General features: G+C 39.2%; 1 protein-coding gene and 2 long non-coding RNA genes across 3 annotated transcripts; 1 reads left to right on the top strand and 2 right to left on the bottom strand.

The window, feature by feature from the left end:
• Positions 1-2,480: 2,480 nt before the first annotated feature.
• Positions 2,481-5,113, bottom strand: OTUD1 (OTU deubiquitinase 1). Its single transcript, XM_059841817.1, has one exon. The coding sequence runs from the start codon at positions 4,974-4,976 to the stop codon at positions 3,684-3,686; it is 1,293 nt and encodes a 430-aa protein (XP_059697800.1). The 5' UTR covers positions 4,977-5,113; the 3' UTR covers positions 2,481-3,683.
• A 365-nt stretch (positions 5,114-5,478) lies between these two features.
• On the bottom strand, positions 5,479-15,433 carry LOC132325032 (uncharacterized). The gene is made up of 2 exons (XR_009485819.1): positions 15,070-15,433; positions 5,479-5,815 (listed from the first exon to the last, which is right to left on the bottom strand). It is a non-coding gene; the product is annotated as an uncharacterized LOC132325032 (long non-coding RNA).
• A 118-nt stretch (positions 15,434-15,551) lies between these two features.
• LOC132339475 (uncharacterized) lies at positions 15,552-16,483 on the top strand. The gene is made up of 2 exons (XR_009489654.1): positions 15,552-15,652; positions 16,249-16,483. It is a non-coding gene; the product is annotated as an uncharacterized LOC132339475 (long non-coding RNA).
• Positions 16,484-56,913: the final 40,430 nt, after the last annotated feature.

The raw sequence follows: 56,913 nt of genomic DNA on the forward strand, positions 1-56,913 counted from the left end.
TACAACAGGACAGATAAACCACAGTAGCTGGCATTAGACAACTTCTATGTGCCCTAAGAAAGTTACTAAGCACAAAGTGTCATCCACTTAACTTTCTGAAGAGAAAGCCCTTGGCTGAAATGGAAAACAGTGATGCTTACATAAATCTTACCTTTCCTACCTGCCCATCACCCTTATTTTGGGATTCCCTCATTGCAAACCAATTCAGTTCTTGCAAATTTTGCTTCATGTAACAAAGTCTGTTCAACACACATGTCAATTTTAACATATCCCTTGCACATTTAGTGACAGAATGTCATGGTCTTGGCAACCTAAGGAACTCCTGAAATGCAGCATCCAACATGTCAACTAATTCACAGCTGTGCTATAAAATTCAAGCAAAGATGGCACCACAAAGCTTATGCTCCCACCAACTGAAGTGCACATTAGCTTAGTTTAGAATTAAAGCATTTTCTACTGATTTATAGAACCATACAAGTGCCATGTCGAAAATCAAGCTTTTTCTGACTTATTGTCAATAATAAAAAGTCTGTTGACAAAAGTCCCCAGACAGGTCTAAGGATTAGTTGGGTTATGTAAGTGATTAGCCAAGGTTAAAATAATTGGGCACTGAAATTATGATCCAGGACAATGTCTGTCCTTCCCTTGTTGCTGGAATTGTTGAACAGAGGACAGTAAATAAAAACTTGCATCTACCTCTGCTTTTGCTGGGGGCAAGAATAGTGTTACAAGCAGTTTTGTAAAGCTCTGTCCACATTAGGATCACTGCTTCCATAAAATTTGTCCACAAAACTGCCTCTACTGTTCAAACAAGTCACCACTAGCTTGGTGAACCTAGTGTCTCAGCTGAACTTTAAACACTACAGCTATTAAAAAAAACACCACTTTCCACATGTCCAAGACATCTGAAATGCCATTTTTGTAATTTCCTTTTAGAAAGAGTACGTAATTCAAGCTGCAAAAACAAGTGCCTTGTTACACGCTTCATCAATACACCCTCCATGTCTCTGCAAACTAGTTCAACAAGTAACCTAGTTTTTTTCAAATTCCTTAAAGTTCTCTGCATGCCCCTGTGACTCATGCAGTAGATTAATTGCTGAGGAACCCTGTGGGAACCTATCCCATGGTCCTGCATGGTTGGTTTTTAACACTGCTTTGTTTATTTGTGATATTTTAGTATCATTTTTATCACACAGAGTGAACACTATGCTGTACCAATCCTTTAATGCTTAGCTTACTGAGCATTTCTAAGGTTTGTGTTGCAAAACACAAACAAAATTTGTGATCACAATTCATGATACAGCCAAAAATTGCAATTTTAGAAGACTTAAAATAAATGCATTTAGGATTTTTTTAAGTTTGGGATAGTCACAACTTTGAATGAATTAATCACATCCAACCCAAAACCTAAGCAGCCTGGATAAAATGTTATTAATCAGTCAACACATCACTGATATTTAGTGATGCAGTATTAATACCTTCACTTTTAGAGTCATGTAAGTGGCCATTTTCCCCATAAACTACCTCTGCTCCTTACGAACACATCCATGACTGCATCTTTGCCGTGCTCTCTCCTCAAAACTCAGCTTTCCAAAGATTCATGGGTTAAGCAGTAGTGGACTAGAGAGACTGGGGTTTTTCCACCACTGTTTGCACCCTAAAGAAAAAGCACAAGTGGGTGTAAAGAGAACAGGAAAAATATTGTATTTACCAATATTTTGAAAATACCATAATATTTAAATCTACTCTGTACCTCATAAACTAGTAACAAAACATATACATCAATCCTGCAGCTCTTTATCATCACACGTGGTCAACTAATGCTGATGCATTTCAGTTACTTTTTAATTGTAACTTTACCCCAGAACCCTTCTGTTGTTTAAGGATGAAGCCTTTTACTATTTTGAGATCAGGGACTGATTTGTTAACGCATTTTAACAACTTGCAAGGCATTTCCATCTTGCGAGGGGAGTAGAAAGCTGCATCTTCCTATGACTTTACTTCTATTTGAGTGACAAGAGGGTGCCAAGGCATCACTACTGACAGGACAAATCTCAAGCAAATTTGGGTCTAACTACAGAATGGAGGTTCCCAAAGACCAATGTCCAAGCCCAAGTGTGCACAATCCAGCAAAGAGCTGGCTCACCACCAACCCTGGTGTCACCAGCTTATGAACTGTGCTTGAGAACTCTTCTTCTAAGGCACATTATTAGAGAAAATTCTTTCTCATGGGCAAACAGATCTACTAAGATCTCTTGCAGTAAGAAAATAATTACAGATATTCAATTGTCTTAAAATGCTTGCATTTCTTTCTTTCACATATTGACAGACACCAGAATTATCAGTGGTTCACATATATAAAGTACCATACCCCTTCTTCCCACCTCTTAATAGGAGAGACTAAGGCAGAGAAGCTAAATAAAAGGTCCTGTGAACCCACCCACAATTCTTCCCCACACCAGGAATGCACAGAGCACAGGTAAAATTATATTCTTTATTCATTCCATTTTAGCTGTGAAGATTCCTATTATACAAATACAGTATAAATTCCAAAATCACAATATATTACAAAATAAAAAAGTACAAACTGCATTACTTAATAAATATATCTAACAAGTTAATCAGATAGTAGAAGAGACAGAATCCAGATTGGAGACATTAAAATGTTTGACCCAGCAAACCATACAAACCTCAATTTAAGTATTTTTTTTCTTTTAAACCATAACATAGAATACCATTCCCGACTTCTTGATTAGAAAATAAAGTCACGTGAATAAAATGTTGTGATCAGATAATGACTTGTTGGTGAAACATCAGTGCCAAAAAAGAAGCAGGGCTTATACTAAAGACACCAAAACCCCAGAAACAATAACACAAACACTGAGGTGCAGCCAAGGCAATTACTGCCAAAGCAGGAGACTATTATCTAGTCACAACATTCTATTGCAAGTTAATGTGTGTTATTATAGATAAATAATATAAATGGAGCAGAGAGTGAGCCAACCAGGCAACAAGAGGCCAGTTTACTCAAAACAGTAATTAAAAACAGAAGAGTCAATTGCTCCCTGCTCTGTTCACGTGTAGCTGCATTCCAACTGGCTCAAAGGACCTGTTCTGTGCTCCAGGCAGAGAAAGCAACTGTTCCTAAAAGCAGTCTGTTCTCACTTTGCCACACTTTTACAAAAGCCATTATTTTTAATTTTGCAAGAAAATACCCACAATATTTTCATTAACTAGGGGGGTCAGTTTGACATCAACTTCATTTGGTAAAAATATAAGGTTTATGGGTAAAAAACACAGCAAAAAATAGCTGTTACATCATAAGCCTTATTTACAAAAACTGTTTACAAACGTTTTTGGCTGTACAGCTGAAAGCCAGATACTAATGTAAGATGTAGAAGATGGAGGTAACAGTTTAAAAATAGTGTGCAAAAAATACATTCTTATAGAAAATAGACAGTAAGGAGGGGAGACACAAACATACACAGAGAAATCTGCTTGCAAAGAACCCGAGGCTAAGTTTTTACAACAGAATATTACAACTACGTCTGTATTTATCCCCCGCAACCTACAGTCTTTCTCCATCTGGGGTGCTGCTGCTTCATTAAGGATTAAGGCATCACCATCACAGCCAGCACACCTCTCTGTCAGTCCCTGCAGCAAAGCTCCCGGCCCGGGCGGTCTCATGAGCAGGCATTCTGCTCTATGTACATCTTGGACAAGGACACCGCCATGGACTTGGCCAGCTCCTCATCCCGCCTGCGCTGTACCTGAGTCTGTCTGCACCACGCCTCGTACTCTGGGTTGGGGCACACGCGGTCCAGCACAGCATCGTAGTGCCCATTGCTAAGCCAGCTCAGCCAGATACTGGGCCGTGTCGGGTCCTCGGGCCCCAGGTAGTGAACCATAGTGGAAACGGTGGGGCTCTCGGGCCGGCCGCCCGTGGTGAGGTGGATGTTCACGTTCAGCATCTGCCCCATGGCCAGCAGCTCCGGGTAGCCGGCCCAGGCCCCGTCCTGGGCGGCGCCGATGAGGAACTCTCCCACGTCGCCCTCGATGATGGGGTTGAAGTGGTCCAGGTGGTCGGCGATGTAGTGCACGGTCTGCTCGCGGAGCTCGCCGTGCAGCCGCTGGTCCCCGTACACCGCCTTGCAGACGGCGCGGTACAGGCAGTTCCCGTCGGGGATGATGTGGAAGCGGAATCGGCCCTTCTGCCGCAGGTACTTGTCCTGCTTCTCCACCTCGGCCAGGTACAGCGCCAGCTTCTCGCTGCGCTCCGCTCTGCCGCCGGGTCCCCGCCGCACGTCGGGCCCCGCCGCCTCCTCCTCCTCGCCGTGCGCGGGGCCGCCGGGCTGCGCGGGCCCCCCGCTCCGCTCTGCGGGGCCGCAGCCGGGGACCAGCCCGGGCTGGGCTCCGGCGGCCGCCGCCTGCAGCGCCTGGCAGTGCTCGCTGAGCCGCAGGCTGCGGTTGCTGGGCTCCTCGGCGGCGGCCTCGCCGTCGCCCCCGGCCTGCCGCACGCTCTCCAGGATGCCCTCCAGCCAGGCGCGGCTGCGCGGCGAGCCCGGCACCAGCTCTCCGGCGGCATCGGCGCGCTGCACGATGCGGATGGGCACGATCCGCTCCAGCGGCCGCCGGCGGCTGACGGTGACCTGCGCGCAGGAGCTGAACTGCGGGCCGCCCGCCGGCCGCCCGGCCGGGCCCGCCGCGGGGCCGCTCGGCATCACCTCCAGGCAGGACGAGAAGGCGGGCATGGCGGCGGCGCTGCTGCTACCCCCCGCGGGAACGAAGCTGTCCTTGCCGGAGCTCTCGGCGGCCGCGTTCGGGCCCGCGGCGTCGGCGGCGCTCGGTGCCTCCGCGGCGGAGGGTCCCGGCGACAAGGAGACCTTGAAGACGGCGGCGGAGCTCGGCGAAGCCGCGGCGGCTGCTGCGGTGGCGGCCGCCGGGTAGTGGGTGATCACGGAGCTGTAGAGCTGCATCCTCGGCTCCCCGCGGGCGGCGCTTTATAGGCGGCGCCGCCGTCGGAGCTGGGGCGGGGAGCGGCAGCGGGGGCCGCGCTGGGGCTGCCGAGGAGGATGAACCGCCCGGGTAAAAATAAACAAGGGCATCACCGCCCGCCCCGCCCCGGCCGGGCCCTGCGGCCGCAGCAATTCCGACTGCGCCACCGGCCCGGCCCCCCCGCGGGCTCCGGCCCTTCTGGAAGCTGCGGGAGCGCGGGAGGGGGCGGGGCTGCCCGGGACGTCAGCGAGCGCCGCCCCTGCCCCGGCCTGCGTGCGCTCGGTGTCACGGTCGCTAATCTGCAGCTCGGCTCCGATAGTATTCTTTATATCCACTCGGGTTTGGACAGCCCCACGCGCGAGCTGTTGTTTGTCCACCTGCAGTCCCACTCTGGGACATGCAGTGCATGCATACACAGGTGTGAGATAGAAACCAGCAAATATTAAGAGGAGACACACGAGTGAAATAAGGGTCTCATCAAGATCATTGATAATTGATTTATTAATGCCGGTAGCACTTTAAAATTAAGCCATGTCTTCTAGCCTTAGCTGCAGTATAAATAAAGTCATAAAGCCTTTGTCCAGGGACGATGATAAGATCTGTACACTCTCCGTTTTGATTGTGTTCTGTCAGGCACGCTGACCCAGAAACACCAGTTTGTACTATGATCAAATGCTAACACAGTCATTGCTAAAAAAATGGGGGGAAATATATTGACATATGGAAGTTCAGAGTGATACTTAAAAACAGTTCTGGATTCTATCCCACAGCCTCAAGTATCTTCAGGAAAGTTGTAGTAGTCCAAGCAGATTGTAGAACTCTAAAAACAAACAAACAGAAAACCCTTTATTTGGATATTCTGAAAAGTTTCTTTTCCTCATTCTATTTACATTATTTAAAAAGACAGAGTAAGAGGATCAGTTGCAATATACTGCAATGTCCAAAATAATTCTCTTTGGAGTCTTGGCTGTATTTTGTATCAATGTTTAGGGATATACTTCCTATCTTCCCTCTCTGCAGTTATTTCCAGGGTTACCAGTAACACAATATGGAATTTCATTCTCTTTACATGGAAAACATATTATGACTCACTCAGCTAAATTGCATGTTGGGGAAAAAATGCTCAACCACTTCATACAAAGTACAGTGGATATTTACAGGAAAAGATTTCACATACATCTTTTTTATTCTAGATAAAACACAGCAGTTTATTGCATGCAATATTGGGAACCTTTTAATGAAAATTTACAGACTAAATACATATCCAAAATTTTTGCCTTCGAAACTGAAATGTAAGAAGTATATGAGATATGAATCAAAGTCCCAATGTCCTCAGTTACCTGACAGAGCCAGCCAAAAATTTGATATCTTTAGAACAAATGGTGATGGGCCTTATCCAGGAGCATTTCTGGCAGCCTGTTTGAGTGGGATAAGATATTACAACTGTTCTGAAATTACAGAGTGACTCTTGTATTTCAGAATGTTCAGAACTTTGTTTTAAATATAGTTTGTGAGCCCAGTCAGTAAGTCTTTATTTCTGGACTAATCATTACTTAGACAGGAATATATATTGACCAAATAGCAGTAAATTGAAATCTTTCCTCCTTGAAATGGAGGCTTGGAGCAAAGGAAAGATTCCCGTCTAGTTTTTTTTCTAAGTCAAAACTTGACAATGTCTATTTCTAAGTTAACATGTATATGTTTATATATATACTCATAGGAGAATTAATGTAAAACTACTTCCTAGTGGGTTTAAAATATGCCAGTTGTTCTTCATTGTGTGTTTGGTCATTTATAAAGATGTATAATGTGTATTACTTAATGTTCATCACTTAATGCTTTTGCTACTTTTGTTTTGGTTTTTTCCAGAAAAGCTATCTGTAGTTCGGTTTAGTGAATGCTCTGTCTGCTAGTAAATGTCAGAGCCGAGTACAGGATGGTGCTTTAAAGTCTTCAATAGTCTGGTAACAGAGAGAGGGGAGGGAGAGGCAGCTCTTTCTCTTAGAGAATAGTAAATGGATGCTGCAGAATAAGAGCACTTCTGGCAGGAGCAAGTGCTGCATTTTGAATGCTCAGTACTGCAAATTTCTTTCTTCTAGGATATTATAGAAACTCCTACTAAGGACTGTTCTGCTTCTCCAAAACCATAGGTTATTTGGAACAGTGGTACATTAATGGATGGGCAGCTGTTTAATTCTGATTGTTCGTTATAATGAGGTATGACTTGAAGTTTGTGGTGCTTCATTTGAGGAGAGAAACAGATTTTTGTATGCCCAAATTACCTCTGTACTAGTATTCTGATGCTCTAATGCAACATATTCTGGATAAGAAAACTTGTTTATCTGAACAGAAATCCAAGGAATATCCTGAAATACATGCTAACTATGCTAGCAGGTTTTTATAATGGTAGCAGATAGATTGTTCTGTTTTGCACTTTTTGCTCATATAGTGTGCTCTTCTCACTTTCCAAACACCCTTAGTGCTTGTGAGGCCACGACCTGTAGGCAAAAGTGGACAGAAGTTGGAAATACAGGAGTATTCTGGAAGTAATCAATACGTGGGTTGTGTTTTAGCTGGGTCATAATAAAGCAAAATTTAGATTTTCCTTGGAATTTACAGCAGTTCTATATGTAGCTGAAAGAAACGTTAAAGACCTATATTCTGGTAGTAAAAGGCACTAAAGGCAGCAGAACCATGTGCCCCTGGCTTTTATAGAGACTATTGCATTAAAGGCATTCAAATAGTTCTTTGAAATTTCTGTTTCACCAGAACTGTACTCATAGCACTTGATCATTCCAGGTCCTGCACCTGGTGGTGGATGTCCCTCCATGGAAGTGTTCAAGGCCAGGTTGGATGGAGTTTTGAACAACCTGGTCTAGCAGAAGGTGAACAGGAGTTAGATGATCTGTGAGATTCCTTCCAATCCAGGCCATTCTATGACATACAATGTCTTTCCTAAATGTTCAGTTAAAATGCACATAATAAGCTTACTAATAACATTAAAATACAATCAAGATCTGTTGCTAGGAAACTGAGAGACAAAACAAACATTGTAACCACTGCCTTGATGTTAATAGTATACTACTTTTGATATCTTTATTATGTCCTGTGTGAAGTAAATGGAAAGAGAAGCTCACCTTGGTGTGTTTTACCTGTGTTGTTATTAAGTACTGTCAGTGTAATGTAACCAACATTTTTCATAACTGAGCAGCCAGAGTTAGTCACACGTACTTGGCCTGAGGGGAATCCAGTCTCTGGATGACCAATGACAAAAATCCCATGGAGCCTCTGCCACACAAGCATCTCATGGTTAGCCTTCAACTCTCAAACTAGGAGTTACCAGGAATCAGCACTTCCTAAAGGTCATTTTCTTAGATATCTGACAGGTTTTAACAATAACATCCTAAACCATGGTCTACACCAGGGAGTAATCATAGATTGGCCTGGATTGGAAGGAATCTCACAGATCATCTAACTCCTGTTCACCTTCTGCTAGACCAGGTTGTTCAAAACTCCATCCAACCTGGCCTTGAACACTTCCATGGAGGGACATCCACCACCACCACCAGGTGCAGGACCTGGAATGATCAAGTGCTATGAGTACAGTTCTGGTGAAACAGAAATTTCAAAGAACTATTTGAATGCCTTTAATGCAATAGTCTCTATAAAAGCCAGGGGCACATGGTTCTGCTGCCTTTAGTGCCTTTTACTACCAGAATATAGGTCTTTAACGTTTCTTTCAGCTACATATAGAACTGCTGTAAATTCCAAGGAAAATCTAAATTTTGCTTTATTATGACCCAGCTAAAACACAACCCACGTATTGATTACTTCCAGAATACTCCTGTATTTCCAACTTCTGTCCACTTTTGCCTACAGGTCGTGGCCTCACAAGCACTAAGGGTGTTTGGAAAGTGAGAAGAGCACACTATGGGTATGCCCTTCACTGTTTTCCCCAGAGTAATATTCCTGAGCTTTTGATTCACTCATTTCAGGGTAATGTCCAGTCCTTTGCTCTTACAGAATAGATCTCAAAACAAGCTCTGCAGTTATAAAGCATAAACATCTCCCGTGGTTAAAGTTTCTCTTGACATTACTGTTATCACTGGTTACCCTGCACATTCCAGGAATACTTTAAATTGTTTAGAAGGCAAACCACAATCACAAAAACAGCTGTGGAACAACAGTGGTATTCACTGACGTAAAATGAAATGCATGAGAGTAGAACTAATTTTAACTTTAATGTGTAGTAGATACATGATTGACATAAGAGAAACAAATTAATTACATCACCAGGAACATTTGCTAGTGAAGAAAGAAGCTGGCTAAAATGATGTCGTGAATTACACTGAACAAGCATTTCCATTGCTTCTTTTTTGTTTTGTTTTCACTTTGTTTTTGTTTGTGCTGACATAGCAGCCCTTCAGATAAAGATATTTCTGACTGAGTATTTAATAAATTAATAACTTTTTGTATGTAACTGGAAGATGAAATGTTGAAGTGGTATACCATCTGAAGTGGTATACCAAGGAAAAAATTTGTAAATTATTAGAAAAGAGAAAAATATATCAAGAAACTTTCTAATACAGGGAAGAAATGCATATACATTTCAACTAGAAGGAACATACTGACAAAACATCAATTTCATCCTCTGTTGCCTGCAGATTATCATATCTATTATATCATATCAAATCAATAATTTCTTTCATAAAATTACCAGGTAACTTATTTGGGGTATGGTCAGTAACTCTATAAAGCAGTCACAGGGCAACAGAACTGCCAAAAGAACAAATTCTGCCCTTTCCTGTTCCCAGTGTCTTTTTTTTACTCCTGATACCACCTGCTTTGTGATGCCTAAGTGTTAGTAATAACTAAAGTACCTAGTGTATTTCACCCTAAATGCTACCATAAAAAGGAGGAAAACTGTATCCACACTTCCACTGAGGTGTGAAAATGTTGCATCAAACAGGGGTTATGTCTTAGAGAGCTTTGCCTCACAATTGGTTGCTCAGCTTCTGCATATATTAAAATTTTATTCACAGTAGGGGTGCACTAGGCATTAGAGATGCAACCAGTGCTATGACATCATGTGGCAGGAGTTTGTGGAAAAAGGGCTGTTGGTGATAAATATAGACATTTGCTCATGTCTCAAGGGCTCAGCTTGTATCCCAGTTGATAAGTGAGTCTCTAAATGTGAGTGATGACGCAGATCAAGCCTCACATTTCTGCTCAGAAGTGTAGATGGCAGTTGCAGTGATCATCGTGCAGAGGGCCTTAAGGTGATACCAGGAAAAAAAAGGGGGGGTGGGAATCAACAATGCTGTTTCCTCTGAAAAAGAAATGTTAACGTGGTAATAATGTTACATACACAAACTTTATAATGTGTATGATGTTTAGAAAGGATATCTTCTCTATTTTTATAAACCTGACGAGATATATAAGTGTTCACAATGTCTACTTTTTGTCAGTTACAGGAAATCAGTCACCTTCTATCCCTTTCATGTTGTTTAATGGCAATTTGGGGTCAAGGAAAGTAGATACTTTGGCTAAGACTAAGAGCAGAACACAGTTCTGACCAGGACTGTGAAGGAGGTAGGGGAAATGGGCAATACAGAAATACCAGAAGCAGGAAATCACCACTCACAATTACAGGAAATATTATTAATAGCTTAATCTTGATAAAAACTGGAAGCATAAAATAACTGTGGTAAAAAAGAAGGTGCAATACTGCCTGCTCTTGAAGTGAAAAAATGCTCCTGTGAGGTAGCAAGCAGCCAGCACTACCATGTGTGGCCTCACTGTTTGGAAACAGACTGATTCCATGGGAAGTGTCATCCCCTCTATCCTCCACAACCTTGCAGTGCACACCTTTCCCTGCCTTTCTGCCATCAATAAACAGCAAAAGGAGGAATCATCATTTTGCAGCTAGAAGCGAGTGTCACAGAAAACATTTCATCATTCATGCTTTGAGAGTCACAGAAGAGCAGGTAATTACATTTACCAGCTTTGTTGTTCCCCTGCCAAGTCCTTCCTGTGGGAAAGGGCTGTGGTTATATGCTACAGAACCAGCTCAGCAACTCATGTCAAATCCCTGATGAAATGCAGGGAGAGAGCTTACCTCATCACAATTAAAAACCTGCTCTGTTTCCATTTATGTAGCACAGAGCTAACTGTTATGGCAAGGTTGGATCACAGCTATTTAACTCCACTGTCTTAACATGAAAAAATAACACAGGTAGAGCCATTAGAGAGGAGGGATGACATCAATTCATCCTGACTGATGTCATAGTCTGAGTAAATAACCAAAACTTTCCTTAACATAGTTTACCATATCTAAGTGTACAATATGGATTTTTTTTTTTCTGATCTGAATTTTAAAAGTTCTAATATAACAAGAGATAATTTTAAAAAAGTATTTATAACAATGAGCCTGAATCTGAAATATTTTTCACTTGAAGAAATCAGGGACAGATACTCTCCAGCTTGTAGGTTTATACTGGTAACTCAAATCAGAATGGAATGTTTATCTAGCCTGAAATATAAATTAGTGTTCCTGAGGCTTCCAGTGAATAGCTACAGAAATTTTAAAATAAGACTTTAGCAATTTAAGAGTTTCAGTATTTATTCTAGTGTAATGGAAGGATTAACACTGTTGCAAAGAAGAAATAGTTATTAAAGTGACATTATCCATACATGAAAATAAACATTCTTCAAGTTATGATTTATAGGTAAGCACAATTTTATGAATATTAAGCATTAATCAATTAGTAATTCAGATTTAGAATCCCAAATACAGTCAGCTTACTATATCAGACCTGGACATAGAGGGTTTTGTGCATGTCTATCTGAATTTGATATAAAGTCACTATAAGAAATTTAGTATATCTAATCTTGCAGTATCTAAATAAAAGTTTCTGATACTGCATGGTATGAGTCATAACCAATCCAATTAAGACAGGGATTAAAACAAGAAACAAAAGATGATGATGGAGAGAGACAACTAAAAATGATTTTAATGTTACACTGAAATAAACTTGCTAGTGGAGTACTTCAAAGATCCATCTTGAGACTGACTTTAATATTTTCAGTAATTACACCAGCACTAGCTGTGCTAATGACTTAAAGCCTGAGAGCTGAGCAGCATTTAAAGAAGATTTTTAAAATGTCATATGGGAAACATCTGAAGACTAGAGACAGAATTGCTTATGTGACTATCTGAAATTCAACAGTGCAAAATGAAAGGGCATCCACCTGGTGGCAGGTCAGTATTTCCATTATTAGCATAATCTCAGCTGTGGGAAACCAGCAGGCCAGAAGACCCACAAATGCTATACAGAGGCAGAATCACTGTATTTTCTGATGTGATGTAACTTTCAAAAGGAAAAATAGGATCCTAGAACACAGCAAGTGAGTACATATACAAAATAAATATTTCTTTAAGAAAGGACTTGTGAAACTTTATCTGGAATACTGTAGACATTTCTGTTCATTGTTGCTTAAGGATGTTGACTGCAAGGAGAGCAAGGGGGAATTAGAATGATCAGGGCACCAGTGTTTGTCTAACAAGAGGAGACAACTGCTCTTGGCTTGCATTACCTAACAGGTTGCATTACCTAAGGTTGAGAAGGGACCCCTAAAAATACATCACAGATTAAATACTAGGGAGCAAGGAGAGCTCCCTTGGTTAAAGGTAATGTTGGCCAAAAAGAAATGGATACGAACTGGCAAGGGAGAAATTTAGTCCTGACTCACAGCCTCGGCTTTCAGATATGACATAACTGCAAATAGTTTTATGAAAGGACGCTGGTAACAAAACACTTGCAGCAGCATGGTGAAACCAGGGTGGCCTATCAATGTGAGGACCATTCTAGTTTAATTATAACAGAGGACTATAGCTTGGTAAAGACTTTGATCTTAATGTGCAATCAAGTCTTATTCCATTTCTTTGTTCTATTATGTCTGTTTCCTGGTTTGCTTTTTTTTGCTGGGTTTTTTGTGGTGCCACAGTGTTCCCTGCACAGAAAGCAGAATCCCCAGCCAGTGAAACACTTACACTTCTGGAGAGATGGGACACAAACCAGAGGCAAGTAGGATCTCATTTTCAAAGACTGAAAGTAAAGTCACTTTGCAAGGTTAAAAGCAGTATTTGATAAGGCTATAAATACTATTCTTTTAGATTTGGCATCAGCACCATTCCAAATCCATTTTCAACAGCTTCTAACTGGGTTAAAATTATCATAAAATTCATTTCAGGGAATTTGGAGAATGAAGATTATAAACAAACAGCTTTTGATTATTATCTAAGAGAATCAATAGCTGTCCTTGCCCAGGCTCGAGAGCAAAGACGTTTCTAAATAAACAAGATTATTATGAGTGCAGTAGGTAATTAGGGTGTGCAGCATTGAGTTACTTAACATAAAAACATTAGTTAGAATAGTTAGATCAACAGTAATCAAAAACAAGAAAAGAACTAACAGTGTTAGTCATAATATATCATAAACAAAGTGTTGAGTTTTTCAGTTCATAAATACATGTGAATCTTCTGATCAGAACTTCTAATGGATAAAACTTGCTCCTTTCATATGTATCAAAGCAATATATGGGATAAATAAATAAGTTTGCCTAATCTGTCATCTGATTCCTATATGTCATAAAAACTTTGATGTAATCTTTGGCAGTTTTTCCCCAGTACATTTGCAATGTTTCAAATGGCTAATTAGATTTTTTTCCCAAACCAAACTGCACTCTTCCCTATATTATTAGTGTTGATATGTGACCTAAAAGACAGGCTTTACAAATGGTCTTTTGAAGCCAAGTAATAAATTCTGCCATTCACTCAATTACCTTTATTTTTCTACCAAAGAAAACCTCTGAGAAGAATTACAAGTATCAATTTAAACCATTACTCAGCATGTCTGATTTAATGATGCAATCTCCCTTTTATATCCATTTAAGTAACATCTGTCAATGTACTCATGATTTATCTCTTGCACTATATGTAACTTCTTAAATTTCTCTTTTTTACTATTAGAATAGAGATCACTTGTTTATCCCTTTTTCAACTTGAGCTAGAAGTGAAAAAAATCTAGCATTTAATTGTATGTTGGCAGTTTGTATCACTTTCCATCTTCTGTACTTGAAATGAGGTAATGCCCAGAGCTTGCAGAAAAGGTACAATTACTTAAATTATTTTCATTCTTGAAAATAAAGGCACATTTTTTTCTTAAAGGCATATGATTCCCTAGCACTTCTGTGGACTCACAGAACTTGAAATGGTTTTTATTCATCTAATCATGGTGAGTTATGAGCCATAAAGATTATGTGTCACATTGAACAGTTATTGAACTAGCAAAATTCAACTCCATTAGAAGAAATCATCCTGTTTAAAACTCCTTACAGTATCTATAAGTAATTATTTTCTTCTATATTTATAGAGTTGTGCTATGTTGATATTTGAAATTAAATATTTGACATCTCTCTAGGTATAATCTGAGTTCAAAAAAGTTTAAGGAATTTTTAATGCAGATGCTAATAGCTATTGAGGTCAAAGAGCACTAGCTCTCAAACTCACATTAATACCTTTATCTTTTTTTTCAGTTGTCCATACTTTCTGACTGACTTCTATCAAGGGAGAGCTATGAGAAAATTATGCCTAGCTCTGGGCCATCATACTATTGTCTCCTAACTACACAAAAACTAGAATTTTGAAGTCTAGGTTCATTTATTGCAAAGAAAGAAAACTGGCCATTCATAATGGCTTATACTCTTGTCCGTACCACCCTCCTCCAGCCTGCAGCCATTAACTGCCCAGATTTTTTTCTTCTTCTTCCTTCAGAATCTAAACCACTAGGTTCTGAAGGAAGAAGAATTTCTTCCACATTTTCTTCTTATTCTTATACAGCTTTAAAAATCCATCTAAACTCCATCTACCTCTCTGTGCCCCAGTCTGTAAGCAGAGGTGAGAAGTTCAGGACGGTGGGTGTGTAGTGGGAGATATTGCATGGGTGCCCGTGATGTGCAGCATTGTCTGAGCCATGTCATCGTGTGGGGACAATGTTTCCTGACCTCGCTTACCTGAGTGCATGAACTCTCATCAGACGCTCTCCCGTGAGGATCTAACCACTGATATTCACAACTTAACAGCACTTTTATCTTAAATAGGAAGCGTCCAGTTGGACAGATGCTCCAACAGCGTGTAGGCTGGCTTAAGAGGGGGAAGAGGCTACGGAATGAGATTAATGGGGATCAAATGAGAAGAGCATTTAGAAGGGAGTGAGGGTATTTGCGGAGCAACAGGTGTCGGGTAGCAAACAAGAGAAGCGGGTTCTGCCTCTGGGGAGACGGACCCGTTTTCTCCGCTCGGGGACGCTGTGCGGGCTGCACCAGCCCGGACGGGCTCTGCCCGCGGCCGCCCAGGGCAGCCGGGCCCCGGCGCAGCGCGGAGGCCGCGGGACGGGCCCGGCCGACGGCCCCGGGAAGCGGCGGGGCCGGGCCCGAGCCCAGCGCCCGGCGCCGCCCGCCGCGGGTCGCACGTCACTTCCGGCCTGCCCGGCGGGGCCGTGAGGGCTCGGCCGCGCTCCGGGGCCGTCCCGCCGGCATCTACAGCTGCGGGGCCACGGCGGCTCCCGGGCCCTCTCCCGAGACACCGCTGACGCCGGTAACGGGACCCGGCCTTCTTTTTCCTAGCTCTGGTCACAGCCTTCCCTCAGGCATCCACCTGCTCCGGCGGGGGCTCCTCCACGGACTGCAGGTGGATCTCTGCATCCCTGTGTGCCTCCACAGTCTCCAGGGGAATCTTTGTATCCCTGTGTGCCTCCACGGGCTGCAGGGGAATCTCTGCATCCCTGTGTGCCTCCATGGGCTGCAGGGGAATCTCTGCATCCCTGTGTGCCTCCACGGGCTGCAGGGGAATCTCTGCATCCCTGTGTGCCTCCACGGGCTGCAGGCGAATCTCTGCATCCCTGTGTGCCTCCACGGGCTGCAGGCGAATCTCTGCATCCCTGTGTGCCTCCATGGGCTGCAGGGGGATCTCTGCATCCCTGTGTGCCTCCACGGGCTGCAGGGGAATCTCTGCATCCCTGTGTGCCTCCACGGGCTGGCTGCAGGGGAATCTCCAGTCAGGCTGGAGCACCTCATCCCCCTCTGTCTTCACTGACCTTGGTGTCTGCAGAGGTGTTGCTCTCACATATTCTGACTCTTCTCCGAGCACAATCACATTTGCACAATAACTTTTTTTCTTCTTTCTCTTACCAGGTAAGAGAGGTGCTGCCACCATTTCTGATGGGCTCAGCCCTGGCCAGCATAGTTCCTGAAGCCAGCTGGAATTGACTCCATGGGACGTGGAGGAAGCCTCTGGCAATTTCCCACAGCAAATGGGGAAATTTGCTGTGGGAAATTCCCCTGTAGCCCCCTACTACCAAAACCTGGCCATGCAAACCCATTACCCCGTCTATCCTCGAAAATAATTCAAATGAAATTATAAAAGAAATACAGGCACAGTCTTTGAATTTCCATTACTAACAGAAGATCGATTAGTAATGCAATTACTCTAACATTGTAAGTGATTTTTTTGAATCTTTTAGGTTTTGTATCCCTTGCATTTCAGGTGACTTAAAAATAGGATATTACAGCACTGATCATGCTACATAAACAGTTTCCAAAGAAATACCAGAATAAAGGAGCTACCTATTGCTATGCAAACTTTAGTCAACATAAGTTAGGAAAGTATCATAACAGAGTTTTTCTTATACTATGAAAAATACTTCTGTCACTGTCATCTCTGTAACCCTTAAGGAATCTGTTTTGGCTTTTCTTCTGTTTTCATAAACCTATTTCAGCTAAATTATATATATCTGTGTTTTCAAAATAGATTAATATGCAAGTATTAATACCTTAATTAGAGACTGGATTACTTTGCTATCTGAGTCAGAGCAAACTACACAGGAGTTTGCAAGACTTTAAGTACAAAAAAGATAAGTAAAAATTCTGAAAGATTGGAGTAGTGGCTAAAAGCGTGGAAATAAACACAGGCCTGTCAGTTCCATTGACACTTGCCCAGTGTGAGCTACAAGTTTGACTTAGCTGATCTCAAACATCTAAGGAGAATAAATTAAATCACGTACAAAAGCAAATTGGAAAGAAGATACAAATAATACAATCTGTGCTTGCCTTGTTCAGTTATGTGTATTGTAAGCAGTGTGTCACTGAAATGTAAAGCTTAGACTTGGGAGAAGAGGGTGCAGTCCTAAAGGAGGCTCAGTGCAGTCTGCTCAACCGAAGTGCCTTAGGAATTTGTGCGGGAAGACGGTGCCTCTAGAGACCTGCAGAGGGAGATGTGTGTCTCCAAAACGAGGGGTTTCCAGCTGTGCCTTTACTGAGGAAGAAATTGCTCAGGAAATAGGAAGTTGTCTAGGGTTATAAAATAATTATGCTCACAAAATTCCTAGAAAGAATAAGCTTTTCTTTTTAGTTCTCTGTGGTATACAGAGATACAAACTAAAATGAAATGCTTATTTTTAGAAGCAGTATCTCATTCTACCTCTAATCCCTGAAAGACTCCAGTGTATTTTGCTCATCTGAGCCAGGGGCAAGCAGAATGTATTTCCTTTAACCCTTCACCTGTTCTTTGCTAAAATGCTCAATGCTAAAATTCAATTCTTTTCATCAAGAAACACATTGCAGGGTGTTGAATTAGGATTTTCAAACAAGCTTTGGCCGCTTACTGAGCTTACATTTTGATGCCTGTATTAATACATGTGTGGGTCTCATTTGCAGATTCTGACTAGTTACCATCTGGCAGATACATGAGTGTTCCTAAGTTAGTTATTTTTTGAGAAAGCTGAATATTCTTTCTGCATAAATATTCTCTGCCTGTCAAATAGTGAGTCCAAGTATCTTCGAAATATGCAGTACTGAAGGTTTGGAGGGGGAGTCTTTAGTTTAACAGAGAACACTTTGTACACCAGTATATATTTGTATTTGTGTTTATATTGAGGGTCAGGTCTCAAGCTTTCCTTGCATGAGACTAAATAGATATATGTTCCATTTTGTATATCATATCTTCCATTTCATGAGTTACAGTTTTCTTAGTGTTAGTTTTAAATTTTTGTCATCCCCCAGACTGATGCAATGGAGCAATGCTTACAACAAGCGTTAAAAAGATGTCATTGATACAACTGACATGGCAATATATGTTCATTTGGGCTCATTTTTATAATTTATTCTGCAAAAGCAAATTACAGTTTTCTTCATGTAATTACTTTTCAATTTTTATCAAACAACATTGTAGTGCAATATTTCTTATTTCTTTACAGAAGGCTCCCTGATACTTTATTTAACAGTCAAATTTTTTGTTTTGGGTTAAGAATCAGCTCACAGATGAAGAAGCATACATTTAGATGTCTCATGGGAGGATCTTCCCAAACAGTCAGTACAGATCTGTCTTCTGTTCAATGGAGATGTCTAAAGATATTCAAGCTGGCCCCTGCCTCTGGTTGCAGAAAGGGACAGGTTTCCTTCAGCCCCGTGTGAGATGTGTTTCATACCTCACTCCTGACACTAAACTGTGTGTTCATGAGCAACTGAGTCAAGTTTCATTTGCCTTATTGCCTGTGGCAGAAACTTACTCTCCAAGTTCTGAGGCAGACACTTAAATTTAGGTCTTTTCCTGTGCAGATGACATTCCTGCTGGCAGCGGAGATGTCCAAAGTCTGGGTATGAAGCTGTTAGCCCTGCCCAAGTGAGCAGTAGGGCATAGAAATGTGTTTAGGTGATTAAATCTAGTCATAGGTGTGTTGAACAGAGTAATGGAATAGCCATACTTTTCTTTTGTCCAGCTTGCTTTCTATATAAAAACAAAAAATTCTAAGATTTTGATTTTTAGCTCATTTGCTCCCTCTAGCCAGATTTGTTCATCTGCAAAAGCGTCAGTCAACACAATATGAAGAAAATTTTGAAGAGCAGGCTCCAAACCTTTGTAAATACATAAATGACCCACTGACAGACATTGACTTTTTACATAAATGGGTAAAGAAAAAATTCTTTTTCACTTACATGTTAATCTTCACTATATACCAGGTTTTATTCATATATCATTTTTGTGCAGATTTAAACAATATTTTACTTAAAAACTAATCCATGGAAGTACTGAAAATAAGGAAGTAAAGAAGAGTACTAATATAGATTCAAAATTTACTGTATAAGGTGTCTTTTGCAAATCTACAATTGAACAGAACATGAATTACAATGTGCTCAGCATATTAACAACCATATCTAGAAAAATATTCTTAAATTGTCTTGTGATGTTTCTGGTAAAATTCTTTATAACAATATTTTAATAGGCAACAAAAGCAGCACACTCCCTATGTATATAATTTATTTACAGTTCTTTTCCCACTTATTTATTTGATAAAATACAGTCAGTGAATGTTGGGCAGCCAATCACAGCCCGTGCCAGCATTAATACTCCTTAGCAATCATGTCACAATCAATGAGCCCTCACTGCAAGAGAGAAATATACATAAATTCTCAGATTCAAGTTTCTTATTTGAACGTTAATGAAAAATGTTTTAATAATGCAGAAAAAATACAGAAAAGAAACGTGAGCTTATTATTTAAGTAGAAGAGCTTGGATTTCATTTTCTTAAACAAAAAAGAAGAAAAAAGTAAAAGCAGTTTGTTCGATTTTGTAATTGTTCCTGTTCTTTTACTGTACATCAAAATTATCAGTAATGTAATACAAATTGAATTGCAGAATGAGGTCCAAATTCAACAAAACAACAACAGCTGTGTGGTACACTGGCTGTTCTCAGGGCCAACTTTGAGCGAGGTTTTCATCATCAGTGGGATAGTAGACTGCTGGTCTGAGTATTAATGTGTCATAAACTGGTTACAGAGTATAGCTTTGCACTTCAAAACCTGGAGAAGGTATTTGAATTTTTTGTGAGGACTAGGCATTTATACTATATTTAATGGAAATAAATCAGCACTAAAAGTAGGGGTTTTTTTACAAATACTGTTTTTTCTTAAGCAGTTTAGCATTCTTGAATATAATTTTAGGTAAGTATCATAATTAATACAACATGAATGAGGTACGTTAGTAGATACCAGTGGAAGAATGCAAAAAAGTGCAGTTTTCAATTTATTGACTCATGGAGATTAACCACAAAATACTCAAGCAGTGTAGGATTAGACCCAAATATGCAGTCAGTGCCACTTTTCCATGTTACTCAGGATAGGCAAATCATGAAGGGATGAGCATTTAATTCACAGCAAATTAAGGGAACCTGCTTCATTGTCAGTCTGTGATAGGGTCTGTTAAGAGGTAGAAACATAGTAATCACATAAAATGGAGACTGGTTCAAATGTTTTGATGAGTTTGGTAGTTGAGCTCTCAGGCTTCCAAGCAGCTGGTGATGGCCAATCCAGGTGGGGTGGGCACTCCAGGTGCCCTCTAGGGCCTGTGCCACAAACCTTCATGGTAACTAATTTCAGCATATAACTGGAACAGCAAAAAGAATCCACATTAGGAAGTATGTAATCTAAATTTCATCTTTCTTCCCCTACATGCAAACAGAGCACACATGGTTGTGCTTCTTGACAACGCAAAGTCAGTATTTAAAAAAAAGAATTAGTAAGTTACTTCACTTATGTGGGTAGTTGGGAAAGGTGGTGGGTAAAATATTTAGCAAAATTATCCTCCTGTTTATACATAGCACAGTCAAGTGGAGATATATAGTGGGAAGTGTGTCCAGTATATTAACAGCATCTCTTGTGTAATACGGTATATAAAAAAATTGTAGAGAATCCTGGAAGGAGAAAAGAATGTGTTCTTACAGCATGAATGATCTCCTAGACATGTGCAGGGACAGGAGAACAGGTGCACTTCTGAATGGGTTTAAACCAGCATTAATCATGTGGATGTTTCACAGAATAGGATAGAGAAATGTGAAGCAAAGGAGAAAAGTTCACAGAAAAGATACGAGGAACTGTGAGGCTGAGGAATTTTAAAGAGATGTGAGAGGAAATCAGAATGCAGAAAGCACTGACCAAGTGACAGAAGGTGATCTGCTTTCAAGAATGTTGCATAGCTTAAAGTGATTAGAAAGCAAAATCAAGGGTTTAGCTTTTTAGAAGAAAATGGAAGATTGTGTCAAGAAAGAAACTGCAAGTTTTTTTAAAACTTCACAAAGAGTAAAGATGTTCATTTTTTACTTTTGTTCTTCATTCCTAGATAATGGTCTGATGGTAGCACCATTAGTTGAAGAAAGAAATTCTGCTCCAAAACCAAGTTTAAAGTAGGGGATTTTTGTGAGTGTTGAGGAATCTTCTTGCAAATGCTTCAAATGTTTTAGGCAGAGATAGTTTAAAAGACTATAGAGACTATTTGAGGGATAGTCTATGTTCCCTTTTATAATTAGGTAGTGAAACACTGCTTCTGGGAATTCTAAAATAAATATTTTATTTTTCCATTCAGAATTGGGTTGTTAATCATTTAAATCAGCATTTCAAATGTATAGTGAAGATATAACTTCATTTGAAATATAACAACGTAATACGAAATCCCTCATTGGAGTTTTCTTAACACCTGCAGTAGGAGTTCATGGAGTATAACAGCTACTTGGGTACAACCATTAATAGATATGAGAAGCTTTTTTCAATTGTTAATCCTTTCCCCCATGCAAATGTAGACATAAATAGCTAGTTATAGTGGCAAAGAGCTCTCCTGCTTATTCAGTCTCTAGTCTTCAAGTAGGAGACATGATTCAGTCTCATTTGCCCATACATCTGCTTTGTATCCCTTCTGCAACATAAACATGTCCTTCTGCCCAAATTGACTGTACCTGTCTGGAGTTCACTGAAATGTGACAAATCTGGAATACTTTTTCAAAACTTCACATATGCTTCAGGCTAGTAAAAGCAGACTCAGGATCTAAAGAGTTTCCGAAGTGCCAGCTAAGCCTGGCACTTCTATTGCTTTTTCTTCCCTGCTCTCTAAGTATCATTGAAATTGTGTAGTACTACTGAGATCTAAAAATGCCATCTAACTGTGCTGGCAGCCACCTAAGGTAGTGGGTATGTGAAATTCTAGAACTACAAAATCATCTCCTCACTATCTTTTAAAAGTTCTGAGCTGGTGGGAGTACTTTTAGAACACCCAGCTGGATCAGAAAGCCTGTAGAGACGTTTGTAACTTCACTGGAATTCAGATGTTAAACCTTTCATTCTGTTAGGGTTCAAAATAGTTTGGCAGCAATACTTAAACTGCCTCGCAGCTTTTAGCAGTACAAGGTCAGTTAGTTGTAGATTTTAGTGCTGTAATGCTGAATTATTCAGTGGATCATCAGGGATTTGGATACAGTTTTTGGTCCCAGCCACTTACCCAAGGGCACTTGTATTACCACTTCATGCCTGTGAACCCGCTGTAAAGACACAGGCTGGGGGCATTGCCCACCTCTCTAGGAAACCTCTTGAGGTTTGTGACCACACTCTCGCTAAAGAAATGATTCCTAATGCCCAGTCTAAACCTCCCTGGCAGAACCTTGAGCCATCCCCACATGTCCCGTCACTGGACACCAGGGAGAAGAGATCAGGACCTGCCTCCCCACTTTCCCTCCTTGGGAAGCACTAGAGAGCAATGGAGTCCCCCCTCATACTCCTTTTCTCCAAACCAGACGAGCCCAAAGTCTTCACTACTCCTCACAGCACATTCCTCCCAGCACTTTCACCAGCTTTGTTGCCCTCCTCTGGACATGTTCAAGGACCTTCACATCCTTCTGAAATTGTGGGGCCCAGAAATGCACACAAGGCTCAAGGGGAGGCCAAGGTTAATGAGAAGCTAGTAAGTTATGCCATAAATACATGAATGCATTTGGGTATGCAAGTGGGTTTTGGTGCACATACATGCAGTATTTCCAAAGCTTGATATATATTGGTGAGAAAAACTGACCAACAGTTAAAATCTGAAAACAATAATATGAACAACAAAGCTGAAATTTCTAAGAAAATAAGTGTTATGCGGCTAAAAAGGCCACATAACTAAAGATGAGAACAGCTATTGCTAAAGACCTGACCATAAAATGGACAATTTATCAGTAAATGAGCTATAAATAGCACCATTACGGACAAAATAACCAATATCTTGGAAGTAATGGAAGTGAATGCTATTGTATGACTTTACTCCTAAGTAAAAATTGTAGAAACAGTAGTGAAAATCCTTCAGACAAGCACAGCACAACTAGCTGGCCAGGATGGCGATTGTCCTGCTCTGTTCTGTGCTGGTGTGGCCTCACCTCAAGTCCTGTGTGCAGTTTTGGGTGTCACAATATAAGAAAGACATAAATCTATGAGAGAGTGCCCAAAGGAGGGCCATGAGAATGGTGCAGGGACTGGAGAGGAGCTGTGTGAGGAGCATCTGAGATCACTTGGTCTGCTCAGCCTGGAGAAGAGGATGCAGAGGGGAAATCTGCAGCTTCCTTGTGAGGGAAAGCAGAGTGGCAGGCACTGATCTCTTCCCTCTGGTGACCAGTGACAGGGAATGGCCCGAAGCTGTGTCAGGGAAGGCTTTGCTTGGATATTAGAGAAAGTTTCTTCACCCAGAGGTTGTTTGGGTACTGGAACAGGCTCAAGATAAGTGTAAAGCAGTGCTAGATCTGTGGAGTCTTTTGAGTACTAGTCCTAGTTCTAGTCTGCACAGATAGGGAAGCGAAAAGAAAAAGTCAAAATATTTTTAAGAGCCAGAGAAAGTGCCCTAAATTGAAAAACTCAGCTTAAATCTGGTATCATATAGTTTGAGATTAACTGATTACAGAATCTGAATACCTTGCCAAAGAGAAGATTTGGAGATATTTGCATAGTGTTTGGAATCTCTTTCTTTAGAGAATGCTTAATCCCTCTCCAGGTCACAAGAAGCATTCTAGCAACAGTTTACAAAACTTCACTATTGGTTTTCATCTCAGACAAGCTCCTGAATGGATGGAAAAAGCTGATTGCAATAAACATTTCGTGTCAAACTGGCTGGCCAAGCCTTCATCCTTAGGCTGCACTACAAGGATTACTTCAGGATCTCTGCCATCTTTATTTAATCCACCCAGCAAAAGTTGTGATCATCAGCTTCTCTGAGAATTCTGCATTCTCATACAAAACAGGAGCAAGAAAAGTTCACTGTTTTCTTCTGTCAAAGAATTTGCAATGAAAAGGCTATTTTCCCTTCAAAGCTATTCTGTCTTTACTATTTCCAGCTCTGACATGATATTAGAAGGTAAATGGAGCTATCTGGGCCAGTAGCACTTGTTAGTCCCTCCCTGGGCAGTGTCTATGTTTTGTTTCATTTAGAAGGCCTCCATAAATGCCAAAATAGAATACAGTGGCTACAAGATGACGCCACCATGTGAATGGTTGCTGATTAGAGCATGTTGTCAAAGGAATGATGACATCTTCATCTCCTTCAAGACCTTGGAAGCCCTAATAAAATTAATCCATTAACTCAAGATATGTGTTTAATAACAGGGTGGATGACTGTAAGGTAAAGGCTTGTATCCACCCAGTGCCCAAACTGCAGGTTCCCATGTTAAATTACATTTCTTTGAAACAGACAGTTACCATCTGTAAAAGGTTTAATATTATAAACATGGGAATTCAAGATGTTATGGATAATAAAAATAAATAAATTTTGAAATTATCATTTCCCTTGCCACTCAGACCTGGGGTGTGTTGGTGAATTAGCGTTTTTAATGACAGCCTGGGCAATTGCACCCTCTGGTGTGCACACAGCATGGCCTGTAAATATCTAAAGTCAAGTTTGAAACAGAAGTACATGATCATTTGGGTGACAGATTCTCAAGAATGGATTTGTTTTCAAGGAAAATTACCAGTGTATCTACAACAGTAACAACTTCAGTTTATAATTTTAACTGCAATATTCTCAAATATGTTCTTCTTTCATGTCATAGGATAACACCAGTAATTCACATCATATTTCTATGCAGTAAGAGTGCAAAGCAGTTATTTGAAAGGCAGAATTATTATTTTGAGTGTACATTAAATACTGCAGTGCACTGAAATAGAAGTGCAGATTTCTCAATTGCATAGTGAATGGCTATGTTCTTTCACCTTTACCTGTTTGGCTAAAATACTATGAGTATGGGTGAATGAATCCACTTGAATCTCACTGTGCTCCAAAACTATGTGTGCATGTCTGTCTTGTGTTATCAGGAAAGCTATCATAAGTTTACAGTACAAAACCTCAGCAAATATAGAGTAGAATTATTAAGGCTTAAATTTGCTGCTTTTAATTTTTTGGTTTTTTTTTTTTCTACTAGAAGTTATAAAAGTGTTGGAATGAAGACAATACATCAGAAAAGGTGAGAAAACTTGAAGTCTCAGTGTAAGCCATATTGTGTAACCCGTCCAACCTCTAGCCCTTTTTTCTTACAACTTAAAAGTTCCCCAGTTTAAGGCAAGCCAAACGCTACCGCTGTGGGCAGATGGTAGGGAGAACATTGCTACAAAACCTGCCACTCAAAGTGTAACAGATGACTGTAGCTACAGAAAATTGTCCCTTTGTTCATTTTGCTAATGAGTGTCCTCGTTGCAGCGGGAGCCGGAATAGTTAATGAGCTGCAGTTCCTGGGCGCGGCGGGCGGTGGCGCTGCAGCTCCGGCGGTGAGGGCGGCGCAGGGCCGGGCCCGGGCCGGGGCCGGGGCAGCCTTTGTGCCTCCCGCCTCCTGTCCGTGGAACCGGACGGGATCCTGATCGCGCTCAGATCCCGGCTCGCAGTTACCCGCGGCATTAATTTAAGTGAATTGAATTAATTTTGTTGTTTATTTTACGTAAAGGTTCTTCTTCGAGCATCTGCTGTTGATGCTCAAACACAGCCAGAGCCGAATACTTAAGCCTTTTAAGAGCTGTAACAGTTACTTAAACAGTTATCGCAGTTACTTGAAAGGTCTTTTGAAATTCTGAGGTTGTTTTGCGGTGGTTTAGAGCTGGCCACTGCCAGAGTAGTATCCGCTAATTACCTAAATGTCGCATGTGCTGTTTTCTTAACACTACTGCTTTCCCTGCAGGGTGTTCGGCTGTCTGCAGGATCTGGTGAAAGTTTCCAGTAAAAGCATGCACTCTCACAGCTATCTCAGAGGAATAATTTTAAATCTGATACTGCAGAAACCCTGCTTAAAATGAAATATTGATGAAGTGTTTCACTAGAACTTATTTAAAATACTACATTATTAAAAATAACATTCTTCTTAGTCACACTTGGTCTTTATGTAAGCTGCTACTGTTTCTTCAGTACAGGAAGGGAAACCACAAACGAATATGAATTATTTGCAAAGCACTTGACATTTAATTTCTTATAAAATCAATGAAAACTTTGCATTCAAAACTTTATGTACACTAGTAATTTCTTCTGGTCCATTGGAGGAAAAAAAATGTCTTTTTCAAAGAAAAACAAATAGTTATGAACTATATTTTATCCATCATTACACTATAGTTTAAGTTTACGTGCCATTTCAAAAACTTGAAATTTAATTTTTAAATTTCTGTAAGATTTTTTGTTTGGAGTAATTCTTTTTAAAGTTCATATTTTTACCAAGTGATGCAAATAATATCACGAATTTTCCTTAGCAAGCAAAGAAACTGTTGTCTGAGTCTCCTCTTTTGTGTTAATATTTTAAATGGTTTCAGGAGTTAGTTAATATTCTGGTATTACTATAAAGATCTGTGCCAGCTCTGAAAGCTTTTCTATAATTTTAAAAGAAATATGTGGCAGTAAAATCTAGACAGCCATAAGACAATATATTCAAATGTTTTCAATAGCTTTGAAACCAACAAGAAAAAAAGAGTAGCTGTCCCAATAAGCTTCAGTTGCATAAGAAGTCTTTTCCATAATGGACGTGGCAAGATTTAAACAAAGGACACGCATAATAAAAATGTAAATGAGTTTGCTTTACTAAAACTATAACTTTAAAGTCTTTTGTTGCATGTTATCCTGGAACCTTCTTACAAGGTAATCACTGTTTGCATAGAGATTTAAACCGTAGTCTTCAATAGCATTAAACCCCTGCACGGTCTATGTGTGACAGGCATGCAAAGCCATGTTAATGTTCAGAATATGAATTGCCTCTGGGTGGCTCCGACACCAAGTGGAAAACCAACTGTGTTGATATCAGAAGGCCTGATGGACTCCATGCGGCTCCCAGCCTGAAAACTTCACCGCTTTGACATGTGATGTGCTCCTCATGACACTGGCAGCACTGTCACTGAGAAATGACACAAAGGCAACAAGCCCCCCTCCTTAGCCATGCACTTTGCAACCCCCTGGTGTTGCCTGTCCACAGTCCCTCCTGCCTGCCTAGTTACGGACAGCACTTCATACACACGGGGGGAAGTGTGGGTGGATAGGCCCCAGCTGCCTTCCTGGACACAGCCTCCATAATAAATTGACCTGAATGATGAGGGCACACAAACAGTATGATATGCATTATTCCTGTCAATAAAATGTCCCCATGTGTTATGGGCTTTGTATATAATGTACTGCAGCCTTTCTTCTAGCGGGGACCTATTTAGAGTCTTGACTTTTTTTCTATTCGTATTATGACTCTGTAATAGAATTCAGAAATTATATGATACTGTGATGTATAATATTACACCAGTGCAGCATATTTAAATCCCTGATTCCTTCCTTATAAATTCAAGGCATCACGATCTTTCAGGTTGTCTTTGAAGACAATGACCATGCGGAAAAAAAAAAAAAAAAAACAAAGCTTGAAAAAGATAATGAGTCTTTTAAATTGCACAATGAGACTTCTCATCTTGAAAATGCTCTGAAACATGCTGAAAAAGAAAAATAGTTATTTGGTAAAATTAAATTTTAACTGGTATCAGATCAAGATAGTTAGTTTAAAAGCATATAAGAAATGTCACTGAAGTTGGAATTCTTTGCCCTTCAGAACTTCTTTCTGGACTGTTGCCTTTTTCTGGTATCAAATGCTAATTTTGTGTGTATTTGTAACAAAATTCATACATACTTATTCTAATTCTAATGCATATATTTACATATTTTTAGATTATGACAAAGGAATATTTGCAGTGGCTTTTGAGACTTCTAATATTGCCTAGCAGTGTGACTAGACTGCTTATTTTGTCACAGATACATACTGTAAAGTTACTGATACAGAAAAGTGCCAAATGTAGATAGTTATGTTTTTAAATTATGGTCTACTATTTTATCTTTAAAATATTAAAATCAACTCCCTCCCTAGAGTAGTTCTTGAGCTTCTGCAAAATATACATTTCTTCATATAATTAGTTTTGTGTTTCTTGTAAAGTTTATAACAGAATCAGTTTCTCTCAAGCTGGCACTACCTTTGATACCTGTACTTTATTATAGTTTTAAAAGAAGGTGTTTTTCCAGATGCAATGTACAGTCCTTACCTGCAGGATACTTCTCATATATTGCCAGAGTGAAACATTTAATGGATGACTAGAACCTATGGCAACAGAATCAAATTTGGCTGTTTAGCTTTATTTCCCTGTAGGCTGGACTCAGTATCACCTTCAATAGTGGTGAGATTGCTTTGATACAGACAGCACTCCTCATTCCTGCTTATCATCTGATCCCACAGAAACTCTTATCTTGTGGTAGTTTTATATGAGACATAAAGATCCACCTGCTAAAACACTTTGTACTGGGTGTGAGGAGCAGCAAGGGTGTCCAGAACCAGTGTTAATGGGAAGCTGTGGGCACTCAGTCACACTTGAACTTACTTCTTCATATCTCTGTGCCCAGGCAGCCGAGCAGCAGGGAGGAGGCTGTGAATGTCAAGGGCAGCAGGGAAGGTCACAGCTCTGCCAGGACCCCATCCCAGTGCACTCTGCTGGCTCTGGACACTGACCTGAAGCAAACATTTTGAATGAATTAATGGAGGCACGTGGTTCCAGGGGTTTCCTCTTTCCCCTCTTGTTTTCAGATGAGCAAGTTCAAACAATGCAATTAAAAATGGAAAGAGATGAGCAAGTGCTTCAAAGGGTTCAAAGTAATTTTAACTTTTATGACACTCTTGGCAGAACAGGAACAGTCCAGGAGTGTAGGCAGTGTATAGTCTAAATGGTGTTAAAAACTGACTTTAATTTGACTTATGTTACATTTCGGGTCATGGTACTCATTGCAGAGTAATAATGAATTGGTATTCCTTGAATGAAAATTACTTTAAAAACCTGAATATTCTAAACCTCAATAAGCTACAGTGAAAGGATTGAACACTTTAATTTCACAGTAAGGTTTTGAAGGCTAGGAAGGAAGATTTGTATAGGTAAGTAGCTAGAAATTTCCAAAAAAGAAAATTTATAGTTTTTGCAACCTATGACTTGTTAAATATTCCACTATTCCTTAACAGAGCTGTTAGTATATCTGTATTGTGATTTATATGCTATCTGAGCAAAACACTATCTGAACAAGGTGTAAAAGGCAACTTTTAAAGAAAACTTACAATGCCAATATATTATTAATTAACAATTCATCTCAGTAAAAGATTGACAGCACTCAAGTGTTTTCTTGGTACAGCATCTAGATATCTACCCAGTGGACTTCCTTTCTTATGATAGCTCTCAAAGGACTCTTTTGTACAGTGTATAGTTCTCATTCTGAAAATTAGGAAATAGACACTAGAAATTAGGACTTCTTTCTATAATATTCCTTCTGTGACATGTTTCCAAAATGTTTTGTAGATTATTCACTTCTCTGTGATGAAACATAAGGGAAAAAGTGTTACTTCTATATTTGAATTCCACTCTTACTAAGTTCTCATGCAAATTCATATTTTTCAAGTATAGTTATATTGTGGTGGTGACTGAGGCACTGATTTCTAAAATCATCCTTTTTGTTGCCTTTTACTGTACCTTGGATTAGTATCCCTGTGACTACGTTTCCCACTCCTAAAATAATGATACTTCTTTATCTTTACAGGAGCATTTAAAAGGTAAATTCATTAGCATTTTGTACATGAAATACAAAATCAAAATTGGAATAGTAATTGGTTGACCAAATGCACTAGTCTGTCGAAGGAGGAATGTGTCTTCTGTAAGCTTTTATCTTCTCTCAGTGGGCTCAGGAATCCTGCTTAGGTTTGAAGACTCATGCTCAAAAGAAAAGGCCACTCATCTGTTCCTATACCAAATATTCCTTCTTAGTTCAATTTTAAAGTTCAAAGAGTATTTTTAAAGTACATTTTTTCACTCTTTCACTCACAGGAAATTTTTCCTGAAACTTACTGTCTGTTTTCTTTCCCTTCCCTTCATCTCCATACAATGGAGGGCTTTGTCTAATATTTAGTATCTTCCCACAGATGCCACCTCAGTCTGTGGTTTTGAGCAGCAGCACAGGTACTCTTTTCTGTGGGCCACTCATGTGATCTGCAAGCCCATATCTGTGTGCATTTGGACCACACACCTTCCTCCCTATGGCCTCCAGCACAGCTGCCTGAACAGGAGGCCCTTCAGAGTCAAGGCACAGTCTGTCAGGGTAGTGAAGTACTGTGAGATATCTTTGGGACAGTCCTCATAATTCTGATCATTAATCTAGTTATGTTTCAATTCTCAAAAAAAAAAAACCACAATTCTTAAAGATTAACTAAGTATCCTTTGAATGATGTCCTCGAGATAGCCAGAATGTGCATAAATTCTTCTTTGGTGAAAAGTTTTGGTCTTAAAAAGAGGAGCTGGTCATGAAGGCACACACTGCTGCAGTACCCAGCAGTTGAACATTTTATTCCAGAAAGGGAATTCACAAAGTTGATACAGTATATACAGTGTAAGGAAAGATTACACTTACAAATGAGATTCAAAACACACACAGTTGGTCATAAGTGGCAATGAAATGTGTTGGAAACACTTGGACTGACTTGGAGAAATTGCTGGTTGATTTCTTACAGGTGGGACTTGGAGTCTTGGTCTTCCTCCTGTGCCCAGGCAGCCAAGCTGTGCACTGTCTGAGAGCATTGCCTCTCTCATTTCTCTCATCATAAGAGATGGAAAGGACTGAGTTTCTCACAAGGACTGGAGCATTTGTTCAGAGCTCTGATCACTGGACTTGAAGACCTTTGAACTTGTAGCTCCATATGCCAATGAATTAATTCCAGTTTACACCATGTTCCTCCTCAAAGTGGGATATAGGGAGAGCAAGCACAGAATCTCCCCGGGATGCATGTTAGGATATCTGGCATAAAGGAAGACACTTTTCTGTAGATCTGTTTTTTCTTTCTTTGTGTTTTTGCTGACTATTTTTGCTTGGGTTGAGTTGCAGTGTGGGGGAAGGGGGCATATTTTGTATATTGTTTTCTTGTAATTCATAGTCTAACGTAAAATGCATAAATAATCCATCGAGCCAAAGCACAGGGTTGTCCCTTTCTCATGCAGTCACAGCTTTGGTATGTCGTCAAGCTCATGCATGAGCATTCTGTATCTAGTCTCATGAATTTCATATTCTTTGTGTCCAATGGCACAGCTTGAACAGAACTGGTGGCTTATTCTCATCATAGAGGGCTACTTAGGCTACTTTTCCATGACTTGGGATATTGTAATCAAGCCCCATAAAACTCACAGCAGCATACAATGTCGGCTGCCCTGATTTGTGGCTGAGCATTCTAGCTTCCAGGTTATTATGCTGAGGGGGAGCATTTCTCCGTTTTTATGAAAGAAAATGAATGTCAGTGTTGTGCTCAACATTGTCTGGTTTTAAATATGTTCAAAATGCAAATGCAGTAAGTAACAAACTGCTCCTGGTGACACTGGGAAATATAGATGTTTAACTTGTGAGTCCTGAGTGACAATCGCTTTGACAGACAGCTCCAGCCCAGCAGAACCGAGGAAGCTTTGCCATGCAGTGTAACTGTTTAAAGGAGCTTGATTCTGGAACTTCTAAAGAATTCATAAAGAATTTTGGGTAAATTGCTCTTTAGGCACAATCCTTTGTCCTGGGTGAGAAGAGATGTGTAATTTGCCTGACAATGTTTGTCTCACAGGGGCATGTTAGAACTTGCTGCAGATGATACAGACATCTGCTGATCTTTCTGCCATGTACAGCACTACAGTGGAATTGCTCCTGCAGATCCAAACTGCCACTGCTGTCTGGCTGGAACAGGTTTCCACAAATACCCACTTTTCTGAGGGTTTAGGCCACTGAAGTCTCTGTTTCTTATGATTTCATCATTTCCTTACCTCCTGAAACTTCACACTCTGCTCTGCTTTATATGTGTGACTCCTGTGGCATTATTAAACTCCAATAATGTATGTAGCTCTGAGTGAGGACATCTATGTGCTAGCAGTTATCACACAAATGTTTGTTTGTGTGTCAAGGTTTAAACCCAGGGAGAAGCTAAGTGCCTGTAGTCTCTTTATCAGGGAGCCTGGCCTTTGAAAGGGTTTTAAAAATTTATGCCTGTTTGTAGTATGAAATCCAAACCTATATCTCACATGTATGTGTTTTAATTGATTGAAATTCAAGTCAGAACTTGAAAATGAAAGACCATCAGCTAAAAATCTGGTCAGACACTGATGTATAAATTTTTGTTTGTAACCATCAGTTATTATTGCAAGTCTAAAAAATATGCCAAAATCTTGTGATATCCCATAGATTCAATAAATTTATTTTAAAAGTAGGAAAGCTATTTTACATGTGAAAAAAGACAGGAAAAAATACTTTACAGTTTTTTTTTTTTACCATATTTTGAAAAGAACAGAGGTAAACATTGTGACTAGAAATATTAAAAAAATAAACCCTTTACTCTTTTGTTATAGGAAGATTTGGAAAATATTTAATAAATGCAACATTATTTGAAAGGATTTGCTGCTGCTGTTTGCAAATGTCGTAGGCAATGATACAGAGTTTTGTCTTAAAATATTTTTGTATTCTGCATTAGTCTCATAAGAACACTGCCTTTTATTTTCTTTTTACATGATCCAGGAACTTTCCAGACGGCTGGTCCTTTATTTTGCCATTTGACTTTTTTTTCTCCCCAGCCTGATTTCGTACTGGCTTTCACACTGATCACTGCTAGTACGTCTTTGTTACAGTAAACTGACTGGGTTTATTATAATAAAAAATAAAACACAGCTTGACTTGCAATCTAAATGTGCTGGAAAAGAATATGATACTGTTTAGAAGAGAAAAGGTTGTGAATAGAAAAACAGTACCACTTCAGTTATTTAAACATTTGCTTTTCTGCAGCTTGTCAAACTTTGTGCCAAGTCATAGCTGCTTTACTTTGTTTTGTTAATCTCAGCACCATGTGTCTTGGGCTTTTTTAATAGAGGACCAATCCTACAGTACTTACTCAGTTTTCAGTTTCAGGGAGTCTGGATAAGTACTGTAGGACTGCATTTTTTGTTAAATTAAGGTGGAAAAAATAAAGTATAATGTTGTACACTAGATGTTTCAAAACAGTTTGTGAAGATTAAAAAATACTACAAAGTAAGTTGCATACTAAATGAATTCTAGTATGCACCTTCATAATGAAAATAGTTTATAATTCTCGTCACATTTTAAGAAAATTTCTTTGAAGGTGTAAGCAGGACTTAAATAGGGAATAATGCATTAAATAGGAAATAATAAATAAAATATTTTAAAACTTGTTTGTCTAAAGTCAGGCCAGAGTATAGACTTTGCTTTTTCAGGGAAAATCTTTTTGGATAAGACTCTGCCAGCATGGAATCCTAGTTAGTTCTAAAAATTACAGTTTGACTGGTATATTTACCAAAAGCATTTGAAAGTGTAAGGTGCTGTAACTGAGGGTTGATTTATCTTCATCATCTGTTTCTGAAGTGATATGTAACATGAAAACAGCTCAGACACTTTTCTGGATCATATCTGAGGTACCTCAGAGAATATATGAGAATAATAATTTTAGATCACAAATTGAGTTGTGATAGTTCTAGAAATCACAGTGGGACCTTTAACATCAAAGCTTAAGCAGTCAGGTTTGATATAATCTAGATATTAGGAAGCTTTTATTAGTTAAGGAGAAAAATTCTCAGAATAAAAATGGTTTTTAAACCACATATTTATTATTAGGTACCTCCACTTCTAGTTTATTAATAATCCAGAGTTAGTTCAAAATTTTATCTAGAAATGCTTCTTTTAAGGGGCTGTTCTTGGGGGAATTGGGCAAACCTCTCTCTGCTCTGGTGTAGTAATAGTGTAAGTGCACAGGGGTCCAGCCTTTGCAAAGGCAGTTGAGTGAGCTCTGGTCTCATTCTTTTCTCTCCTCCAAATTCTAAAATCAATCACGTGGTTGTCAAATATCTAGGGCATATTTTGGAGTCTGCTTCTGAGGTCTCCAAAACATGGAGAGTGTTCACCACTGATAGTGAAAGGTGATGGAGATACCTTGGCTGATTGCAGCCCCTGATCTCATTTAGCATTACATTTTTGGGACCTTATCTTTTTATTGCATATTATCAAAGAGGTCAGTAACAAGCACAAAAGAAATACAGCAGTAATGCAGCCAAATCAAGTAAGTCTGAGCAGTAATGTGCAGAGTGGATGGGAAATATTGAACACGGAATGCTGCTCCTCTAGAAAACAGCAAGAAGGAGAAGACAGTGAGAACTTGAAAGCTTTGCTCTCTGGGGCTTCTTGTTGGTACTCTGAGTGCATACAAATGTGTAAGTGAAAGATGGACAAGCACAGGAATAAAAACACTCTCAGTGGACACCGTGCTTGTGAAGGATGAAATTAGAACATAAAAATTGATATGTCAGTAAGATTGAATCTGAAAACATAAATCCTAGAATGTGTGACTGGAATAGACCTTTTGTGCTCTCAAAAGATCTTCTCTAAGTTTTAACAAGTTCTTAAAGCAATTTCATCAAGATTATTACATTAATGTAATGTTTTCTGTATTGCTATATGATTCTGAAATTTTTTTTACTTCATCTTAATAAAAATGTTGGTGATAAAAAATTACATTTCCTAATGGCTTAAATCCTGGGAAATGCAACAGTGTTAGATTAACATTTTAAAATTAACAATTACAAAACAGAATTAGGAACAAAGTACTGAATATTCAATCAATAGTAAAATCCTAGAAAAATCCTATGGGGAGAAATATCCACTGATTATATGTTCCCCTTTCGTTGTCTTTAATGATTCTATCAATATTCTGTTGGATTTAATTGCCTATAGACAATATTGTTAGTTTCCCATCATCTGAGCAGTACAAATCCATGAGCAGTGCTGAGCACTACACAGAAATATCTGGCTTTGTTACAACTCAGTACTAGCCAGAAGCTGCTGTCACTTTCTAATGTTGTTGACAGTCCCAGCTCATATTCAACAGAATTTTCAAAGAAAAAGAGTGCATATTTTCCCTCTAGTTATTATGATGTCCCCAGATGGTGAACTGAAAAACAGTTTTCCACTGGCATAGATCAAAGTGCTAATACAATTAGCTTTATATCTGAAAAAAGTCCTATGCCTCTTGAATACATTTATTCACAGATGAATTCTTTGTGACTCATTTTAAGATAATTTTCAAATAGACCATAATGCTGGTTAATATTAGACTTTTTGCAAAGGTTTCTGGCCATAGCCTTATTCATATTTCTTGGTGTTTTTTTTTTTTTTAACAGCAGAGGGAGAAGAGAGAAGATGACAAGGGAAAAGTGCAAAGTGTCCTGGGTGTGGCACAGAAAGAATGCCATTAACTCATAAGGAAAATACAGATTTTATTACTTAATATTGCAAAGGGCTCTGCCTGTGTTGTACCACTATTTAATTTGTCTTAGTCTAATTTTTCTTTTTCCACAAGTTTCTCTTAAGCCTGTGTTTGTGTTTTACATGTATGAGTATTATATAAGTAATTCAATTTTTTCTTTACATCAAAAAAAAAGCAACTTTCTTTACAACTACACTTTTTTAAACAGCCTTTTTTTCTATTTGATCTAAATGGAGTTGAGTAACATCACTACTAGACCAGGTCCTTACCTTCTGCCTCTCTGAACATGTACTCACTGATCCTTGCCCTTCAATCTAGAGAGAAGTGCATGACAGACCACAGGGTGGTGGTCATAATATTTAACAGCTACAGTTATTGGGGTTGTTTGTCTGAAATCAGTTCAACTTAACAATGTAGGAGTCGGAGGGAAGAAGTCCCTTTATTACCACTGAAAATCACAGATAGCTAAAAATGCTGGGAAGTAAAAGGTACTCCAGCCATTGAATAGGTTTTTCTTTCTGAAGCTCAAGAATCATATTTTTCCTCATGTGGAAAATATTTCCTCAACTTCATTGAGATTAGCTGAATAGGATGTGATCCTGTAGGGACCATGGAGAAAGAAGCAGGATTTAAAATGCTGCTAGGGTATTTGTGTGCAGCTGGAATCTGAGCAAGTAACTGCCAGAAAAAATCCTGTGTGGGCCGTACGTGGTGCCAGGAGGCTCTTGAGGAATTACTGATACCTGTCAGGAGGTCCTGTAGTTCCTCTGTGTTTGTACACCTGATGTGAGGTCTGGTTCCTCACTCTTGCACTTCACATGTTCCAGCCTTCAAGGCACAATAATCCATATATAATGTATATATACAGCTGAAGGAAATCTGACAAACAAATGTATATATAAAGTGATCTTACTGTGCTGTGGCTATCAGTGCTCGGGATATTAAGGATTCATTGAACTATCTTGGAAATAAAGATTATTGCAAACCAAGAAATGTTATTGGAATATAGAAAAGTCTACAGACAAAGAATACATGATTACATAAATAATTTTTAAGGTGGTTTTAATGTTTAGTATAATTTTCAAAAGCCTGCAATAATCTATCACTGAAACACTTAAAAACATACCCACAAAACAGTTCATTCAGGAAATCCATTGGTCCTCTATTATAGTCTAGTTTCATTTTAAGTAGCATGGGAGGCAATCCCAGCAGCAGTGGTCTAGATGGTTTTATAATCAAATTATATGTCTTTGAGTTATTCTTGACATTTAGGGATTAAATCTCCATTTATGCTTTCCTTTTTTCATGCTGAGTAACCAAAACACTTCCTTGATTTATTGAGAGAAAGTGTGGACTGCTTTACATAGTTCATCTTTCCTTTCCAAATCCTTACTCATGTAAGTCCTGCTGTACACTTCCCAACTTCTGAATACTTCAAGTAAAGAACATGTGAGAGAAATAAGAAAAAAATAAAATGAAAGAGCATTTGAATGTTTTCCTTTAAAAAAAGCCTCTTTCTTCCTTCATAAGAATGATGGATCTATAACAATTGTCATTAATTATTTGAGCTATTTAAAGATTCACTCTTCTATGAGGTTTCAAATGTGATCACAAACAAATAAAAATATTATTTGTCATCTATCCATATTTCTACACCCTGTCATTTACCAAAGGTGTGGGTACAGTGAAACTGTTTGGATTTCTCTTCTGCTATGAATTATATCTTAATCATTTTAGAAAGTATTTGCCTGGAAAATGTGTGTGTGCCTATATATATATATATATGTACATATGTGTGTGTGTGTGTGCATGTATAGGTATATTTGTGAATTTTTCTAACTGTTTCAGAATATTCTCATTATATCAGAATAAAAGTAGTGAACCATTATAAAAACTAAATATTTTTATCTGTTTGTATTATCCTTAAATTTACACTGAATTTGTGTCCTTAAATTCACACTGAATTTGTATTTCACAATGCCTTTATTTGAGTAAAGGGTTATTAATATCCCCAATCTTCAAATAATAGGTAAAAAAACAACTGAGGCAATGCTTAGAAGTTGATATCTAAATCAATGTGTTAATCAGCCTCACTTTCTGAGGCTGGATTTCCTTCAATAGGTATTTGACAAATCCCATTAATTATAGTTAGATTTGGAAATCTATGGCATGTGGTGAGAACAAGCCATATGCTGAGATAAACTGAACTACAGCACATCTAGGTTAGCTGAAGTATGTGTGATCTTGGAAAGTGGCACTTGATTGTATTAAAACAAAAAGTTTGTATGCTGTTATTAATTACCTATCTGTTACTTAGACTTCTAGCTCAAATATTATAGCCCCAGAGAAATACCCATTATTGAAATAAATTGATTAATGTTGGATTCTGTATTGATTAAGTACTGCATTGACACTTACCCAGATTTCTGCTTCCCTAATGCTGTAGTCACAGAGTAAAATCTCAGCAGAAACAACATAAAATTTCAATCTCAGTAGAAACAACACAAAATTGTGACAAAAAATCGACCTCCACACCACCTCTAAAATCTTTTTCAGTCCTTTTAAGGAGTGGTCTTCAGATGACCACTTTGATCCTAGTGCAGCTTTATAAAATAAGAATTACAGGTCTTCCAGTTTTCTGTTAGGTATCACTTTTGTGCTTGCAGATGCTCTTTTTAGAGCTGTATGGATTTGTATGGATACTGAACAGCCCTGCAGAGATCCTGCCAGAGAGAAGATCACTCCTGGTCCTCCACACACCCTCCCAAAAAGTGCAAAGCATAATTCTTCCCTGCAGGCTCTTGGCAAGAGGCTAAAGGCCAGACCTGAGCACCCCTGAGTGGTGCTGCCCGGGGGATGTGGGGTGTGCCAGCCCCTCCCTGCCCGCTGCCTGCAGCCCTGGGGATGGAGCCCCTCGGACAGGGAGCTGTTAGTGGGTAAAACACGCAGTGACAGGTGAGGTTTTGCTGTGTGGTTTGGGGGTTTTCATTTTTGAAGGAAGCACACAACAGCACATTCAATAACATTCAACTGCTTTTCAATTTCTATTCAATTACTTTTAAGTACACATACAGTGTTAGCTGATCTTTTACGCTGTGTTTGTACTGTTGCAGGTTTGGTTGTGTAATTATTTTTTTTTTAATAGATAGAACAGGAGACACCTGCATTCATTTCTATACATTTTTATGTATCTAGATAGGGATTATATTTACACTGGAAAATCCATTGTGGTATAGATTAAGATTTTTGAAAATAATAGGATATCTGTTTATCTTCTGTTTCAGTGGTAACTGATGACTGCATAATGCACTGTTGATAAAAAGGGAGATATAAGCAGTAAGAAATAATGTTTACTACAGCATCAGGAGACTAGAGATGGAAACAACTGGATCATTCTAGCTAGTCCCATCAAAGGGGAGACTTTTCTGAGTGGTTTTCATTAGAGCAATAGTTCATATCCAAACGGTATCATGATGAGAAAAGTGTAGGAGTAGAACAGAAATAATGTCACAACTAATGAAATTGGCACATTTCTCCTAAAGTCTGTTCCATGTTGTATTTGTAGTTCAATTTATTGGTTCTATTCTATTTTCCAACTTCCTTAAATTCAACCCTCAGCTCCTAATATTTAGTACATACTGAAGGGTTTCCTTCCTCAGTATTTATATTCTTCAAGGTTGTCTCCTTGTTATCATAAAACCTTAGAATAATACAATAAGTAATGGAAAATAATATTTATTATTATTATTATTATTATCGAAATCTCTTCCTAATACTGTGGAGGCTCAAAGTTGGGTACAAGTTTGCCAAATCTTTCTGAAATTAAGTAGAATAAAAGGAGTGAATTTGAATTGCAGTGGAAACTGTAACTACTTCCAAAAAAAGGGAACATTAACCTATAAATGTTCTCTTTGGGTTTTTTGGGTTTTAGGGGGTTTTTGGTTTTTTGGGGTTTTTTGGTGTTTTCTGGGGGTGGGGAGTTGGGGGGCGGGTTGGGCAGGGGAGGGTTGGTTTTTTTTAGTAGTATGTTCAGTACTCTAGAAAGAGGAAAGAATATTCCTGAAATTTCCCAAAACAGGTGATTTCCAGTAGGTTACTGCATCTGATATTTATGACACTCTTCTGCATAAAGGGAAAATCTATCTCTGAGCTTGTCTATAAAGCCAAGGTATCTTCATCCCTCTCCAGCCTTTGTGGCTGTTCAACCAAAAGGGTGTCATTTTAGAACTCTTCAGGCAATTAGAAGTGTTACTGAGGAGGATATCTAGTATTTTTGAGTTGCTTTTTGTGCTGAGTGAAGCAGCATATGTTGTTTTTCAAAGTTTCCCCTTTCAAGATAAAAATTAGTTTGGAAGGAGGGGGAGATGTTACCTAAACCAATGGTTGCCAATGCCCTTTGCTACCCAGAAAGTTGCAGCTCCAGTGTCTGAACGGATGAAAAGCTTAGGAAACATGAAAGGCTTTAGTTATTAAACTCTGGCCATGTGTATTTTGTCAAAAAACAATTTCATGTTTGATTATATATCTGAAATGTGTGAAAGGTCTTCCCTGAAATATAACTCTTATAATCACCATGCTAATACAGAATATCCTAGCTTCTGCTAGAAGAGCTCAATTTCCTTACTCAAGTTTTGGAATCTGTTCAATGGATTCATATTTTGGCTTCCAGGAAGCAAGGTTTAGATCAAGGTTCAGTTCTTTTACATTGCCTGAGGTGCTGTCACCACGCTGAAACACCATCTAAGTAATTGCTTCCTTTGCAAAGAGGTGGGGAGGGCTCCTCTGTACTGAGTGTGTCAAGCAAATTTATGCAATGAAATGGGGTATTTTTGCAAACTCGTCATTTTCAAATAACATCCTCTGGTAATCCCTACTGCATGAAACCTTCTGTCGGGGGAAGAATACATAGTTATGTGCTGGGAGCACTTCATTAATGGCCCAGAGGAAGGATTTCCTGTAGAACAGATGGCACTTGCAGTGTCAACCAAAGCTTTCATCTGAACCAGCATTGTCTGGAACCAAATGCCCTCAGGCAAGGACCCGACCCAGTTGTGGGGAGGCACCATGCAATCCTGCCAGATGGCCCTGGGACGAGGCAGCCCAAAGACCACCGCATGGACCAGGGGTGGCTGCTGAGAGCTGAGCCTCAGTGGAAAATAGTAGGCTCAAGCTTGTGAGGTATCCTACTCTGAACAGCATTATGTAAGAAAACCTGTCACCACATTTCTCCTCACAGAGAAAAGCAAGGCACAATTCTTCCCAAGAATATTTCTGGGTTTCACATTCTCTGAACCTCAGAGAAAGAAAAAACAATTCTTACCCCATTTACTGCTCCTGTGTTTTGGAATAAGTGGAATGCGTTGTGGAAGATTGTTTACCTGAAGGGAATTGGTAACTGCATTCTGGTGAGAGTGTTTTGATTCACTGCCCAATTGAATCCATGTGTGTGTGTGTTGGGACTGTCAGCTGACAGCCACAAGGTGCTGTGCAGTTGGTGTGCAGTTGAGTGCTTGGCAGATTCAGTTTAGATGTAATGTAACATAGTATAGAATAAAACAGTATAATAAAGTAATTAATTAGCCTTCTGATAAAATGCAGTCCCCCTCATCTCGTCGGGGGCAAAAATATCTACTACAAAAAACAAAGGCATAAAGCTTAAATCAAATGTATGGAAGAAGGCAGTAGTTTCAGAGCCCTTCACCCAGGTCTGTTGCTACACCAGTTGTAGGCAGAACCCTGTTTTGTTAGCTTCAGTCAGCTGCAGGAGGGCCTAAAATTTAGTTCATCATTCTGCAGTAAGTAGAATGAGTGACAGTAATAAATACATTTAGAATGATTCATCCCAAACTTTTGAAAAACAGAAATCTGAATGCCCTAATGGTTTTCACCTCGATGATTAGTGTTTCTTTTCACTTTTATATAAAATCTTACTTAAGCCTGACTAAGGTTTTTAAGCTGAAGGATGCAGTTTAAATAGCAAGGACTTTTCAAATCAAGAAATTGATCAAGGCTCCTTCTGTATTAAGAATATACTGGAGACACCCTTGAAAAGAGGCAGGAGTCTCACTTGTCTTCAAAAATTGAATTTTAATCCAGTTTGTTGTTGCTTTCCACATCTGCAAAGGTATTTGCTCTTCTTTTCAGGCAGGAAAAGCACTGTTTTTAGACTTCAGAGGAGTAAATGGAAGTAGGGCAGAAAGAATATCAAAACACAGGAGTGGCTGAAGTGATCTAATGAAAAAAAATATAATTATTTGCAATGAGGATAATTGAGATGGAAAAACATAATGGAGAGAATTTATTCCTTTAAAATATTCATATGTTTAAATTTTATGCAGCTGCCCTTAGTATTAGATTTATACTGGGGTTTTTTTTACCATTTTTTCACATTAAATATCATAGGAAGCATAAGTGCAGCTGTCCTTCACTCCTATTGACTGCCATACCGAGCTGGAGCCCAGAAGTGCCGCTGCTTCCTCACGGAGCCATCCCAAGAGCTGAGCATCTTCAAACTGTAGAAAGTCTTTAGACATGGCCTTTTCTTCTCTGTTGTGTCCTAGCAGTCAGTGAGGATACCAGTAAGGGCTGCAGGAGCCCTATTGTGCTTCTATTTCACACAGGTGGGAATCAAATCTTGTGACTTTTGAGCTGCTTTGGACCATTATCCCATGGCTTGAATTTTGTGTACAGCTGCAATAGGCCTGATTCTGCTTTTGCAGACTCTCCTTTTACCCAGCTATGTTGACACTGAAATCCAAGGTGCTACATCAGTATGGAATCCTTCTGTTGTATGGAGGATTTGACCATGTGGTTGGTTTTGCAGTCATCTAGTAAGAATGAATATTTACAGTGAATTTCATTAGCAGATTTCTTTTCTTTGTTTTGAAAGCCCTGATACTGCAATGTATCTGCAGTATTATCTGTTCTTTAACTCTGGTGTTTACACCTCTGAATGAGCCACATAGCTACCAGCATGTGTATGGGAGAGAAAGTGGAATGCATCTGCAGCTGAAAAAACAAAATGAGGACCTGATCTGGACAGGGCTAGGACTTCATACAAAGCATGCCTGAAAACTTGGAAGTTCTGTTCAAACAGGTGGGTGGATGGAGAGTTTGATTTGCCAGGCTCATGTCCATGCTCATGAGAGCTGTGGAAATGTAACAGGGGAGAGAATGTGTGTTTGTGCTGGGTGTGGAGGAGATAGCTGGGGAGAAAACACAACAATAATTTAATCTTTGTTTTTTTCAGATTTTGTTCTGTATAGAATATAATTTTCAGTTGGAAAAGTTACATATATAACACCTTGCAGAGAAACAGTGGAAGGTTTGAGGTTGTTTGGTTACTTACAGAATTTTGATACAGTGTGCCTCATCAATGATGCTCTCTTTTCCCAAATAATTAAAATATTACAGGAAATTAAAACAGGCATTAGGCCTTATTTGTCAGTTTTCACCACTGCAAGGAAGTTACAGTGACCAGTCTGCCAATACAAAGTGAAATTGGAAGTATAATGATCAAGGGGAAACGAAAATTGGAAAAGAAACACCTTATGAGACAGAAATATCTTTAAAATAGATGGAAAAACTTACTTACTGTCACGGTGATCTTCTAATTATTACAAGCTAAGTTCAGGTGCCAAGAGGATGGAGCCAGGCTTTTCCCAGTGGCACTCAGCAACAGGATAAGGGGCAATGGAAACAAACTAAAACACAGAAAGTTCCATCTGAATATGAGGAAAAACGTCTGTACTGTGGGGCTGGCAGAGCACAGGAACAGGTTGCCCAGAGAGGTTGTGGAGTCTCCTTTATTGGAGATTTCAAAACCCTCCTGGATGCAATCCTGGGTGACCTGTTCTAGGTGAACCTGCTATAGCTCCAGAAGTTGCTTCCAACCCCAACCTTTCTGTGGTTCTGTTTAGATATATATTTTTAATATATTTACATGTGGATCTTTCTGAAGTCTAGGGATCTCACAGAACTATAGCATCTTTAAGATTTTAATTGCTAAAGTAGTAGCAATCATTTACATAGCAGCTTTATCCCAGGACCTGTCAGAGTCTCTCTAGCTGGTCAGAGTGACCCCGAGAAAAGCTTGAAGGTCTCTTTTCCCCGCCCAGCACTTAAGGAAGGAGTCAGGGCTCTTCATTTCTCGGTCTCAAGGTTGTTTATTGTATTTTATCTATAAAATTCTTTCTCCTGCCCAGCTGAGGTCAGCTCAGCAGGACAGCCAGAGGCACAAGGGCACTCTGCCTGCCCCCAGGGTGGTGTTATCTTTATAGACTACAAACTACGTATAACATGTTTACAGTTATTTTCCAATACCTATCACCTATGTTAGACAGTGAGCTTCTACTCTAAACCAATCCAAAAGTGCCAACATTACCAGTGAAGATGGAGGTAGAGAAGAAGAAGAAAGGCTAGACACGCCCAAATCCATCCATCTTGTCCCCAAAAACCCCTGTACCAAAAATCATAAAACCTATATTTACACTCTGTGAGTACTTTATTTTTACATTTTATTTACACTGCTGTGGCTTTTATCTCTTCATGCAAAGGTGGCAATTTGCTCCATGGTTCGTAATCGAACCCACTGGTGTTCTGGGCTGCGTGCCAGGTCTCTGAGCCCCCTGGCAAGGGTCCCGGCAACTCTGGACTCCCAAAAGGGATGTCCTGAGTTCCTACAAGGACCCTTCAAAAATCCTCATGCCATTTCTGTGCAATAAGAATCAGCTTCCAGAAAAGAGAGGTGAAGATCTGAAGGCACACAGGATGTGTGTGAGTTATGTGCCACAATGCTCCATGGGCGCCTGTCCATCCAAGCACCCAGACTGGAAATGTGCCACATCTCCCTTCTAGTCTGTGTCCCTGGATTTTCCTAGTGCTGCCTTGGGACTGATCTGAGTCAGAGAATCCACACAAAACCAAGATTAGGAAGGATTCCTGGTCTCCAAGAATAGACATAATTGTCAAAATCATAGTTAGGTGTGAATCAGGAGTTCATTTCTTTGTTCTGCTCATGTAGCCATACACCTTCCACAGAGCACTGTTTTTGCCAGGGGGAATTTCTAACAAGAGGTCTTCAGTTCTCATCCATTCAAAGCAATGGCAATTTTACCATTGATAGCAGCAACAAGATTGCATTTAATTATCCACAACACTGTTTTTCTTATCGTTGCCAAAATGTTGCTGGTTGAAATCCTAAGAAACAAAACAAAACAAAACAAAAATTTCAAATTCCAGCCTCTGACTTCAGTTACAAAATCTTTCAATTCTTAACAGGATATTGGGAAAATCTAACAACCCCAAAAAGGGAATACTTTTTCCAGGAATAGCACTGTGTATGGACTAAACTTCCTATTTGTTTTTGTATAGTTGGCAAAGAGAATAATCAGTGTTTTAGTTACTTTCAGATAACATGTGTGGTACCTGAGCAGCAAGCTGGTAAGACAAGCCTGACTGCTGAAATGAAGAAACTCAAGAAACATAAAGGTCAGGAAAAGCAAACAACAGAAAGATACTGGCCAAAATTTCTAAGCTGTGCTTCTAACACATTTAAGAAGCCTCTGTGATGATTTAACTTCTTCTCTTTGCACCTTTTTTTCCTATCTTAGAAAGGAATCTGTGCAAAATAATACAACATTAAAAAGAAGTTTCAGGTTTTATAAAGCAGGTTTAGAAGTATTTAATGATTGCATTGAAAAAATACTTCAAGCCTATAGATTGTGCAAATTATATTTATTAAAATTAAGGTAATTATATACATTATTCAGCTACCTAGTCGTTAGCTTTTGAGGCTTTAATGGCTAGGTTTAAAAGATTGGGATTAAATATTAATGAACTGAACAGTAATCTGTTAAACTGCTTCTAACAATGATAAGAGACAGGTAATTTTGTAGACTGTGCTAATAGTACTCAGAGTTCTTAAAAACAAGGTTTTGTGTGCTGTTAAACTGCATCTTCTTTATGTCTTTCTTATTTCAGTCTTGAATGAGCTTTTAATCCTATTATGCTTTTTTTTTTACCCTATTTGCCTTCTCTTCTAATGCTTCTCTTTCATAGAATTCTTTTTCATCTCCCTTGTTCCATACTTCATTTTCATGCATAATTTTCTGTCCTTGAACATTCTCTGTCCCAGAATCTCAGTGCTTTCTTTTGTTTTTCATATGACCGCTGTTCTCATATTTGCATACTTTTTACTCAGCCACTTCTCTGCTCTATCCAGCCTCTCTAAAATCTTCATCTTCACTCCCTACATTCCACTCCACCAGTCCAGTCTGGAGGTCACTGGTACTCATCAGTGCCATATCTCAGGGCTCTGCTTTCCTCCCTGCAGCAGAGCATTTTTGTGGTGTATGTCTTATGGAGTGCATGCAGCATCTTTATTGTCTGTGAAAAGTGCAGGACTTACTAAGACAGAGCTCCACAGCACAAAAACAGAGTGGAAAGGCTCAGGAGCCTCTGTTCTAACAAGGGCTGGCAGAGCTTCCAGAGCCCCTACCATGAACCCAGGAACTAGAGTCTGAAAGCTCTGGGACAAGATGTGGAAGTTGTAGGGCTTACAACCAGAAGTAGTTTACACATGAGTGGTGTCTGGAATGGCAGAATAGGAGACCCTGAGTAAATACCAAATCAGTTAATTCAGTATGTTCTTGGTGGTGACTTTGCCACTGTTCTAGGGATGATTCAGACAAATGTTAACTTCAGATTTATGGAGTCCTGAAAAATCTATTTAATCATGTAAACAGCACATTTCATTCTTTCCAGGATTTTTTTTTTTTCAGAAATTCAAGTTTACTTCCAATTCTTCTGTGCTGATACTGGTGTCTACTGAGGAATATTTCCCACCAACTGCATTTTCTGCTGTCTTGCAGGCCGTTCTTTTCCCTTATATTTTTTATCTCCACAACACAAATCAAAGGTGTGGAAATGCATGATTCCTGTCCTACAGATGGTGAACTGCAATGAAGACACAGCCAGCCATTGCCCAGCAAACTCTGTATTGTACTTCAGGCTTACTTAGCTTGATCCAATATCTCTAAGGACAATGCATAGCTTCTCAGTAAGTTCATTGAAATTGGCCCCAAATCATCTTCTCATCTGAAAATGGTGAGAACACACTAGGTTGTTGATTGTATAATGAAAATGTTATCAGTGTTTTAGTAACAATGCAAGTCTCTTTAGAAAAATGAAGTCCTATTATTCTTGTCTGCTCTGCTTGAGTGTACACTCTCTTACCTGAATAGGTGGAGGATATTTTTTAACACAGACCGTTAAAAGTTTTGTTAATTAAGAGATAAATGTGTCATTTTATACATGGGTAATGTATAATGTAATAGAAATAGAATAATTTTGAGGAAAAGACAATAAATGAACTAATAAATAGACTATAGGGACATTCTTATTTTTCCTTCACTTTTTTCCAATAGTTTGTTAAAGAACCAGGAAAATTATTTTTTCCTGACAGCATCACTATCTGGGCAGCAGATATTCCCCTGAATTTAGCCTGTATATTGTTACAATTTTGTTGTACTCATTAAAAATACCCAAAAATCTATAAAATATGTGAGCCCTCTTGTGGCCAGAATATCTTCTATGTCTCTTTATGAAATCAGCAAAAACTATGTGGCCTGATAAAGTAACTGCCTGAAAATATCTAGAGAACACTAAGTGTAAATTTTTTAGTTAATACTTCTAATATCAGTTCTCTTTCATTTTTTATAACAATTAAATCAATTTAATTTCTTTTATATCTTTCTTAATTTACTATTTGTAGCTAAAATGCCCAGGAACTTCTGGTTTTGTAACAGGGGTTTTTACTTTAAAGTCTTCATATGTATCACGGATAGGACCAAATATGACCATCAGTCAGAGCTTTATCTATTACTGATCTGGAGCTGAGCTCTGAGGTGATTTTGAGGTGGAAGAGATTTTATTTCATTGCCACTTATCACTCTTCCCTCATGAATTCAAGAAACGACATGCCAAACAATCCAAACTATGTATTCACACTTAAGAACAATTCTTATCACCTGATACAAAAGTTTTCGTATTTTTGAGGGTTTTTTGCTTCCCTTCTTTAAAAAGACCTGTTTCTGCAGTCTAATGCTTTTCTTTGAAAAGAAAAAGGAAAGATTTTACAGCTGTTCAAATTAACTCATGAACTGGGCCTTGAGAAATTAGGCAGTAATTTTCATAGATTAGATAAAATATCAGCACTCTGTGGTTAAAGTTGTAATAAATTTGCAGACAGAAAAGGGATGGTATTTGAAATTCAAACTCTGTGTTCTACTCCTCACAGATTTTTCCACTGCATAAGGTCTGTAACTGTGCTCAGATATTTAATGTAGTATAATAATGGCATTTTAATGCATATATGTCCCGTGGGTTGCTAAACACTTACTGATTATTTGTTTTAATTCTGCTGATCAATAGCATTTGCTTAGTTATTTCAACTGAGGCCTGAAAAGAGACCAAAAGCATACTTTTCTTTTTGTAACTGGCTATTTTAGAGTTCCACTGGAGAGTATTGGTTGCAATGCCTTAATCTTGTGTATCACAGTGGTTTTGGTAGTTGTGTGCAATTATTTATTCATGGCCTTGATATATTTATATTTATGTTCAAGAAATGCAAACAGTCAACACATCTGTTTGTATTTTTCTGGTTTATTCTGGTATTTTACTTTTGGTTTCCTATATTTTTATTTGTTTCTATCACAGTAATTTTAGTAGTCTGGAATCAGATTAAAACTGGAGTGTATTTTTTAATTCTTGCTCTGTTACTCTGTATCTATTTTTTCCCCAAGAAATGTAGTATACATTTATATAGCAAAAGAAATTCCATATTCACAAACATAACAGGTGTTCATTGTTATTATTATTACTGCATCCTTAGCATAAAATCTTAAAAAACTCTTTGGCAAGAGTCACTGTAGAATGAACAGAAATTAAGACTTGGTACCTGATACCCTAGAGAAATTATATGCACATGAAATCTGCAGGAGTCTGTAGAAGAGGAGACAAAGATTAGTCAATTAAGTGAGGAAGTGGAAAAGCCAAACCTCACACTCATTAATGGTGAAATTAGGTAAGTTTCTCATTTTCAAAATTTGGAGGAATGTAAATATTAATTGGGCAGAGCAGTGGGTAATAATTCATAGACTGGTTGATTTCTTTCATGAAGAGAAATTCATCTCCAGACCTTTTGACCAGAGTCTCTTCTCATATGAGATAGGTGGAGTCTACCCAGAACTGAGAGGCTCCGTCTACATTTAGGAGTATCTTATATTTACAGCTCTGAAGAGAATATCAATCAAATGTCCATTTCATTGCAGTTACTTTTGGGAATATTACAGATATTTTGGGCAATTTATTTCAGTATGGTTTTAATGATATATTGTCATTCTTAAGAATGACACCCAGCTAATGCGTGTTACTTTAATATGAAAAATCTTTTCCCCCTGCATGTGGTTAAGAGTGACATGTTTCTTGAAAAATATCTGCAGCACCTATTACTAAGCACTTAAATGTGCATCTCTCAGCGAGATAGTCAGTAAAGACAAGGCAACTGGTTTATTTTATTTAATTTTTCATTTCTATCAAGAGAAACCTTTTCAATGCCTCAAGATACAGAAGCTTGCTCATGCCACATGGCAAAGGAAGTTATAAAACAGTAAGTCCAATAGATTGTTAAAGCTGGGTATGCTCAGCTGTATGTGGTAAAATATTGTGTGCATCATTTGTGTGTACAAATAGCACAGAAATTGGGCCTTGGCTGGCTAAACAAGACATCCTTCTGCAGCATATGAATGAATCATAGGATCATAAAATGGTTTGGCTTGGAAGGGACTTTAGGGCTCATCTAGTTCCAGCCACCCTGTCGGGGATGGGGCCGTGGCTGCCCAAAGACGGGCCCAGCCTGGCCTTGAGCACTGCCAGGGAGCAGACAGCCACGGGGTCTCTGGCAGCCTGTGCCGGTGCCTCACGACTTCCTGAGGAGAGTTTCTTCCGAATATTTAATCTTAATCTCCTCTCTTTCAGTTTAAAACCATTCCTTCCTTTTCCTACATCTGCCTGTGCAAATCTCCCACTTTTATAAAAGCCCCCTCGATGTGCTGGAAAGGCCCCAGTGAAGAAGGCCAGGGCCTTCTCCTCTCCAAGCTGGACAATTCCCCCTCTCTCATTCTGTCACTGTAGGAGAGGTGCTCCAGCCCTCTGGGGATCTTCAGAGTCCTCCTCTGGACGCACTCCAAAGGACCACGGTGTTCTGGGCTGAGAGCAGAGCCCAGCCAGGTGGGGTTTCACCCACACAGTAGCTCTGTCAGCGGCTCCCTGAACTCAGACTCGGGCTGCCCTGGCAGAGGGCTGGGAGACCAGCGCCGGGAGGTTTGGCATGGCAGGGACTCTCTCTGCTGGCTGCTCACGTTTCAAGTCCTGGCCCAGCAGGGAGAGACACCCCTAAAAAGCCATCTGCCTTTCTGGTTTGCAGGTGGGCACAGAACAGCAGGCCAGATTGAAATTAGGGCCTGTTTTTTTCCAGGGATGTTAAACACAGGAGGATAAATTCTCATCTGGTTGCAGGATTAACGCAATCGGCTCGCTCTCAGGAACAGGGCAGAGGAGTCCATAATGACTGAGTCCTTTGGGATTTGGCTGAAATGCTCTAGAGTTCAGAAAGTTCTCCAGCCAATCCTTTGGATGGCTGTGGGTAGGCACAAGTCCCTGTTGTCCCATATTGTTTTGTCTAACTAAACTGTGGAGAGAACTTGCTAACACTTTATATGAAGTTCAGAGTTATATCCTAATGCAGTACAGAATCTGAAAAATATAAAAGCTAAAACTTAAGACATCATTATGACAGAAGGTGATGGGGATCCAGGGGCCAATATAAAGCCAGAAAATTTTCAGGTGGAAAAAGAATGACACTGAAGTAAGGGCTAGTGAAGATTAACATATTGTTCAGGATGCTGTAGGTAATTGCTGAAAAGCTACCAAGGTTACAAAAATAATGAGCTTTCCATTTTAACCATCAATTCAGATAAAGTGAAAAAAGGAAAATTTTCAGTGAAAAGCACCCTGAAGTATCTCTTTTTAATTCTCTAAACAAGTCTCTGAAAATAGCAATGGATTCATTGACTTTCAGATGCTTCTCTCAGAAGAGAACATGAAAATATCTTAGGAATTTTTAAAGAAAAGTTAAATTATTTGAAAGGAATATTAGTTGCTGAAGTGCTTAAAATTATGGCTCTTAATAGACTGCACGGTGCACTGGTGTGTCTGTTTCTATCAGCAGTCTGATTCACTGTGAGTGCATGACCTGCTTTAAATTATTGAATAAATCTGGGTTCTTAAGCAAGATGATAGAAATGTGCCTTATAGCAAATTGTCAGTCAGAAATAAATATAAGTAAATATAAATGATATAGACACAGATAAAAATATAGATTACATAACTACATATATAGATTCAGATATTTATACAGAAATGCACTTTTCTATATATATTTATCTGAAATTACATATATGTATGGAAATATGCAGACCAGCATTAAATTCTTCATGTTCTAGCCTGGAAAAAAGGCATCTATGAAATAATTCCAGTTCCCATAATTTAGTGAGTCGGGGTCTAGAAAAGTCCCTCAGGAATGAAGTTTGGCTTAAATGCTTGTAGGGCAAATATTTCTCTGGAGGTTTTCTTTAAGCACTCAACTAAGTTACTAAGTTACATAAGTTACTAAGCTAAGCAGGAGAATTGTTTATATAAGTCTCATTTCTATATTTTAAAGTGTTTTATTCTTTCTTTAAGAACAGTTTTAATTTTACATGTTTTTCCTGAGTTTCAGATAAACTTAACTATAACTTGGCTTTTTTTGTTATGTAGTCAACAATCGTTTCTAATCAACCTTGATAAAAAATATTTCTCTTCTAGACTTAAAACCACAGAATATCCAGAATACAGAAGAGCAGAAAAAAATGAAGACAAAGATCAGTTTCTTGGACTTCCAAATGCAACAAAAATTGAGTGTTTGAAGACAGTGAATCTGAAATTTTTGATGCATAGGAACGTACTCTGAAGTTTAAGTGCTTCTCATTGCTTAGCATGTCACAATCATACAATTTTGGAGTGCAAAAATAGCATGGGTATAGTTTTTTTTTTTTAAAAAAAGAGCAAAGATGGTTGCATTCAAAAGGACTTGAGCCTATCACATTTGGTGGTATTTGTGCTGTCAGTGGCTGTTTTATCTGACCCAAAATCCAAGTGAAGAGATTTTGGGAAGGAAGCAAAAGAGTTCTTGGATCCCACATTTTGAGTTGAAGAACAGTTGTCTCAGAGGCAAAATTCTGTTCTTTAAGTCACGTGATCCGAAGGTTTGGAGGTAGCCTCCCAGAGAATACTTCATTTTGGTTAGCTAAGAAGGGATGCTTGGGATGTTTATTTGTGGCTCATTGTGAATGAGGTTTATGGTACACAAATGAAAGCCTGATTGCTTCAGTGACTGGAGGTTTCACACAGGCTTCCTTCACTCTACAAAGACTGTCTAACAAATTCCTAAGCCTTGCAAATGCCTACTAAGCACCAACTAGTCCAGTCAGACACTTTTAATAACACGTCATGGTCATTGCTAATGGTTCTGGGAATTTGAGCCAAATGTTGCATCATTTGTTCTCTCTTCATCATGGCAGGACTTCTGAACTGTCTTCCTTCTTTTGCTCCCTTCTCAAACCTCTAATACATTTAGCAAGCTGCTCATCTATTGATACTGACCTGGATTGGCTCTTGACTGGCCATTGCCTTCTTTCTACCACCATGTCTGCAGTAAATTCCACCTGAATTTTTCACAGATGATGAACAGAAAAAAGCTAGGCATAACACAGCCTACGATACTTTGGTTTTCCAAGTGCAATCTGTGATTCCATCCTGTACCTAGGTGCCAAAGGTCATTTAGCATTCTTCAGAGTCTTGCTCACTAAAGTCTCAAGGAAAGAATGAAGTTATAGGTCTCTAAAAAAAGCATAGAGAACCTTAAATGTAACTGCATTTCACTATGATCAAAAATACATGGAAAATATTCTCCACTGTGTTTTAGCAAGATAGAAGCTTGTTCCAGATTCTTAGTACAGTTCCAAAACTGTACTAAGAACTTGTTCCAGATTCTTAGTACAGTTCCAGATTCTTAGCTTGTTCCAGATTCTTAGTACAGTTCCAAAACTGTACTAAGAACTTGGTTTATTTCTTTAGACCTATCACTCTTTCTGAATACTGAATACTGGCTGAATTAAGAAAAATGCTTGTTTTTGTGTTTTGTATTTTGTTTGTTTGGGGGTTTTTTAGATACTGAAAGACTATCAGCTAGACTGTGTTAAAAAGAAACTATACTTTCAGCAACAAGGATGTCATGTTTTTCTGATGACTTGAAAAAATTGTTGCTACCTTCCCTGGGGCAATGTGGAGCATAAAGGAAAATATGTGGGAATATTCCTATTTCTGAAGGAGTTTAGCAGTTGCTTTCATAGCAAAATCAGTTTGTCTGGTACATAGTTCAATATATTTTGATTTCAGAACTTTGGAAAGAAAAAAATGTATCAGTTAGCCAAACAAGAACATTCACCGCATTATCAGTTTAACTAAAAGTAAAATATTCCCCTAAGTAGAGAAAATTCTTAGAAATCAATTAATTATTAATTTCATTTAGAGCAAGCCTAACCTTGACACCTTAATGTTATTGAAAAGCAGTTACAATAAATTCATCATTTCCGCTATTTGAAGGAGTGTATGGAAAACTGTGACTCAACAAGACTCCTCCAACATATAGTTGTGTTTTGGCTTCTGCACAAGGCTTGATAGCATCCTCATGAATAGTTGATTAGGCTGGAGAGTGCAATGTCTGCATGCATAATTGAAGCTATACAGAAATAATTGATCTAATTACCAGTGCTATGTAATGTCATTCTGGTTAGAGACCTGTTCCACTGGCTGATGTCTGCCCCACAGTTTCCTCTCAAAGAGCATATGGAATATTCTGAAGGAATCCTTAATATTTTCAATTACTCCTTTGCCCTGCAAGGTCTCTTCTTGACTGCTGATAAACTGTGTTGAATATTCTTTCAAACTCATCCCTGCTTCTTTATCCAAGTAAATTATTAGAAAGCATCCAATCTATTGGGGCATATGGATTTTCTGTTTGGTATCCCTATACCCTCTCATCATGAATGGTGGAATGAACAAAAAATACTGAGAAAATGAACAATTTTTAAAGAAGAAATGGCCCTCTTTCTCACCTCTTTCCAAGTTAAAGTATTTGCAAAATACTTTGCCTGTCCTCTCTCATGGGACTATTGCCACAGGCTTTCTGTAAAGATTTTGAACATTCGGTTATCTCAGTATATAGAATATGGACAGAATGCAAGTGCTCAAAGGGGTTTCTTTGCAAAATCTCTCATTTCCACCTCTGTAAATGCTGAAGTCTTGACATGTGAGCACAATCCCAGAATCCTTATTCAGTATTGACTGCAGGAGCTTTCTCGGGAGAGATTTAGGAGTCACTCATCAGATGAATGTATACATGAGAACACACCAACAGAAGCAAGTTATCAGGAACTGTCTGTGATAAGTGTGAGCTGAGGATGAGGAAAAGGATTCCCAACACTTCCAGTCTTGAATTCATGAGTTTGTGTACCTATAGTAAAAGAGAGACAACCCACTATAAAAAAACAGCAGTAATAAATAAATATCAGACAGAAAACAGAGGTTATTGAAATAAGATTTTTAAACTACTAAGCACTGTAGGTGGTCCAAAAACAGGCAAGGATTTACTCTTTCAATAATAGAAGGAATTTGCTTCATATCATCTGATCAAATGTTCAGAGAAGAAAACTCTGAAAAGTTCCAAATTGAAAATTGCATGGTCCAGCTCTCCAAAGAAATGTATTAGAACACTGCTGGCCCAGTTTCAGAAAGGAATGGTACAAAAGTACTTGATTTTAAAATTATCAGTTTTATGTCAAGAATGACCAGCTAGAATTTCTTTTCAAGATACCAAAGCCCTCATCACTGATGCAAACATAAAGGAATGCTTCGGGTATATGATTCCTATTTAAAATATCCTTGATTGATTTTATTGTGAACTGTCAACTTATGGAAGTATTATTGACATCACTTCAGAAGTTTCCACTTAGTGAAAAAATGTGAATTTCCTTTTTAAAAGGGTGAAATGCATCACTTTGGTGACACTCACAAACAGTGTGGAAGTGAGAACAGTTTTGGTGCTCCATGTCAAAGCACCAGTGAAATCATCTCTTAGTTGTATCCAGATAAATCCCATGGATAAATACAGAGAATTCTGTATACCAAGGTAGAATTAATTGCTGTAAATCTCAGGTATGTTAATTGCTTAGAATTGTTTTTAGCTTGAGAAATTATTGTTAAAGCAAGAAAATAACAATGTTTTAGTGCATAGGGTTTTTTCTGTGAATAAGTTTGCTGGTGTTTAATGAAATAAATAATTACTTAGGCAAAGACATGAAAAAACAGAGGCTTAGGAATGTATGCTAATATAAATCAAGTACATTTTAGGAAGTGAACTGTTTCTTTTATCTATTCTTGAAGTTCCTGAATTTAGGATTCAAGTGGTGCATCACTTCCCCCAATTGTCTACCTCCACATAGAATTTTAATAATACAATAGGATTTATAGTAAAGATAATTAGGACTTCATGAGCTTCAATATAGGTTCTTTATTTCCATATAAATATATTTTTATTTAAAATTTAGTATATAGAACCTTAAACCTTTTAAAGGTAAAGGAGAAAATCAAATGCTAGGTTAACATCCTGCAAAACAAAACATTTTGTAAATGCTGAGGAAACATATTAAACCCCTTCATCTTAAACAGGTTCCAGCTTGTACACCTGCCCCTACCTTATCTATAGACTTTTCTCTTTTTTTTCAAGTAGAACTTTCTCAGTTCTTTGCTGCTTTTGTAAAGTAGTTGTAAGTATAAGCTGTAAGTCCAGCCTTGCTGGGCACACGTACCCAGGTGTAAAGCTCTGCTTGAAGGAGGCTCTCTCAGGGCTCAGAGGAGTTACTGCTCCGTGTGGCACGAGAAGTGGGAAAGCACCATACACCTGAGCGGGTGGTGCAATAATATGGTCAGGAAAAGTTAATTCAGCAGGAATAAATGGGGAGCCAACTGTAAAGCATCAAACCATCTTAAAGTTCCCTACCTCCCTTCCGTCCCAAAGTTAACTTCTTATCGGGGAAGACGCCAGGTCTACCCTCCTGCTGGGCAAACGGGAAGTTTGATTGCACCTTGCTCTGAAACTTCATCGCTCCTTCAACACGGAGTTGTCGCAAAGGTATGATGAGAACCATTGGCAGTACGGGGAAGAAGACACTCGTGGGCTGCGACCCACCTTCACCCCCGCTTCCAGCCGCCGCCCCGCACTCTGGCCGCAGCCCCGCGCCCGGCGCGGCCGCCCAGCCCCGCGGAGCCGCTCCCGCCCCCGCCGCGGGCGGCACCGCAGCCCCAGGGCCGGGCGGCAGCCGGCTCCTCTCCAGCTGTGCACGCTGCAGACCTGCTGGCACCCACGGGCGGCTCGGGAAATCACTTCGGGGTTTCGCCAGCTTTTAAGGGTGGCCCCAAACACTACTTGTAGATAGTGAAAAGAGTGTTATTGACAGTAATGTTGCATTATTAATAGCTTGGCAAAATCCACTGGACACTGTGCTTCAGCTCCCTCATAAATAATCTCCCCTTCATGTGGTTTGGGTTGAAGCTGAGAGTTTTGTCTGTGGATATATTTTACTTTAGTCTCGTTTTAACATGAGAGCACAAAGGAATACCGAGAATGCACACATTGCAGCATTTTTTAAAAATGTGTGTATAGTAACTTGGATGCAATAGTGTAGGAAATACTGAAAATCTGTCCCTTGAAGCACCTCTCAAGAGCTGAAGGAGCCTGTTCAGGGCCCAGGATCCTTCAGTCTTTTAGTGATGTGAAAGATGTCCAGTAGATCCCGTCATGCCTTCACAGGATAATCCATAAAAGTAGCTGTAAAGGCATCCCTTCCAGGCCAACCACCCACTAGCTGGATTCATAATCAGAACTGCAGCTATGGGTAGAAAACTCAAAACAGTTGTTAACTATCTTTCATTTAAACTTACATCTGCCATTTTGAAATGATGCTGCGGAAAGATCCACCGTTAGGAATGG

Source organism: Haemorhous mexicanus, chromosome 1 (assembly GCF_027477595.1).
Source record: "Haemorhous mexicanus isolate bHaeMex1 chromosome 1, bHaeMex1.pri, whole genome shotgun sequence".
Taxonomy (NCBI): domain Eukaryota; kingdom Metazoa; phylum Chordata; class Aves; order Passeriformes; family Fringillidae; genus Haemorhous; species Haemorhous mexicanus.

What these genes read in the sequence shown, in the direction of transcription:
- OTUD1 (XM_059841817.1), bottom strand. Translation starts at nt 4,976, where the DNA reads ATGCAGCTCTACAGCTCCGTGATCACCCACTACCCGGCGGCCGCCACC.